This window comes from Oncorhynchus tshawytscha, linkage group LG05 (assembly GCF_018296145.1).
Source record: "Oncorhynchus tshawytscha isolate Ot180627B linkage group LG05, Otsh_v2.0, whole genome shotgun sequence".
Taxonomy (NCBI): Eukaryota; Metazoa; Chordata; class Actinopteri; order Salmoniformes; family Salmonidae; genus Oncorhynchus; species Oncorhynchus tshawytscha.
The window spans coordinates 50735565-50791358 of record NC_056433.1 but is presented as its reverse complement, the minus strand read 5'-3'; the positions used below and the strand labels follow the sequence as shown (position 1 = coordinate 50791358).

Below are 55794 nucleotides of genomic sequence, written 5' to 3'. Positions count from 1 at the left end.
CCTTTGCGAGTGTACCCATGAGTTTACCAGTAAAATTGCCAGGTTTGAAATCACTGCCACAACACTTTCAGAATGTTAAATAGTACTGAATGCAGGTAAAACTAAGTATATCTTGTTCTCTGGAGCGCATAAAAATAAATCTGATGATTTAAGCATATGTATTTTAGACGGTATCCATATTGATCATATCAGTGCTTACAAATATCTGGGCAGCTGTATAGATGAAAAGCTGTCTTTTAAAAAGCATATTGATGAATTCGTTATGAAGTTGAGAATAAAAAGTGGATTATTCTATAGAAATAGGTCTTGCCTCTCGCTAAATAGTAGAAAGCAGATTATTCACTCGATGTTCCTATTGGTCCTAGACTATGGCAACATCATCTATATGAACGCAGCTAACGCTTCATTAAAAACGTTAGCTGCAGTTTATCATAACGCACTGCGCTTTATTACGGCCGACAAGTTTAGTCAGTGATGCCAACTTAGCAATTTTGTTGACGAGCCAAACCCAATGAATACAGTTGGTCACGAATGTTTGATCTTGAACAGAACTTACAACATCAATCAACATGTCTCAATCAAAATTGTACAGCCAGAAGTACAGAAAAGAGTGGGAGTCTGTACCTGAACAAATGTCTAATCATATTTTTTGCCGAGATGGCCAGTCAATTTGACGTTATTGAGTGTTCTACGTAATGACGCAATGACATCACAATGTCACTTAGCAACTTTTAGCAACAAATCAACCTAGTAACTTACCCTGAAAATTAGTTGGCAACACTGAGTTTAGTACTCCTCACTGCATTCTCTACCAGAAAGTTGGTTGGCTGTATTTGATGTCACGTAGGTTGATACGCTGCTTTGTTTTCATTTATAAAACCCTTTTACAAAAAGTCCCACTTTACCTAACATCATTACTAAAGTTTAGATTTAGGAATTACCACACCTGGTCTCAGGGATGGCTAACTGGAAATTCCTTTGGTCTCTACTGAGTTAGGTAAATCCGCTTTTAGTTTTCTTGCACCCTATTTGTGGAACAATCTTCAAAATGTTCTTAAATGTGATGTTTTGGTGCCTCTGGGGCAATTCAGAAAGCTGATTGAGGACCTTATTACTGATGAATGTGTTTGTTTTATATGACCATGTTTTTCTTTTTGCTTGCATTTTGCATTTATATTTTGGTGTGTGAATCTTGCAGCCTGCCAACCAACATATACACAATACACACACATCTAAGTAAAGGAATGGAAGTAAGAATATATAAATATATGAACAAGCAATGTCAGAGCAGCATAGACTAAGATACAGTAGAATATTATAGAATACAGTATATAGATATGAGATGAGTAATGCAAGATATATAAACATTGTTAAAGTGATTAGTGTTCCATTTATTAAAGTGGCCAGTAATTTCAAGTCTATTTATATAGGCAGCAGCCTCTGTGTGCTAGTGATGGCTATTTAACAGTCTGATGGCTTTGAGATAGAAGCTGTTTTTCAGTCTCTCGGTCCCAGCATTGATGCACCTGTGCTGACCTCACCTTCTGGCTGATAGCGGGGTGAACGGGCAGTGGCTCAGGTGGTTGTTGTCCTGATCTTTCTGGCCTTCTTGTGACATCGGGTGATGTAGGTGTCCTGGAGGGCAGGTAGTTTACCCCTGGTGATGTGTTGGGCAGACCGCACCACCCTCTGGAGAGCCCTGCTGTTGCGGGTGGTGCAGTTGCTGTACCATGAGGTGATACAGCCCGACAGGATGCTCTCAATTGTGCATCTGTAAAAGTTTGTGAGGGTTTAGGTGCCAAGCCAAATTTCTTCAGCCTCCTGAGGTTGAAGAGACACTGTTGCGCCTTCTTCACCACACTGTCTGTGTGAGTGGACCATTTAAGTTTGTCTGTGATGTGTACGCTGAGGAACTTGAACCTTTCCACCTTCGCCACTGCGGTCCCGTCGATGTGGATAGGGGGGTGCACCCTCTGCTGTTTCCTGAAGTCCATGATCATCTCCTTTGTTTTATTGACGTTGAGTGAGAGGTTATTTTCTCGGCACTACTACTGTTGTGACGTCTGCAAACTTGATGATTGAGTTGGAGGCGTGCTTGCCCATGCAGTCATGGGTGAACAGGGATTACAGGAGGGGGCTGAGTACGCACCCTTGTGGGGCCCCAGTATTGAGGATCAGTGAAGTGGAGGTGTCTGGAAGTCTAGGACCCAGTTGCACAGGGTGGGGTTCAGACCCAGGGCCTCGAGCTTACTATGGTACTCTGTTGTTGAATGCTGAGCTATAGTCAATGAACAGCATTCTTACATAGGTATTCCTCTTGTCCAGATTAGATTGGGCAGTGTGATGGAGATTGCATCGTCTGTGGATCTATTGGAGCAGTAAGCAAATTGAAGTGGGTCTAGGGTGACATGTAAGGTAGGGGTGATATGATCCTTGATTAGTCTCAAGGCACTTCATATGATGACAGAAGTGAGTGTTACTGGGGCGATAGTCATTTAGTTAGTTCAGTTATCTTTGGTTTCTTGGGTACAGGAACAATGGTGGCCATCTTGAAGCATGTGGGGACAGCAGACTGGGATAGGGAGAGATTGAATATGTCCGTAAACACACCAGCCAGCTGGTCTGCGCATGCTCTGAGGACGCGGGTAGGGATGCCGACTGGGCCTGCAGCCTTGCGAGGGTTAACACGCTTAAATGTCTTACTTACTTCGCAGAGCCCACAATTCTTGGTAGCTGGCCGCGTTGGTGGACCTGTACATTCCTCAAAGCCGGTGAAGAATGTAGGTGAACCATATCATAACATTACACATCATTCACCATGTGTCCCCATGTATACAGAGACAGTATAATTCCACTGCAGTTACATGTGCTGGTGCCTCTCAGGCAGTATAAATGATTGACTGAGGACCTCTATGTAGTTGAATGTGATTGCTTTTTTAAAGTATGTTTATTTTGTCATTGTGTGCTGAATTATATTGTTTTATACACATATATGTGTATGTTACATTATTCCGTTTTTATTGTAATGTATACAGAGCTCTCTTGCAAAATAGATTCCTAATCTCAATGTGACTCCCTGTTTAGATAAAGGTTAAATAAAAATGAATATGCAAATCTTTGAGAAACCCCGAGGTTGATTGGTGTCGTTGGGTGTTCTGGGACAGTGATTGGTCACTGTAACAATGACACAAATCTGAGCTCACGTCTGCGTGACGCAAGTCACAGTTGTCTACAAATTGAGGGCTCGCGCCTCTTCATCAATGAAATAGTAAAGACAGCTGGGCTCTGCCACGACACTGGAGAAAAAACACCGAAACTTGAGCTACTACCTACCTCGTATTAGTTGGATTGTATTTGTTATTGATTGTGAGTGTCACTTCAGCTGGGACTAGGAGCAGAAGTTTCAAAAACCGACTCAAAATGAAATACGTTATAGGAATTGGCGGGTAAGTTCAGTTTTTATTTGTCGTTTGAAAATCGGTTGTATTATATAATGTATTTTTTGATTAGTAAAACATGTTTAATCAATTATTTGATAAACGTAACACCGGTATAAAAATCTAAACACATGCCATGTTATTTAGCTGGCTAACGCGTTACGTTGGTTGGCAAGGGGGTAAGCTACGTTAGTTACCTATCAACGTTGAATTTCTCGTCTAACATTTTAAGTTATTTATGCAAAATAAGAAACGGTAAGGATCCAGGGATAAATTTTTTTATAAATTACTAGGGCAATTTATTAACGCCATGTGCTGTAGGTAGTTAACTGGGGACTTGGTTTTAGCAAATCGCCTGCCAAGTTTGTATGTTGTCGTAGTCGGGCGGGAGATTTAAAATTCCAGCGCGGACTTTCACATAGAACACATTGGAGGGAGTCTCAATTTCTAAATTTGCAAACGTGAGCGCCATTCTCCTTACTGGGAACTTGTATTATACATGTTTATTAAGCATGAATATTGCTTTTTGCCAGCTATGTTTTACTATAATGTAAACATTTTACTTGGATGAATGTCAGGCTAGCTAACGCTAAATGTAGGACTGGCAACGTTCCGAGTTGTTTTCAAAGCTTCTGACTAAATTCAGAGATCCACTTAGCAAACTTACCTTGCTAACGTTAGTTATAAAACGTTTGATTGCAGACTTATTCAGAGTAGCTAACATTTGTTGACCTTGCTATTTTTAGGTAGCCAGCTATGTGCCCTGTCCCGCCACAATGGTTAGGTTGCTAGCTACTACTACAATGCATACAATGCTGACTGCTATTTGAGTAACTTACTGCAATAATGCCTGCAAGGTATGCGGATGAGTGGTGTATAGACCGCTTAAACTTTGAATACACGGACGCCTTGCTAAATCGCATGACATGTTTATCTATTTTCAGTGTGACTAATGGTGGGAAAACCACTTTGACGAATAGGCTGATCAAGTCACTACCTAACTGTTGTGTGGTGCATCAAGATGACTTTTTCAAGGTAAACTTGGTCTGCTAAAACGTCTCTATACAGTGTTGTATTTGCATGACCTTGTTAAGGGAAAATATCCCAAACACTCACACATTAACCAATAACCATGATGCATGCCCTCTACAGGCACCTGGCCTTCCCTTTTATGCTGTAAATTAACCTAGTTGTCTTTTCACACACGCCTTGCTTATTGCCACCTTTTTTAAAATTAAACTCCATTAACCTGTACAGGATCAGAACATGTGCTGAGTAGCTCACTGCTCTTGTGCTTTGTTTCCTGTTTTATTGATGTCTCTGGTTATATATGGATTCTCAATGCTCTTGTGCATGTTAAACCTGCATGCTTCAGCTAGGTGTGCACATCTTGCAGTGGGATCTGTCCTTATTCAGATCAGCCTGCGCTTGCAGCAATGTTTTATTGGTGTTATTTCAGAAACCTGACCACATAGAAGTCGGGGAGGACGGCTTTAGACAGTGGGATGGTAAGCCTGGACTTCACTGTAAGAGACTCATAACTGATCATTGTACTTACTGTAACAAAGCATCCCTAAAAATGTCATATTTGATAGTACATGGATAAATATTAATACTACCCTAGAGCACAATTCCCATTAAACCAGACTGAATACATTTCTTCATCCAGGTGTGTCCCTTTGCTAAACTTCTTCCCCTCTGCCTTTCTCTGTTCTATGCAGTGATCACAGCATTGGACATGGATGCCATGGTGAACACGATTCGAGGCTGGAGTGAGAACCCAGTGAAGTTTGCACACTCCCACGGTGTCAACGTGTCCCCTTCCACAGAGGTTGCTGACCCAGATCAGCAGATCCACATTCTGATTGTAGAGGGCTTCCTTCTGTACAACTACAAGTGAGTTTGTCTGCACCACTGCTAACTGGAAATGTACTAGTTAATGGGGGGGATGAGAGTAATCAGCTGGTTTGTGTGACATGTATTCAAATAGCTTGTCCCCTATTCCTATGACAACTAATGCTTGCATGCTCTCTCAGCTGGATTTGAAGAATTATGACAAATATTTGGGCGGGTGTCTGTTCAAGTGACGCGTCTGGGCAGTGTTGTCAGCTAGCTAGATTAAGTAAGAGGATGTTAACTGAATGGATGTGGTCTCCAGGGGTGTGCTATCTGTATTATGGTGCTCTGAGAACCTCAATTGTACATTGGTGGAGAGTTGAGGAGAACTAAAAGTTGTTCTGTCATGTTCCTCCTTCCCCAGACCCCTGATGGACGTGTATAACAAGTCCTACTACATCTCCATTCCATACGAAGAGTGCAAAAGGAGGAGAAGGTTGGAATGGGGGGGGGGGGCGGCATCAGATCACTAATATTCATATGTAGCTATAGTATGGTCATTGTTCTGGCCAGATAAATAAACCCATAATCTTTATTTTTAGTTGACAGTTGTGCTAAATTCATAATTCTGTTTCCCTTTTATTTTTTTAGTACAAGACAATACACCGTCCCTGATCCCCCAGGTCTGTTTGAAGGCCACGTGTGGCCCATGTACTTGAAGCACAGGAATGAGATGGTTGAGAGCGGTTTAGACATCGGTATATACACACTTTGCCTCTTTTCCATTTGTCAGTGAACGTTATTGGTTGTTGTAGGCATTTTGGTGCTAGTAGCTATGACTTCCCTTTGACAAATGTCCTGATCAAGGTTTACACTTTGCTATAGCATATCTGGATGGCTTGAAATCAGAAGAAGGGATCTACAGCCAGGTGTATGAGGACATCCAGAATACACTGTTGAATCGTTTATAGGTAAGAGGTGACACTGGTGTCTGACTTCTGTCTTGTGTTGCTGATAATGATAAATTGAGTGTGGTGAGAACTTTACCTTTCTGTTTATACAGCAGGAACTCCATCTCCAAACCTGTATAGACCTGTAAATAGCATCAAGACTGAAGATAATTTTTTTAAATTGAAGCATTTTTTCTTATTGTGTAAATTATATTGAAGGAATGTTAACTTATGTTTGACAGAATCATTTCTGTTTTGTTTTCTTATCTAATCTGTTAGTCCATTGCTTGTGTTAATCAAACCACTGCCTAGTATCCGAGGGAGAGGGACAAACTCTGACCGTCTGTCAATGAAAATATTTTTTGTATGGAGGTCAATGCGAATTGCCAAATTTCTACATGAGGCTTATTTGATCAAATAGATGTTTAATGTTTACGTTTGTTACAAAGGAACTGATATAAGTGGATTCACATGGCATTTTGATAACTGAAGTACAAATAATAATTCTTTATTGGAGTTGTGCCTCTGCCCTCATGGTCTAGAAGGGTCCCACCTGAACTGGCCGCTTGCCTTCCATATTTGAGGAAATGTATTTCCTTTGTTAGAATAGAGCGGTCACTTGACTACATTATGACTATATTACATCTTTGTTAGTATGTACTTGGCTTTGTTTTGGCAAGTAAATTGTTTAAAATGTGTTCAGATTTCTCAATGTTACTCCTGTGTCCTGTCTTTATTTACAGTGCTCAACTTAATTGTGGTACATGGGGTATGAGTAAATAAAGTTTACATACACCTTAGCCAAATACATTTAAACTCAGTTTTTCACAATTCCTGACATTTAATCGAAGTCGGAGTTCACTGTCTTATGTCAGTTAGGATCACCACTTTATTTTAAGAATGTGACATGTCAGAATAATAGTAGTGAATTATGTTTAAACTTATTTTCATCACATTCCCAGTGGGTCAGAAGTCTACATACACTTATTTGGTAGAATTGCTTTTAGATTGTTTTTGGTCCATTCCTCGTGATAAAGTTGGTGTCACTGAGTCGGGGTTGTAAGGCCTCCTTGATTGCACACTTTCCGTTCTGCCTACAAATTTTCTATAGGGATGAGGTCAGGGCTTTGGCCACTTCAATATCTTGACTGTGTTGTCCTTCAGCCATTTTGCCACAACTTTGGAAGTATGCGTGGGGTCATTGTCCATTAGGGAGACCCATTTGCGACCAAGCTTTAACTTCCTGATTGTCTTGCTGTTGCTTCGATATATCCACAATTGTCCATCCTTGCTATCTATTTTGTGAAGTGCACCAGTCCCTCCTGCAGCAAAGCACCCCCACAACATGATGTGGCCACCCCTGTGCTTCACGGTTGGGATGGTGTTCTTCAGCTTGCAAGCCTCCCCCTTTTTCCTCCAAACATAACGGTGGTCATTATGGCCAAACAGCTGAATTTTAGTTTCATCAGACCAGAGGACATTTCTCCAAGAAGTGTGATCTTTGTCCCCAGGTGCAAACTAGTCTGGCTTTTTTTTGTGGCAGTTATGGAGTATTGGCTTCTTGAGGAGTGGCCTTTCAGGTTGTGTCTCGGTTTACTGTGGCTATAGATACTTTTGTACCTGTTTCCTCCAGCATCTTCAGAAGGTCCTTTGCTGTTCTGGGATTGATTTGCACTTCTCGCACCAAAGTATGTTCATCTCTAGGAGACGCATCTCTTGCATACTATTGTTTGTACAGATGAACGTGGTACCTTCAGGCTTTTGGAAATTGCTCCCAAGGATGAACCGGACTCGTGGTCTACAATTTTTTTCTGAGGATTTGGCTGATTTTCTTTTGATTATCCCATTGCTTGTCAAGCAGAGGCACTGAGTTTGAAGGTAGGCCCTAATACATCCACAGGTACACCTCCAATTGACTCAAATTGTCAGGCTATCAGAAGCTTCTAAAGCCATGACATGTTCTGTAATTCCAAGCTGTTTAAAAGCACAGTCAATTTAGTGTAAACTTCTGACCCACTGGAATTGTGATACAGTGAAATTAATCTCAACAATTGTTGGGAAAATTACTTGTATCGTGCACAAAGTAGATGTCCTAACTGACTTGCCAAAACTATAGTTAACAAGAAGTTTGTGGAGTGGTTGAAAAACAAGTTTTAATAACTCCAACCGAAGTGTATGTAAACTTCTGACTAGATTCCTGGCAGTCTACACTCACAAGGATCCCCTCGCTGTCCTAGGGTTGAAACGTAAAGGAGTGTTGATCTGTTTTCTTTTGGTAATATACTAGTTGTGTAATGTTTGGCATGGTTAGGCTATTGAAGCAACATAACAGACATTGTTTGGTTTTAATAATTATGTCACTGCCTGACCGATGGTGCTCCTCTCTGTGAGTGTTGTGCCTTGTCTACAGTCTTTGTCTTATCTGTTAAGGCCCCTTTGGAACAAATAATTGTATTCATTTAAGGACTGATCTTAATTTATAGCTACTGAACTTGTCAACGATTATAACAGTCATTGCCATAACACAGTGAAGTACCAAAAATGTTTCTGAACAAAATGCTACAACTCCACCTTGTTTGAAATAAATTTACAAATCTGGTTTACAGATGACAAGGGGGATTGTTTACACAATATTAGCTGGTGCAATGAACATAAAACATGGAAATAATTAAACTGATCAAATGTGAAGAAATTATTTGAGATATACAATCATTTATGGTAGATTAGCACTTTACAACACAAAGTGGTAATAACACGGCAATAGTATGGTTTCTCAGCAACTACTGGCAGCTAACATAGTGACTTTCCAGAGTTCTACCTGCAATGCTATCTGTGACCTGTGCCCCATTGACCTTAAATAAATAAAACCTGTTGACAGGGGAAGGGCTGTGAGGAACCTGTAGGAGACTGATATAGTAACCAGCCGTTGACACACATCCAGTTAACGCAGCCAGCTAACCTTGTAATGGTTGCCCTCTGGAAGACAGGCCCTCAAACACACATTGCTAAAAGGCTCTGAGTGCTTGTGGACATAGACAGGCGGAGTGTTTATATTTAGCAGGGATTCCTGCATTGTCAGGGGAGGACATATTGTACTTGTATAAAGATGGACACCCCCACCTTCGAATCCACAGCATGACTGGCCTGTTGCCCATAGCTACCCTTCTGACTGACAGGCAGCTCCCTACCCTCAGCCTTGTCTCATAGATTAAACTTAACATAGTAAATGTAAATCCGGGAAACTCAAATTGGTATGATATGTTACGTTTGGTGTAGTTACATAAGACAAATGGTTACTTTAGGCAAAAATGAAATGGTCAGGGTGGGTAGGTGGGCGTGTAACACGAATGTCTAGCAACCCAAAGGTTGCGAGTCCAAATCTCATCACGGACAACTTCAGCATTTTAGCAACTTTTTAACTACTTACTACTTTATAGCTACTTTGCAACTACTGAGCATGTTAGCTAACCCTTCTCCTAGTCCTTTTAGCGAACATTAACCCTTTAAACTAACTCCTAAATTTAACCCTGAGCCTAGCTAACGTTAGCCACCAAGCCAGAATTCGTAACATATAATACAAATTGTAATTCTTAACATATACAAAAAGGGTATTGGACATCCACAAATTACTACAGTACATACCATGCCAAACGTGACATCATACTAAATGGAGTGTCCCAGATTTACATACAGAAATATATGAAATGCTCTGAGACCAGGTTGCACCCAACCTTGCTTCTCTTCCAGCAAAAGTACACAATGCATCAGAGGGGGACAAAGCAGGGGAACGGTGAGACCTGCTCTCTCAATCATGGGCTCTTATGAAGCCACTCTACACCCTCTCAATCACGCATATAATGAGTGGAAACAGAATGACGCACAATAAACCTCGTGCCTTCCCACAGAAACCTACTGTCCCTATCCTCTGTCACCTTGCAACATATAATGGCTGGACAACTGTTGCATCTAAGTTGCATTGGCACAGAACTCAGCTGTATATTTACTCTATTAAATCCAATGTATATGTTATAATGGTATACCACAAAAGTGGTTGTGGAGACATTTTATGCACAGTATATGCAATAGCTTACATAATCTTTTGATCATACTATTCATAACATACAGGCATTCGTACTCTACTGTATACTGCCATCGGACAGGGATAATTAGATCTCTTCAGTTGCAGACTATTCTAAGACTCCTGCACTGTAACAGATCTGACGTGAAGGCTTCATGTAACATATCTAACCAGGACGTAACAGATCTGACCTGTTAGGTATCACATCTCTGAGGAAGGAAAAGTTCACGCTGTTTGACAGCAGCCAACACTTCCATAATGATTATGTCCAATCATCATAAACCATTAAGTGAGATACAGATCAGTTTCACGGCCTTATGTAACTATATAATTAATGTCTGGGTAATACTGTCAAAACGTATTGCATGTTTGTTCTTCACTGCAGATGTTCTTGTTATAAAATCAACCCTCATTTAGATGTCAACCTTGTCATGTATCATGGTGCTCTTGAAGTAAATTAAGTGTATACAGATATCATATTTATGTGTCCCATTATGGCTCTGTGATCACATGGATGGCGCCATTGAGGCAATCTCCATTTTGAAGTAGTACATTTTTTACTACTTCATGTACGAGTTGGCAAACAAACTGAAAGGATGCATACTGCCACCTAGTGTTTGCTCATGAATACAATTAATTGGCAGATCCCTCCTGATGACCGGATGGAATCATGTGATTCTTCCTCAACCAATAGGAAGTCCCACCCAGTTGAAGCCTTCAGTGACAATCAAATCAAATCAAATTTTATTTGTCACATACACATGGTTAGCAGATGTTAATGCGAGTGTAGCGAAATGCTTGTGCTTCTAGTTCCGACAATGCAGTAATAACGAGCAAGTAATCTAACTAACAATTCCAAAAAAAACTACTGTCTTATACACAGTGTAAGGGGATAAAGAATATGTACATAAGGATATATGAATGAGTGATGGTACAGAGCAGCATAGGCAAGATACAGTAGATGATATCGAGTACAGTATATACATATGAGATAAGTATGTAAACCAAGTGGCATAGTTAAAGTGGCTAGTGATACATGTATTACATAAGGATGCAGTCGATGATATAGAGTACAGTATCAACGTATGCATATGAGATGAACAATGTAGGGTAAGTAACATTATATAAGGTAGCATTGTTTAAAGTGGCTAGTGATATATTTACATCATTTCCCATCAATTCCCATGATTAAAGTGGCTGGAGTAGAGTCAGTGTCATTGACAGTGTGTTGGCAGTAGCCACTCAATGTTAGTGGTGGCTGTTTAACAGTCTGATGGCCTTGAGATAGAAGCTGTTTTTCAGTCTCTCGGTCCCAGCTTTGATGCACCTGTACTGACCTCGCCTTCTGGATGACAGCGGGGTGAACAGGCAGTGGCTCGGGTGGTTGATGTCCTTGATGATCTTTATGGCCTTCCTGTAGCATCGGGTGGTGTAGGTGTCCTGGAGGGCAGGTAGTTTGCCCCCGGTGATGCGTTGTGCAGACCTCACTACCCTCTGGAGAGCCTTACGGTTGAGGGCGGTGCAGTTGCCATACCAGGCGGTGATACAGCCCGCCAGGATGCTCTCGATTGTGCATCTGTAGAAGTTTGTGAGTGCTTTTGGTGACAAGCCGAATTTCTTCAGCCTCCTGAGGTTGAAGAGGCGCTGCTGCGCCTTCCTCACGATGCTGTCTGTGTGAGTGGACCAATTCAGTTTGTCTGTGATGTGTATGCCGAGGAACTTAAAACTTGCTACCCTCTCCACTACTGTTCCATCGATGTGGATGGGGGGTGTTCCCTCTGCTGTTTCCTGAAGTCCACAATCATCTCCTTAGTTTTGTTGACGTTGAGTGTGAGGTTATTTTCCTGACACCACACTCCGAGGGCCCTCACCTCCTCCCTGTAGGCCGTCTCGTCGTTGTTGGTAATCAAGCCTACCACTGTTGTGTCGTCCGCAAACTTGATGATTGGGTTGGAGGCGTGCATGGCCACGCAGTCGTGGGTGAACAGGGAGTACAGGAGGGGGCTCAGAACGCACCCTTGTGGGGCCCCAGTGTTGAGGATCAGCGGGGAGGAGATGTTGTTGCCTACCCTCACCACCTGGGGGCGGCCCGTCAGGAAGTCCAGTACCCAGTTGCACAGGGCGGGGTCGAGACCCAGGGTCTCGAGCTTGATGACGAGCTTGGAGGGTACTATGGTGTTGAATGCCGAGCTGTAGTCGATGAACAGCATTCTCACATAGGTATTCCTCTTGTCCAGATGGGTTAGGGCAGTGTGCAGTGTGGTTGAGATTGCATCGTCTGCATCGACAATCAATGAATGTCCATGCCCAAACAAGTTTTATCCATCTAGAGTCCTCTGTCTAACTCTATGACTGCTACCTTGTACAGAACAGCACAGGGGTAAACTTGACGACAGGTCCTATGGCAGGCATTTTGTAGTCTTAACCGAGTCAAGTGCACTACGTTTTTTCCACTCAGTAAATTAACAGGCTACCTTCCCTAGAGTTCCACTGCCATCATGTGGCAAGGTTTTTGTGGTGGTAACTCAGAACTATGCACTACAGTATTTCAGAGAAGTAGTGTGAGTTAACAGAAAAAAAGCCCACTGTGTGATTTTACCGTGTGGAATTTACCGTTCAAATACACCGTGTGAATGGATCTCACAAGAGCCATGCGGCCGCAGCGCGCGCCACCTGCTTGTGTGCTTATTTTCATGATGCAAATAGCTCCTATTATGACACATTTTCTGCTCAAGTATTATGAATGTTTTTATATTTATTCCACGTATAAAACCTATTGCTTATGATGACGATTAGTCACTTGTGACAGAAGTTCCCAATTAATGCTGAAAGGTGTGTCATGATATTTGACTAAAAATTTATCAAATTTGGATGCCCAATCAGGGACATACGTTTTTAAAACTAAGATCACTTTATTTGCTTTTAGATATCTTACCTTTTCAGTACAAAATATCAACGTGCACTGAGAAATGGCTACCTACCAGCTATGCGCAAAGTGTAAATAGTTATATAGACTGAAGGTTAAGTTAAACATGGTATTTGTAAAAGAAGCCCTTGCTCCTGTCTGCGCATGCGTAGACAAACTAATTCTATGAAAGTGAGTGCCTACATTTCCACCTTCCAAGTAGTTATACCTGACATTCACTGTGAAGATGTGGTGCGCAACTGCATGACGGAATCAAGTGTGTGTACAAAACATCACCCGTATCCCAGTATCACTTAGATTACATTTTTACAGAAGTTAATGTCACAGAGTTTGGTATAGTTCAAATAAGTTTAACCATGTTATTTTCTACCGTTCTGCCTGCTTCGGCCCAGACGACTCTAGAACAGGGCTCTCCAACCCTGTTCCTGGAGAGCTACCTTCCTGTAGGTTTTCGCTCCAACACTAATCTAGCGCACTTGATTCTAATAATTAGCCGGTTGATAAACTGAATCAGGTTAGTTACAACTGGGGTTGAAAGGAAAACCTACGGGAGGGTATCTCTCCAGGTACAGGGTTGGATAACCCTGCTCTATATAACTAGAACATTGAGTCTGGAGGAGAGCATTCGATCGAAACCCAACATATGCTGAACAGTGAGTCAGACGTCTTGGTTCTGGGCTCAGATATTGGTCGATACATCTTCGCCATTGGCCGCCAATGCACGAGCTCAGCCAGAAACATCCAGGAGGGACACGGAGCCGGTGGCGGGATACCCAGGAGCGTGTCTGCCTCCCCAAGGAGGCACCGGCTCTACTTCCAACGGTACCGGTCTCGGGGCTCTCCAGGAGTTCTCAGGCAGTGGGATCCCGAGGGGAGGACGAAACCCTGCTCGGGATGATGATAGCCTACCGGTTCGACGATAAGTTTTTGCGTCGCCAGTTAAGAGCGAGGAGATTACGCATGTTCGCGGCACAAACCAGGCACGACACGAGAGACCAGAAGCAATAAGCATCAACCCAGGTACCCACATCTGGGTACATGATTGATGCCGATGATGCAAACACTAGACAACGCGCCCAGCGCACTGCCCAAGCCTCTGATTCCATTTTCTCATCCAGACGCATTTCAGCTCCAGAATCAAATGCATCTCCAACTGCGCTGAGTGCGCTTTCTGACAATGACGTTTTGGGTAGCCTTCTGCAAGCTTCCCACAATAAGCTGGGTGAATTTCAGCACATTCCTCCTGATAGAGCTGGTGTAACTGAGTCAGGTTTGTAGGCGTCCTTGCTCACGCATGCTTTTTCAGTGCTGCCCACAATTTTCTATAGGATTGAGGTCAAGGCGTTGTGATGGCCACTCCAATACCTTGACTTGGTTGTCCTTAAGCCATTTTGCCACAACTTGCTTGGGGGTCATTATCCATTTGGAAGACCCATTTGTGACCAAGCTTTAACTTCCTGACTGATTCAATATATCCACATAATTTTGTTCCCTCGTGATGCCATCTATTTTGTGAAGTGCACCAGTCCCTCCTGCAGCAAAGCACCCCCACAACATGATGCTGCCACCCTCGTGCTTCATAGTTAGAATGGTGTTCTTCAGCTTGCAAGCCTCCCCCTTTTCCTCCAAACATAACGATGGTCATTATGGCCAAACAGTTCTATTTTTGTTTCATCAGACCAGTGGACATTTCTCCAAGAAGTACGATCTGTGTCCCCATGTGCAGTTGCAAACCGTAGTCTGGTTTTTTTATGGTGGTTTTTGAGCAGTGGCTTCTTCCTTGCTGAGCGGCCTTTCAGGTTATGTCGATATAGCACTTGTTTTACTGTGGATATAGATACTTTTGTACCTGTTTCCTCCAGCATTATTTACAAGGTCCGTTGCTGTTGTTCTGGGATTGATTTGCACTTTTCGCACCAAAGTACGTTCATCTCTAGGAGACAAAACGCGTCTCCCTCCTGAGCGGTATGACGGCTGTATGGTCCCATGGTGTTTATACTTGCGTACTATTATTTGTACAGATGAACGTGGTACCTTCAGGCGTTTGGAAATAGTTCCCAAAGATGAACCAGACTTGGAGGTCTACAATTTTTTATCTGAGGGGGATGTAGGCAGGGGGATGGAGCATTGAAAGTTAAGACCAGGTTTAGCCGTTGTTCTCTCTCTTAAGTCTGGCCTTCACAAGAGAAGGTGACTCATTTATTTGGCTTGGGCTACGGCCAAACAGTAGCCTGTGTCAAGTAGAGGTTGACCGATTATGATTTTTAAAATGTGTGTGTGTATATATATATATATATATATATATATATATATATTTGAATAATGACAATTGCAACATTACTGAATGAACAATGAACACTTTTATTTTAACTTAATATAATACATATGGGCTTTTGGATGAGTGTTCTTAAGGTGATTCCACAGGTTGGTGCTATTTTTTGATTTAGCCGTTGCTGACCCCATGCTTACATCTTTATCACAAATAAGACACCTTGCTTTCCCTGGTGCCAATTCCATGTAATAGTCCCACACTGGTGCTCTGCTTTTCCCTGCCATCTGTAAAACACACACACAGCTCTGACATGACAATGACACTGAAGAGTCTGCTTAGGAGACAAATACTCTCAACTGTTTGAATAAAAATAAGTTACCTGTGATGAATGTTGAAAACAAAACTGTAATTTCTATACGAAACTGTATGTTTTTGAGGAAGTTGTAGAGCAATTTTTGTTTTGTATTTTTTTTTGCAATAAAGTTTGCCTGAACATTTTTGAAAAAATATCCAATTAGACTGCAGCCTTATTCCCTTTCTATTAATGTAAATCCCCTTTCACAAAAAAAAGATTTTGCACTAACTCTTTCAGTTCTACTTTACAGTCTGTCTGTTTAACTCATCGTTTCCCAAACTCGGTCCTCGGGACCCCAAGGGGTGCATGTTTTGTTTTTTTGCCCTAAGACATAGCTGATTCAAATGATCAAAGCTTGATGATTAGTTGATTATTTGAATCAGCATTGTAGTGCTAGGGCAAAAACCAAAACGTGCACCCTTTGGGGTCCCAAGGATCAAGTTTGGCAAACCCTGGTTACATTTTTTAAAATGTTTAAATATATTTTTGTTTATTTTTTAAATTTAAATTGAACCTTTATTTAAATAGGCAAATCAGTTAAGAACAAATTCTTATTTACAATGACGGCCTACCAGGGAACAGTGGGTTAACTGCCTTGTTCAGGGGCAGAACAACAGATTTTTACCTTGTCAGGCTTAACTCAAGCTAAGCCAAATCCATTTGGTTAATTTCTTAAATGATTTAAGAAAACAAGGCATGCCTCAGAGAAATGTATAAAATTATCTAACTTAGCACATTGTGTTTCTTTTGAAAGAGAAATTTAAGCATTGAGCATGGAAGTTGCTGTTTTTTGTGTTTTGCTAGTTTCTCTCCCAGTATGTCATTAAAACTGTCTCCCCTGGTGTCAACTCTATGTTGGATGTCTAGGAATTCTTGAACTGTGTTTACATTCAGCCAAAGTGTTAACCAGAGCCTCAGTGGTGGAAAGTACATAAGTAAAAATACAACTTAAGTAGTTTTTGGGGGTATCTGTACTTTACATTACTATTTATATTTTTGACTACTTTTACTTCACTACATTCCTAAAGAAAATAATGTGCTTTTTGCTCCATACATTTTCCCTAGCACCCACAAGTACTCGTTACATTTTCAATGCTTATCAGGACAGGAAAATGGTCATCCCTATCGCCTCTTATCTGGCAGACTCGCTAAACACAAATGTTTCATTTGTAAATGATGTCTGAGAGTTGGAGTGTGCCCCTAGCTATCCGTAAATAAATAAAACGAGAAAATTGCTTTGCTTAATATAAGGAATTCTAAATCATTTATACTTGTAGTTTTACTTTTGATTCTTAAGTATATTTTTGCAATTACACTTTTGATACATAAGTATATTTAAAACCATATACTTTTAGACTTTTATTCAAGTAGTATTTTATTGGGTGACTTTCACTTTTACTTGAGTAAGATTAAGGTATCTTCACTTTTACTCAAGTATGACAATTGGATACTTTTTCCACCATTGCAGAGCCTCTATCTCATGGTTCCCATTCCGAAATGGAAAACGTTAACTAGTCCAGAAAACCCTTGAAATATTACTGACGGAAATTTGGGTGAAGTACTGTAACATGGTGGTGCCTGTTCTTAATTTTATAACAGGGAAATGCTGATCACGAGTTAAGTTGAAATGACTCCAAATTAAGTACATTGCCTGATTCTCATGTAATCTTAAACATGCCATGGAAGTATAAGAGGCTCCTGTTTGATCAGCTGGATGGAGGTAATTCATTAAAGGCAAATGTAAAATTGGTCTATGGAATGACTCTGATGCTACTGCGTAAATTGCTCCATGAAAATACCTACTCCATGAAAAAAAACCAACACCTACCCTTGACAAGAGGAAATACCTCTGGAGTATTTATGATAACCTTCTGCCGACTGGTGAGGAGGTCATGGAGTACAACCATCTCCCCAAATCATCAGTCAAACATTGAAAAGCTTGTTATTTTCATCATTAACCTTATTTTGTTGCACACCATCTTTAGTTTGATGTAGCAGAATTACTGACACAAATAGGTAGAAGTGTGAAGAAGAACCATTCTGGATGGGAAAACAAGGAAAATAACTGTACACTGTTCTTGCCATAATATGGACTTGGTCTTTTATCAAATAGGGCTATGTTCTGTATACCACCCCTCCCTTGTCACAACACCACTGGTTGGCTCAAACACATTGAGAAGGAAATACATTTCACAAATGAACTTTCAACAGAGCACACCTGTTAATTGAAATGCATTCCAGGTGATTACCTCATGATGCTGGTCGAGAGAATGCCAAGAGTGTGCAAAGTTGTCATTAAGGCAAAGTGTGGCTATTTTGAAGAATCTCAATTATAAAATATATTATATATATATAAATACACTTTTTTGGTTACTACATGATCCCAAATCTGTTACTTCATAGTTTTGAAGTCTTCACTATTCTTCTACAATGTAGAAAATAGGGAAAAAAATAAAGAAAAACCCTGGAATGAGTAGATGTGTCCTACACATCGACTCGGTACTGATACTCCGTGTATATAGCCAGGTTTTCATCACTCATTGTGTATTTATTATTACATGTTATTACTTTTCTATTATTTCTCTATTTTCTCCCTCTCTGCATTGTTGGGAAGGGCCCGTAAGTAAGCATTTCACTGTTAATCGACACCTGTCGTTTACCAAGCATGTATCGAATAACATTTGATTTTATTTCCATGTGATGACACTCACACAAAAATTATTGGTGCTTTCAAGACAACTGGGAACTCGAGGTTCGACTTTCCAAATGGGAACTTGGAGAACTCTGACTTCAGTGCGTTAATGACATCTGGGAACTTATGGAAAAAACTAGCTCAGACTGGAAAATATCGTTTTGACCGGTCATCCAAATAGGAATTCGTTATTCTAGAGCTCACAGTTATTTGTGCGCAGTTTATCTGGCAACCATCAATTTATATTTACACTACACAACTAATAGGGGCGCTGTGTTGAAGCTACCATGCCTCCATTTTAGCACTCCCCACCGCTGTAATCTTTTTTTAGAAGCTATAGAAATACATTTATTAATGTATACATAATTTTTTTACCACATCTATTATATTAGACACCTTAATGCATACTTTTACATTATATTATATGAGCTAAACATAACATTTAAAAAATATATAAAAACATTTTCGTTAAAGTATCATTTTTAGAGATGACTAATGTTACTATCCCCAGTAAAAATTAAAAAAAAACTGAAATACTTGTAGTTGAAATTTAAATACTGTACAATTCCATTCATTCCTATGGAGGATCGCGTGATGCAGCGGTCTAAGGCACTGCATATCAGTGCGAGAAGCGTCACTACAGACCCTGGTTTGATTCCAGGCTGTATCACAACCGGCCATGATTGGCCCAGCGTCGTCATGGTTAGGTCGTCATTGTAAATATTAACTTGTTCTTAACTGACTTTCCTAGTTAAATAAAGGTTAAATAAAAAAATAAAATACCGGGGAGTGCCAATATGTCCGACCGGTGACTTCAAATCCTCTCAAAAGCCAATAGATAGCCTCTGTAATCCAGGGTTTATATACATCACTTCCTGCAAACCATTCAATATCAGTAGACCAAAATGGCCATCATCAATAACTTGCATTTTCTTGCTTTATTGTTTGTAACATTAACAGTTGCTTTGGCTAGTGCCGATGACCGAACGAAAACGGTGGAATTCAACGTAAAACCCGGCGGAGAGGTGCATACGTTCTCCGAGAAAATGGTAAACGATATTAGCTAGTTAACGTTAGTTATGCTATCTTGGAGAGCTGTGATGCATGAAAGCTCGCAACAACATTCAGCTAGGAAACAGTACAGCTAGTCAGCTAGTGAAGTCGTGTATGCTGCCTTGTGTGCTCAGCACAATTTTGTCCTCAATGGGCTGTTTATCTTACTGTTTATTAGATAATGTGTGTGGCACATATGAATACGAATTGACTGCTTCGCCAAATAGGGTTAGCCAGCATGCTCACTTGCTGGATAATTCCCTGCAAGCGATCTTGTTGAATATTCACATAGCTATGCTTGCTAATTAAAATAACAACCAGGCATATGATGGCACCACTCACAGTTGTCAATTAGAATTCATATCTAAAAACAACCAAGCTTTTGAAAAGACTTTGGTCGTCGCATGATAATGAGGAAACGACCTCTGATATGCTGACACGTCTCAACTAGAGTGCCACAAGGAGGCCATTCATTGGTCTAGAATTGAGCTATATTTCCTCCATGCTTATTTTCCAGAGTGAATAGCTGTGTTCGAATACTCCTACTAACCGTACTATTTGTGACGTAAATTGCTTATTGGTCATAGTATGGATTTATTTTTATTTACAACAAATTAGTACAAAAGATACGTTTTTTAAATAGATTTATTTCACCTTTATTGAACTAGGCAAGTCAGTTTATTTAATATCTCTCTCATATATATATATATATACACAGTTTATTTTGTAACTCAATCAGTTCCATCTTCTCCTCCCCAAGACACTGGCCAGGGACCTCTGAGATGGTCACCTTTTTCACCTCAGCTCTTCTGGTCTTAGCAAGATGACTACCAGATGTAACATTTTTATATATATTTTACCCCTTTTTCTCCCCAATTTCGTGGTATCCAATTGGTAGTTAGTCTTATCTCATTGCTGCAACTCCTGTACGGACTCGGGAGAGGCGAAAGTTTGTCCTGCGAAACACAACCAATCAAGCCGCATTGCTTCTTGACACAATGCCCACTTAACCCGGAAGCCAGCCACACCAATGTGTCGGAGGAAACGCCGTACACCTGGCGACCGTGTCAGTGTGCACTGAGCCAGGCCCGCCACAGAAGTCGCTTGTGCGTGATGGGACAAGGACATCTCTGCCGGCCAAACCCTCCCCTAACCTGGATGAAGCTGGGCCAATTGTGCGCCGCCCCATAGGTTTCCCGGTCGCGGCCGGCTGTGACAGAGCCTGGACTCAAACCCAGAATCTCTAGTGGCACTGCAATGCAGTGCACTGCATTGCAGTGCCTTAGACCACTGCCCCACTTGGGAGGCCGACTACCAGATTTTCTAAGGTCTTTGGCCACCTCAACTTGAAAGAGCTCCCAGTTCTAGCAATATTATTTTTCTCCACAAGCCGTTTCCCAAAAGTATGAGAACAGACCTTTAACCTCACTTAACTATATCATTATTTAATAAGGAGCTATTTAGCTTCCAGTAGGATGCTCTACCAAGGTTAGTGTCAGGGGTTTTGTCATCAATGTAAATGGCCCTATGGTCTGTGAGGGGACTAGTACAAGTTTTTTTAGTAACACACTGTCAATACATTTCAATAGAAGCCAAAATTCTATCCTGGACTGTCTGGAACCTGTTTTGTTACTCCAAGTCAATGATCTATCGGCCTGAAACCGCTCACCATATATCAGTAAGATCAAACCTTTCCATAAAAAGTATTAAACCAAATTCTGATAGATGGCCCCCAGGTAGGCCAACCAATCAGTTGAATTATCTATAGTATTGTTAAAGTCCCCTCCTATCAATAATAACGAATTGGGACATTTAGATAACCAATGAAGTATATGTTTCTCTACAGATTCAAGCAACTCATCATTCTCATGTTTGGCGTTGTACCCGTAGAAGTTTACAGTAATGAGCGTAATGTCATTGTAACTGATCACAAGACAAATAGTGATCAATGGGGTCACAGTCCGAGTGTAGAATATCACTACCACCAAAGGTATTTTTCATTGTAATGACTCCAGCAGAGTGTTCAGAGGCATGTGAAAGTCAAATACTGTTGCCCCACTGTGACTTCTAGAAGTTGGCATCAGCAGAAATTGAGTGTCTTTTTTTTATTTAAAAAAAAAGTAGTATGGATATAGTTAGTATGTCTGAAGTTCCCGTATGTCGTACTACATTTGGCAAAATCCGAAGTATACAAGCAGTGGACCCTTTCTATGCTTTTCTGAGCTTTTGGACACTTTCCGTGGCTTCACAATCTTTTCAGATTTGAAGAAAGTGGCAGAAAATATGCAGCCAAAGTCTGATGAAAGCGGATACAAATTAATTGCTTTAACTAATTATGATAAATGTCAAGGCAATGTAATAAAGTAATGCCTTTTCAAATAAGTTATGTTGCACGTTATGTTGTCTGACAATTTGTTAGCTTCGCTAGCCTTACGAACCTCATAGCATATCATTACAGCAATTGCTTGTATGTACCGGGCCGGTAGCTAGCTACCGTCCTAACACTAGTTGGCTACTAATACATTGGACTTGCCAGTATATTAACTATCTTGCTAACTAACTACCATAAGCTTATTGACTTGATTGTACACGTCATGCTTAGCTAAGTGGTCTAGTCGTTTTGCGTTCTCAATGGACATTGTTAATGAAGTAGTAAGATGTCTAACAAGCAAGCAAGTTGCATAGCAACAGCATCCACTCCCGGTAGACAGGTGAAGTGCTAGTACACTCAACTGAAAGGATACCGTTGGTTTACAAATGAAATAATAGCATGTAGTATATACTCATTAAGTATACACTATGTTAGTATGGGTATTCGAACACAGCTAATGTTTTATGTTCAATCACAATTATAAACTGGGTGGTTCGAGCCCTGAATGCTGATTGGCTGAAAGCCTTGGTAATGTATATACAAATCATTTGTACTGTTCTAATTACGTCGGTAACCTGTTTTTATAATAGCAATAAGGCACCTCAGAGGTTTGTGGTATATGGCCATATACCACACCTCCTCATGTCTTATTACTTCATTTTAACCTGGGTAGTTTGGCTCTTGGATGTTGATTGGTTGAAAGCCGTGGTAAATGATGCCAAGTTCAAAACAACTGGGAACTAGGAAATACTCGGGGGGGAAAAGAAGAAAAAACGAGGAAACTTCTGACTTCAGTGCGTTAGACAACTGGGAGCTTGGGAAAAAACGAGCTCCGACTGGGAAATAGTTTTGAACCGTCATCCAACTTGGAATTCCAAGTCGGAAACTGGCATCTTTCTAGAGCTCCGACTTTCTGACGACTGACATCATGATATGACCTAGTTTTTTTTTCTCATTTTCCCAGTTGTCTTAAAAGCACCATGAGACACTATACCAGGAGTATGCTGCAAAACAACTTGTTTATTCTAATTACGTTGGTAACCTCTTTATAATAGCGCTCCTCAGGGGTTTGTGGTATAAAGCCAATATATCACGGCTAAGGGCTGTATCCAGGCACTCCGTGTTGCGTTGTGCCCAAGAACAGCCCTTAGCCGAGTTGTATTGGCCATATACCACACCCACTCGGACCTTATTGCTTAAATATACAATGGTAGCCAATGCATTTGAAAATCAAGTGCCACTATTTTATTACAAATGGCAGATCTTTGAAATAATAATGAGCGAATCAGCTACAGTAGCTGTAATTTGACTCCCAAACACATTTGTCTTGTCTATTAATTATGTTCATTCCTGGCTCTGTTTTAATCACCAAGAAAATGTAATTAATTTCTACAATTCCTACTACTTTTACAGAGAGAATATGAATGTTCATTCACTTATGCATCACAAGGGGGAACCAATGAGGTAAGTTGTATCCTAATCAAAGTCGAGGTTATTTCAACCTAGTCTAGTGTTGAAACAGGCTACCTGCTGTAAACAGATTAATAGCTTTCTAGTGTGAAGTGTAAAACTCAATTCTAAAGTAGATCAACAGAAAGTACATTTCAACCTTTGTCATACTCCTCGCATATCTAAAGAATACGTTATCAAAATCTTGATATTCTAATAACATGTATTCATGTTGTTTTAACAGCAATGGCTGATGAGTGTGGGCCTAAGCGATGATGACGGCCTGTTCTCCTGCTCAGTGTGGAGGTAAGCTGTAAATCAGTCTGAGCTTACACTCTGAACAACGGACGTTAGGATGCAGAGATCCATGTACACTGAATGACTTACTCATTCAAGTGCCGCATGGTGGTTATTCACCCGAGATGTCCCAGATCAATCAGTTCCAGTTTGTCATCTTGGCTTTGCCTAATAAATAACTAATAGCAGAATCAGACTTCTGTAGTGATTTAATCAGTCTTCATTTTGATTTCTTCCTTTTTGTTGACAGACCCCAGGGGAAGTCCTACTTGTTTTTCACTCAGTTCAAGGCAGAGCTGAAAGGAGCCAAGATTGAATATGCCAGCGCATATGTAAGTATTCAACATACAGATGGGTAATCTAATTTGCTATCCTATCTGTATCTCTACATAATAATGCATTGGAGCAGAAACATTGCGAACATGTTTTGTTGTATAAAGAAGATAACATATGTCCAATATCAGCATATCTTTGCTGTGGCATTGACTTGTCTTCCCCCCCCTTCCCCTCTGGTCTCCTGGTTCAAGTGCACTATCTGTGATAAGAGGTAAAACTGCACATCCCCATGGAAACATTTCTTCTGAGTTTCCAGTGTGCACCAACACGTTGTCTGACTTCATCCTGATTTACTGGCAAAGCTAGTGTAGAGATTATCAGAAATTTATGGCAAGTCACATACTGTAGGTATGTGTTTATTTGGACAGTGAGGCTAAAACCTTTAATTTGGCTCTATACTCTAGCATTTTGGATTTGAGATCAAAGGTTTTATATGGGGTGACAGTACAGAATATCACCGTTTATTTGAGGGTATTTTCATACATATGTTTTACCGTTTAGAGATGAAAGCACTTTATGTATCTAGTCCCCCCGTTTTAAAAGGTGTCGTTAATTTAGAACTATTTTCGGCTGGCGTCAAGCAAGCCCAATTTTCAAACGCACTTGTTTGCAATTCCGACCTGTTGGCGCTCTTCTGTTTTTAAACCCTAGCGCCAGGATTGGTCATTTACCTGAGCTCGCTTGCACGGAGATGGGAGGGGTGTCCTTAACATGCCAATTTCAGGCAGTGCTGGTGGGGATATTTTAAGACCAACCCTAAGCTGGTAACACACATGGTTATGGCATGGATTCTGACAGTGGAAGCGCAGCCTATCCAGCTGTGACGCACATTCCCCACATGCACATCGAACACGATAGGTTTTAGTGCACATGAACCTCATGTTTTTTCCCCCATTTAATTTGATTAAAAAACATAGCCTCCTTTTTTTCGGGGGTGGGGTTGTGCCCAATGCGTACGCCAAGTAGCCAACACAAAGGGTTTGACTCATGAGACTGCTTTGAAATATATCTTAATCACCGAAGCTTAATTAAAATATCAAGTTTGGGAGTTTCCTTTTTACTGTATCTATGTATGTAATTGTACATTATTTTAGCCAGCTTATTATTATTATTTTGGATGTGCAAAAACACCTCCATGTAGGCTATATTCCCATAATGCAGTGGTGGAACAAGTACCCAATTGTCATACTTGACTGAAAGTAAGATTACCTTAATAAATAAAAAAAAGACTCAAGTGGAAGTCACCCAATAAAATACGAGAGTAAAAGTCTAGAAGTATTTCGGTTTTAAATACACTTAAGTATCAATTTGAAAGGATAAATATTTTAAATTCCTTTTATTAAGCAAAGCAGATGGCACCATGTTCTTGTTATTTTAATTTATGGATAGCCAGGGGCACACTCCAACACTCAGACATATTTAATTAAACGAAGCATGTTAGTTTAGGGATGACCAGTGTTTTGGACCATTTTCCAGCCCTGTTAAGCATAAAAAACAGTAACAAGTACTTTTGGGTGTAAGGGGAAATGTATGGAGGAAAACATACATCATTTTCTTTAGGAAGGTAGAAGTAAAAAATATAAATACCCAGAAAACTACTTAAGGAGTACTTTAATAAACTGTATCAATCCACAATGGACTAGAAAGATAATTTGCCGTGCCCCCAGCTGATTTGGAGTTGGTTGACAGCACGAAGACACCAATAACAGAATTTGTGACAACGGCAAGTTGCCCATAAATTTCCTTCATGTCATTGCGCTAACGCTATTTGGCATTGGCTCACAACACTAGTAACTTCCTTCATACTGTACACAGTGACATAAAGATGGTATCCACGACTTCATCTGACTGGGGAAATACTGTATTTACAGGGCCTCATTGTTTAAAGGGATACTTCGGGATTTTGGCAATCAAAACCCAGCCCTTTCATTGAACTCATAATTCCTCCAGGGAAAATAACTACATTTTATAGCCCTGTCGTTAAGGTTTACATTGCATTTGGTTTGTTAAAAAGGAGCCCTTAGTGTAGGCCTAGTAAATCAGTCATAGTTATCCGTAATCATGGTAGCATCCACATTAATGTAGAAGTGTTCAGAAACATATTCTATTCTTATTTACGATAAAAGTGATACATTATTTACCATTCATTTATATTGGGCACAAAAGTATCTGAAACGCAACCAAAACAAACTGCAAATGCATCCAAGTTTGTAGAGTCACAAGCCTGATGTAGTCATTGCGTGCTAGGAATATGGGACCAAGTATTACAATTGACTAAATGTAATACACTGTAAGTGAATTAGTCCAAATAATTGATACCTTCAAATAAGGGGGGAACTAGATTGCCTACAAAGTGCTTTCATTTCTAAATGGTAAAACATATGAAAATACCCTCAAATAAAAGGTGACGTTATGTACTGTCGCGTCAACTTTTTCTCAAATCTAAAATGCTGGAGTGTAGAGTCAAATTAAAAGATTGAAAGAAATGTCATATTCAGTATGTTTAGTAATTGCTTGCTTTTCTAAAGTCTACCAGTCTACCAATATTGCCAGCAGGCATCCCAGCTAAAATAGACAAGCTAGCTACTCTAACTTGATTGATTGCCTGAAATGGCTTCTTCGTAGCTAGTTACGAGGTTGGGAATATCTGGGCAAAGCCTACTTTATACAATTCATAGGTGGCTAGTAGTATTACAGAGAAACAACATGTAACAAAAGTTTATTTGATTTTATTTAAACAGAACAAATCTGAGGGGGAATGTGCCCCTGTCCCCCGTTAAGGGCTCTGTAGGGGGGTGAATGAGAGAACTATATATATATTGCAGTCAGAGAATACATTGTTTGCATGTAGCATTCAGATCTAACAATGTGTTCTGCTCCAAAGTGAATGCTGCAGAGTTCAGACAACGGTCTCAGATTAGTCGTATCACATGTATGTTGCACACAGAGTTCTAAGGCAGTGATTCCCAAACCCTGTTTGTGCTGCTGCGGCCCACCCACCGTCAACTTCTGATATCTCCCTCTGATTTACTAAGTAAACTAGACCAATGATTGTAGTCACGACCCAGTTTCTTGCCACAACTCCACACGAATCAATGGCAACCCACCAGTGGTTCCCAAAACACTGTTCTGCGGAATCTGACAGGGGGAGGAGGTTTTGTACATCGCAGCACACACACACCGCTCGACCACAGGGCTCTCGTTGAACAGCCTCCCTCGCAAGGACAAAGCCCCAGAAAGGCGCTGTCATCAGAACAGCACTGTTCATCCTCTCCTCCTGCCGTAACTGTCCCCTGGGAAAAGACAGAAAGAAAATGACTCACTAAACGTTGCGATGAAAATAACCAGCGCTCCTGAGAAGCAGATTAACTCCTCAACCACGTCTCTCCACTAACTCTCCTTGCCTCTGCCATGATGACTCTTTTTCCCCATTCACCCTCCCATTCCCTTTGTTATTTATTTTCTCGTCAATCCCCTGCTCTCTTCTCTCCCCGTCATCCTCTCCACAGTCCCAGACTGCAGCGGGAGGACAGAGGGATGTGACTTTGAGGGAAGATGAATTCACTGTGGGAGATTCTACAGGTGAGATGACTAGTCTGCTTACTGCTGATCTACTACACTCCATCTGTCTATCACAGCAGCTCAAAACTGCTACAAAAGTGGATGGAATTGATGATGGATCTAAAATTCTGCCATCATAGCTATGATTTTCCAAACTGAAGATTTCATCTACAATTTATTACAACAATCTACTGAATGTTTTTGATTGGACGTTGTACTTGTTTTGATGATGCGGTAACTCATTTCCTCTCCTGTCGCCCTTTCAGTGACCCACAAAGACGGGAAGTTCCGCGCTGAACTCTCCAAACTGACCATTATTGCCCGGACACGACACGATGAGCTCTAATTGGCTGGAAATCTGAATGACTATTGTCCAATCGTGAGATCCAGGCGAGCTCTCAAGGCAGGCAATGTGCTCTACTGTCCATGACAGTGGCAAATGGATGGCATTTAAACAACATCAGCTTGGTGGTCTACAACTTTACTGTTCAATAAATCTATATATATTTTTGGGGGAGTTTCTTTTAGGAATATGGCTTTACTGTTTGAGAATGTCTGATCTTGGCAGGTTTAGAAAGATGTAGTTTCAGCATCAGACTTAAATCCTCTAAGCCAGGGAAATGTGAGTAGTCTATGGTCTTCATCGTGCACACGTAAACACAATTATGGTTTTTCCAATCAGCTGCTTCTCTCTGGAAGTAAATGGTTAACCCAGACAGAGTAGAGCAGGGAACCCAGATTCTGTGTTTTTGATCTGCATGGAGCACCTGATTCAACCAACCAATCGTCATTCAATTCGGTTGATGACGTTTTACTCCTACCAACAGTCTTAATGAAGCTAGGTTGAGCTTTAGAACAGACACTAATTTGGCCCACCAGGATTAGAGATGTACTGTCTTGCCTTGATTTATGGGACAGTTAGCTAGCAGCACGTACCATCCAGGTTTATCCCTCTGTCCAGAGGAGGACCTTTGTGTTGATAGGAGTCCCCCCTCCTCGCCAGCGAGAGTCCCTGGGGTCCCAACAGGAAATGCCACAAGGCGCTGACAGGCATCGAGAGACAAACAGAAAGTTACATTTTTTTAATAGTCTTTTCTACTCTGTGTTCTGATTCACAATGTGCAACGTATGCTCCAATAAAAGTCATGTCTGGGAATGTGAAATGTTTGTTCTCCTGTTTTGTTTTGACAGAGCTGTGCTTGATCAGAAAGTCCCTGCTGTGTGACGGTTGTCAGCTTGGATTACTTTCAGAGAAGTTGAGTGCTGATCTCATGCTCTTGTTTTCCAGTTCAGCAGGCTCAATAGCATTATATCCAGTGTAACTAGAATGTTTCACATAAGAATGGAGCTATTACGTAAAGTAATTCAAAATGCTTAACGTTTTTGGACATTACAAATGTATGCGCGTGCACATCAGTCTTGGCAATACATGGTTTTCCCTCCACTACAATGGCTCCTTTATTTGCCAATGGTTCTGTTGGATTCCATCTCAAACCAAACTATAAACACGTCATTACTATTGTCCATCTGTTACGAATCAAACTGTTTACTTTCCCGTGTCTATTTAAGCATCAAAAAACATAGCCAGAGCCAACATTGTTTAAAATTGCATTGGCATGTATTCCTAAGATCCCTGATTAGAACGATGTTTCCAGTCCAAAAGCATCTGCGGAAGTACATGTCATGTCCACAAGAGGGCAACAAATGAAAACATTGATCTACAACATTCATTGACGTTACAACTGGGATACATTTAGATTGCTTCTGAACTACAGACACGATGATACGACCCAATGAGTGAGTCATGATGTCTCTCACGTAAATGATCTCAGACAGTTTGGCCTGCATTTCCTTGTATCTCCTGACTGACATTTACAGGGAACAGATGGTGCTTGTGGGGTGGGGGTGGTGGGGGGTCAGGGTCAGGCTAGAGGCAGTAGAAATTGCGTCACCACGGACCGTTTGAAGGGTAGGACTAATGATCAGCTGCCCCCCTGTCTCTGTCCCCGTCTCCCCCTGACACACATCCAAGCACAGGGTAACCAAGTCAGCCAAGAGACACATGACGCCAAAGAGACCTCACTTCCTATTTGGCCCTGTCAATATCCTGCAATGTGAGCATCTGTATCGGGCCCTAGTCGTTGCAAGTGCAGTGGAGCCAACTGTTTCCGTCTCTTACCCTCCTATTAAGATGAGATCCGAGCCAAGAAAGGGGGACACAGTGTCAGCACAAACGCAGCATGGCTTTGCTGACATACTCACCCCGAGATGCCTCCCGTCGCCTTGGGATTTTGGTCTCTGCTCAATATGGCGAGCCTTAAATCACCCTCTACTCCTGCAACTCTGGCTGTGGCTCCATCCATCTGACGGACTCCCTCACACCGTTGTCGAGAGCAGTCTTCTTTTCACAGTGTATGGGGGAGCCTTCCTGGGATCCTTTCCTTTACTCACCCGATCAAAGTGTCCATTGTGTGGGTAAGGAGGAGGCTTGCGGCCCCTGGTCCCTGGAACTCTCCCTGGGCCGTGAGGGGCCATCTGGCTCTGGGTCAGCCCCAGTGATTTAGCAGATGTTGGCCTCAGCCCCTCCACCCTTGTCTCAGGGTCTCTGGGTGGTCTGACAGGGAGAGGCTCCACAATGGGTGGCCCCGCTTGGTTCGCTATGGTGACAGAAAGACCAAGGGCAGATGGGTGAGGGGGACTACTTTTTTGGGGGGCAGGCCCAAGGTTGTGAAAGAGAGTAGGGTTGAGGGGGTAATGTAGACTGCTCTTTTGGGGGAAGAAGCAGGGTTGTGTGGGTAATGCTGACTCTTGACTGAGGGAGCAGTGGTGTTGGGGTGAGGTGGGTTGGTACTGAGGGGGGGAAGAGCAGGGGTGGGAGGGCGAACAGGGCTACTCCTATGAGGACTGGGAGCAGGTTGGTGGGGGAGGCAGACCAGGCTGGAGGCAGGGTTGTGAGGCTGGAGTGAGTTAGTCCTGATGGGGGAAGACAGAGCTGCCTCCCCCTGCCTGGCCTCCTCACCCCTGAGCCTCTGGTGGCTGCTGCTCTTCGCCACTCCACTGGAGCTGCTGTCGCCGGGCAGGCTGGGGCTGGCCTCTTCACTCAGGTCAATGGACGAGGTCAGCAGCTCAATCTGCTGCACCACCTGTGAGAGGGATTAGGCTACATGGTCAGAGATGAGGCTGGAGAGACGGGGAGAAAATGAGACTGGAGAAAACGTTTGATCTGTGTGCTCGTGTTGTTGCTAGACTAATTGTTTTTTTCTCACTTAACTATTCAAGTTCTCTGGCGTCTTCCAACAGGTCCCTGACCTGGTCTGAGAAGAGATTTTCCCTGGCCACATTGCAAGAGCGTCGCTGGATGTTTCTCTACACATTTATTCAACTTTCTAACGTTTGCAATACCCTCGCTCTCGGGCTGCGCTGATGCTGGGCTTTCAGATGCAGCCAGATACTGTGAGGGGACGATTTACGTGTCACTTTTACAGGATGAGGGTCAAGGTTCAGGCGTTTGAATAAATTGATTAAAAGCATGGTTCCAGCTGCTCCCCTGTCAACATCTGGCGGTGGAAGGACTGGAGAGGAGACAGTGCCGCTGCTGAGCATCACTTTCAACCATTGCATACATTAGGTAAATGGAGCATAGCGAACGCCACTTCCTACCTTTAAAAATTCAGTGAAATCTTCACTTCTGTGCTGTTTCATAGAAAGACTATCACACTGTGGTGGATAGACACTTTGCAAGCAGTGATTCTGAGTGCCAGTATTACAGTGCATATCAATGTAGGCGCCTCTTTTTAATGATTGTAAACGTAACAAAGTAGGGACTGGGATTATGCTCTTTCTGGGACGTGCAAAAATAGCCCACGGTACAACTGCTCTTCGCAGTCCCTTCAGGACCTGAAATAGCATGATAATCTGTTTATACGAATATCAAAGGAATATCAAAAGATCCTAGCTGTGATATTTGTAGGCTATACGACAATACCAGGATCTCGCTCTCCCTCAAACATTTTAAAATCCTTCTATCAAAGACAGACCATAGCTGTAACTTATAGGCAAACAGAAATGTCTTTACCTCCTTCATCTCCTGATGGATGTCCTTCAGGCCTCCTAGAACCTCCTCCAAGTTCTCCACCACTCTCCGGATCTGATCCCGGACAACCTTCTGGTGCTTCTTTGACCCAGTCAGGCCTGACCCACTCCTGGAGCCCTGGTCACCTCTGGGGGGCCTGGTTCGGATGTCTTCTAAGGCGGGACATGGCTTACTGAGACTCTGCTGGGGTCTGAGAGTGGGACCTCCCATATCTCTCTGAGGAACCTCTGTGGAGAAGATGACATGCAGAGAGCTGGGTCCATTGTAACCCTCCAAAGGTCTTGTCAAGTCTTGCTGGTGTAGTTTGGTCTCTGGTCCGCTTACTGGTCTAGTCAAGTCTCTCTGACTGTTTCGGACATTCTTTTTGTTGGATCTCAAGGTGGAACTGAAACTCTGGTGTCTTGGTAAGCCCTGTGTGGCTGTAGCTGAATCCACCCAGCTGGATGTATGAAGGTCTCTCTGACAAGTCTGTCTGGAATAGCCCCAAAGCTGGTCCTCCAAACAAACAGGCACTTTACAGCCGTCTTGACCTTTGAACTGTGTTGGCTGAGCGAGGGCGGGGGCCTTCACGTACTTCCTGACTGAAGGGTGTAGTAAAGACTGGCGGGCGTTCCCAACAAAGGAGCGTTCTGTGTAGTAGTCCCTGACAGACGCCCTGTGTCTCAGGCCTGGTGCTGGAGACTGGCCATGGCTCCACCTGGAAGGGCTGCCCTCTTGGCTTCTCAAATCTGGCTGCACACGATGCTCCCACAAGCCGAAGCACAGCCTCCTAGTCTCCAGGCACAGTTCATTCAAATGGGGACCTGTCCTTTCCTTCCCATGTCTGTTGTTCATCACCTCTTGTGATGTAAAGCCTACCTTCTTGACTCTGTTGGGATAGGTAAGGTTGGCGTCAGCCCGCCCGCACTGCCCATTGAGTCCCATTTCACTGTGGTGGGCCCTGAGTCCATTGTGAAGCCAGAGGTTGAGATGAGGGTTGCTGTGTTGAAAGCCTCTGTGCTCCCCAGGCACTCTGGTGTCTGAGAACATGATAGAAGCAGTCCAGCAAGCAGTCACAGAGGAAGACTCCTTAAAGAATGAGCTTTTCCTCCAGCTTCCCGCCCTTGCCATTCACATGGAATGTTTTTCTCATTGACTTCTCTCTCTCCCCCCCAAAAATGTATTCCGCTTATTTCTTCTTAGACCCCCACCTACTTGCTCTCTTTTCCTGTTCAAGCCTGTGTCTGCCTCTCACTCGCTTTCCCTCCCTGCATCTCTGGCTCAGTTGCTGTGGCACGCTTCCTGTCTCTCCCCCTCTCTCCCTCTCTCTCACTCATTCCCCCCTCCCTGCACTGCGCTGGCTCTCTTTCTTCCTCCCACTCTCTCTCACTGCTGTACCTCCCTCTCTACCTCTCTCTTTCTCCCTCTGTCACTCTCTCGGTCTCTCTCTCGCCCCTTTATATCCCGCTTGCGGAGGGAGACTAGTGGAACTTCAATCAAGATTCCTGTTTTTTAATCCCTGGTAGACGCTGTGTCTCCACGTGAGCCTCCTCACTCCAGCTCTCATCTGATTACTCCGGTTCTGGCTCAGCAGTCCATAGCAACACTGCACCCACAGCATACAGCAGTTAGTTACACAAGCATAAAAAACCCTGACCAGGTACATGCTGTAACACACCTCCCCCAGCCTGTCAGCTAAAGGACCGCCACCAATGGAGCCGAGGCACCTCTTGTTGTTTCATCCTATTTTCTGCTTCTCTGACTTCTATTTGTTCCAATTATGCAGTGGCAGCTGCTATTTGCAGCTCATCTTGGCTTGCCAACTGTCTGGTTTAGTTGGCATGTGTCTGACGAGCCCAGAGATGCCTCCCAGGTGTCTGTTTACTCACTGTGCAACTCCTTCCTTGGATGCACCCTAAATGAGACAATGACAGCCCCGGAGAACCCTGACAGTGGCTGTCCCTCGGTGGAGAACAGTTTCAGCATTTGCCACAACAAACTACTCGCATGGAATCCCCTTTAATGGCAATAGAAAAATGAATGGCGAAATACTGCAGAAAGACCATGACATAGTCTAATAAATGCATGTACTCAGTGATGGGGGTCATTCCAGGGTAAGAAGATTCCTTCTCAAAACATGAGCGCCTGTCCTTGTTGTTATCCACACAGCAGTGGTCCACTAACTCTGGAAGTAATAGAGGAGGCTGTATTAATCCCTCTAAAGTTCTGTTTGAACATAGCTCCCATTCCCAGCTGCTTCCAAATGACTGTTTCCTTTGTTTCAGTGAACACCTCTGGTGCACAATCACTCCATTCCCCATTGTTCACAAGGTCACTCATGTGAACGTAAACAGATACCAAAAAACACACACACCTGGATTGTAGTGCTCTCATGTGCTGGGCTTTAGTCATCGTGTAGCTACATCTGATTAAACCTCGGATTTCAACCAATCACCCTCCCACTGTGTGTGGACCATAAATAACATCCAGGCTGCTAAATGCACAATGGTAGCTCATTTTAAAGTCAATGTGGAATAATAAGTACGTGTCGCGGTTGCTCGTCTCACAGCAGTTGGCGTACAGTGGAGCCCAGTTAGAGACCTTCACTCCATCCACTGCATTATGGTAATGTGTGTTCTTATAGTGCCACCACAACTTTACAGGACTACACAGTAACAGAGCCACCACAACTTTACAGGACTACACAGTAACAGAGCCACAGTAACAGAGCCACCACAACTTTACAGGACTACACAGTAACAGAGCCACAGTAACAGAGCCACCACAACTTTACAGGACTACACAGTAACAGAGCCACCACAACTTTACAGGACTACACAGTAACAGAGCCACCACAACTTTACAGGACTACACAGTAACAGAGCCACAGTAGACGACCTACAGTACATTTGGAAAGTATTCAGAGCCCTTTTCTTTTTCCACATTTATTTGTTACAGCCTTATTCTAAAATATCTTAAATACAAATCCTCATCTACACACAATACCCCTTAATTAATGACAATGTGAAAACAGGTTTAGACATTTTTGCAAATGTATTAAAAAAAAAAAATTGATACCTTATTCAGACCGTTTGCTATGAGACTCAATTGAGCTCAGGTGCATCCCGTTTCCATTGATCATCCTTGTTTCTACAACTTGATTGGAGTCCACCTGTGGTAAATTCAATTGATTAGACTTGATTTGGAAAGATTGTCCATAGAGCTGTGAGACAGGATTGTGTCAAGGCACAGATCTGGGGAAGAGTACCAAAACATTTCTGCCTCAATGAAGTTCTCCAAGAACACAGTGGCCTCCATCATTCTTAAATGGAAGAAGTTTGGAACCACCAAGACTCTTCCTAGAGCTGGCCGCCCAGCCAAACTGAGCAATCAGGGAAGGGCCGAGGTCAGGGAGGTGACCAAGAACCTTATGATCACTCTGACAGAGCTCCAGAGTTCCTCTGTGTAGATGGGAGAACCTTCCAGAAGGACAACCATCTCTGCAGCAATCCACTAATCGGGCCTTTATGGTAGTGGCCAGACGGAAGCCACTCCTCAGTAAAAGGCACATGCCAACCTGCTTGGAGTTTGCCAAAAGGCTGCTAAAGGACTCTCAGACCATGAGAAACAAGATTATCTGGTTTGATGAAACCAAGATTGAACTCTTCGGCCTGAATGCCAAGCCTCACATCTGAAAGAAACCTGGCACCATGAAGCATGGTAGTGGCAGCATCATGCTGTGGGGATGTTTTTCAATGGCAGGCACTGGGAGACTAGTCCGGATTGAGGGAAAGATGAACGGTGCAGAGTACAGAAAGATCATTGATGAAAATGTCTCAATGTCATTGTGGCCCAGCCAGAGCCCTGTCTTGACCCCGATTGAACATCTTTGGAGAGACACGAACATTTCTGTGCAGCGATGCTCCCCATCCAACCTGACAGAGCTTGAGAGGATATGCAGGGAAGGGGAGAAACTCCCCAAATACAGTTGTGCCAAGCTTGTAGCGTGATATCCCAAAATAATCAAGGCTGTAATCACTGCCAAAAGTGCTTCAACAAAGTACAGAGTAAAGGGTCTGAATACTTATGTAAATGTGATATTTCAGGTTTATTTTTAATAAATGAGAAAAGAAAATGACCCGTTTTTGCTTTGTCATTATGGGGTATTGGGTGTAGATTGACAATTTAATACATTTTAGAATAAGGCTGTAACTTAACAAAAATGTGGAGAGGTCTGAATACTTTTCCGAAGGCACTGTATATCCTGGTGGAGCTTCTGTCTCTGTATACAAGGCAGGGTTATGTAAGAGTGTGGTTGAGATATTTCTCTAGACAGACCCCACATGTTTTGTCAAAGTGATGAAAAAAGGGTTCCAGTCCGTAACTTTATATAAGCACTTGGACAGCAGAAATGATTTAAGTGCAACACAGTATAGCAACTTTAGTTGTTGCTGTCTTAGAGAATGACTCATTACATTCAGAAAAAAATGCTGTATTTTTCTTAGTGACTGAATTCCCTCAGTTCTGTCATTCCGGAGTCCAGCAGGAGGTCTTACCACTGTGTAAAATAACATGTTTTGTCGGTTCCCGTTTATTTTTAACATTGTTTTTCTTTGGATATCTCCCGGCTTACATCTTTGAAACAACCCGCCAGTCAGGTGCTCTCAGAGGATGCACTAGAGCAGGTGAAAAAAAGAAGACGGAGGGTTTGAAAGACTGACTTCCAAGTCCCAAGTAACTGTCATAGCTCAACTTGTCAGAGGGGATAGCCTCTTTAAGCATAAAGGATGAGGCAAAGAGTTCACAAAATAAAAGCAAATATAGCCATTTTCTAACCCTGGATCTACAGTTGAAGTCGGAAGTTTACATAAACTTAGGTTGGAGTCACTAAAATTTGTTTTTCAACCACTCCACAAATTTCTTGTTTACAAACTATTGTTTTGGCAAGTCGGTTAGGACATCTACTTTGTGCATGACACAAGTAATGTTTCCAACAATTGTTTAGACAAATTATTTCACTGTATCACAATTCCAGTAGGTCAGAAATTTGACAGTGCCTTTAAACAGCTTGGAAAATTCCAGAAAATAATGTCATATCAGAAGCTTCTAAAGCTAGGGTAATTGACATAATTTGAGTCAATTGGAGGTGTACCTGTGGATGTATTTCAAGACCCATCTTCAACCTCAGTGTCTCTTTGCTTGACATCATGGGAAAATCAAAATAAATTATCCAAGTCCTCAGAAAAAAAATTGTAGACCTCCACAAGTCTGGTTCATCCTTGGGAGCAATTTCCAAACACATGAAGGTACCACGTTCATCTGTACAAACAATAGTACGCAAGTATAAACACCATGGGACACCAGCAGTCCTATCGCTCAGGAAGGAGAAGCGTTCCGTCTCCTAGAGATGAACGTACTTTGGTTCGAAAAGTGCAAATCAATCCCAGAACAACAGCAAAGGACCTTCTGAAGATGCTGGAGGAAACAGGTACAAAAGTATCTATATCCACAGTAAAACGAGTCCTATATCGACATAACCTGAAAGGCCGCACAGCAAGGAAGAAGCCACTGTTCCAAAACCGCCATAAAAAAGCCAGACTACGGTTTGCAACTGTACATGGGGACAAAGATCGGATTTTTTTGAGAAAAATGTCCACTGGGCTGATGAAACAAAAATAGAACTGTTTGGCCATAATGACCATCGTTGTGTTTGGAGGAAAAAGGGGAGGCTTGCAAGCCGAAGAACACCATCTCAACCTTGAAGCACGGGGGTGGCAGCATCATGTTGTGGGGGTGCTTCGCTGCAGGAGGGACAGGTGCACTTCACAAAATAGATGGCTCATGAGGGAGAAAAATTATGTGGATATATTGAAACAACATCTCAAAACATCAGTCAGGAAGTTAAAGCTTGGTCTCAAATGGGTCTTAGAAAATGGACAATGACCGCAAGCATACTTCCGAAGTTGTGGCAAAATGGCTTACAAACAACAAAGTCAAGGTATTGGAGTGGCCATCAAAGCCCTGACCTCAATCCTATAGAAAATTGTGGGCAGAACTGAAAAAGCGTGTGTGAGCAAAGAGGCCTACAAACCTAACACAGTTACACCAGCTCTGTCGAAATTCACTCAACTTATTGTGGGAAGCCTGTGGAAGGCTGAAACTTTTGACAGTTGACCCAAGTTAAACAATTTAAAGGCAATGCTACCAAATACTAATTGAGTGTATGTAAACTTCTTACCCACTGGGAATATGATGAAAGAAATAAAAGCTGAAATAAATCACTCTACTATTATTCTGAATTTTCTTAAAATAAAGTGGTGATCTAACTGACCTAAGACAGGGAATTTTTACTAGGATTAAATGTCAGGAATTGTGAAAAACTGAGTTTAAAAATATTTGGCTAAGGTGCATGTAAATTTCCAACTTCAACTGTACATAGAAAAGAAACTCAAGCATGTATGAAACTCAATAACAATTCAGCATATGAACTGGAATGTAGTGCCGTGTACCTCATACATCAAGTAAAAGCGCTCTGAGGATTTTCTGAGATTTGCTTGTATATAAAACAATACTGCAGGCGCATTACCCTTTCAGGACATTAAAATGATTGGAGCTACACAGTGGATGGCATGGGACTCATTCAACCATTTTAGAGGTCTGAAAATATCCCAAAAGTTATTTTGGAGTGACCTATCCCTTTAAAACTCATCTCTATGGATGCAGTTGATTAGGATGCCAAGCTGTGATGTGTCTGGTACAGGGTTGGGGTAGATACTCATTCCATACAGTATAGTTAACACATGGCCTAAGTGAATGTGAGTGGACTGACTAATGAGGTCTTCACAGGCCTGCACGGTTCAGCTGCCTCCCTTCTTAAGATGACTTCTCCTTTGTAGTTGGTTCATTGTGTACAAATTATAATCATGCCTTAATGGAAGGAAGCTTCATACCAAAATGTATTGAAGTTCACATTAATATCCACTTTGATAATCAAGTCAAGGACTGGCAGGTCCAAAGTTCAAAGCAAGTCACACTGGGGAGAAAAACAAAATAAATGATTGGACAATTACCAGTACCATTTCAAGTCTTTACAATAATTCCTTTCCAAGTAGGAACCAAATACATGTCAAAAATCCCTTGAGTGGCTAATCTAGCCTGACACAGTCTTTCGTAAATGATCAAAACCAATAGCTACGAATTACTTCACACAGCTGGCATTGGAGCTAGATGATAGAAGCTCTTCCCATTCACAAGCTGATAGAAAATATATTTCCTGAATCCTGACCAAGGTAGAATTACTGTAGCCATATCACTGCTAAGGGGAAAGCTTCATTTCCGCTCCATTGGCCTCCAGCTTTACCTTTGACCTGGGTACGTCCGTTAGGAAACTAATTTAGAGGGGAAAAAGGACCCAAAACAAAAATTGTTTGTCAGATAGGAAGGCCTGTGTTTAATTTGGGAACATGGCTAACAATGTCCTGACCGGGCCAGACGCACACAGATTAGGTTCTGATCTAGCTTCTGAAACAGCATTACAATGGAAAATGAGTGGTGCTTTATCAAGAAAAGACAAACAATTTATTTAAAAATAGGAGTAATCATGTATATTCGTCATGTCTAGTATCGAGAAGGCACACTAAAACAAACACATGTACAACAACATAACAAATAATACAGAAAATATTTCACTTTCCATTGGTAGAAATACAACATTACTTCAAATAATGTATCTTTTGTGAGCTAATGTAAAATGTATGAAGCAGATATTGGTCCGTATTTAAATCCTCCAACATTGGGTCCAACGCTAGTAAGGTGTGTCATGAGCACAAGCTCTGAGACTTAAACCTGAGAACTGTTGTGATTGGAAAGAACGGCATCGTTGACATTTAAGAACTAAGCCATCTCAACTATTCTGGGACTTCAATTTTCTAGTCCTGCGAGCGTTCACTTAATACAACTCCCCAGATGTAGGAGGATGAAGTCAAATGGGGACCACATCTTCAAATAAAATGGGAGGGAATAACAAAACAAACACATTTTTTGAAAACTATCTTCATCAAGTGCATACCGATTACCCTAATGTTCCTTTGGAAAGGTCCTTATCGCGATTGCCGAGATTGCTTATCTCTCCCTTTCCTCTCTTTGGCAGAATTGCTACAGTACAGACCAGAGAGGTTTCTGTGACAGAGAAGAGAGCGAGAGAGACAGCAGATCCTGGAGAACACAGCGCTCATTACAACTCTCTGCTGCAGCTCCTCACAGGTATACGCTGTCACTGAGAATACTAAATGAGGCCACAGCGCAGTCTCCTAGACAGGCTCAGCCATACAAAAAAAACACATAGATTGGCCTAGAAAAGAAAATAACATCCATTATGTGCAGGGTAGTAATATATAACAAACTAAACAACAATCTAAATGGTTCATTAAAAAACAACTTCACTCCCAAATAGGACGTGCACCAAGCAAAGATGTGATCTCAATCCCATTAAATGGAGGCTGGGGTGTTGGAATGGATTAGCTGTAGGTAGGCTATTATTGGCCTGGAGTGGGGGAATAATTAATAGAATAATGGAAGGTACAATCCGGTATTGTTTTAGTCTCTGCTCTAATCCATAATACTATGTTACGTGACGAAACAGCCTGGGCCTCACCAACAAAGGCAACCTACTTCCCTTTCCCATATCCTCCAGTCATTAACATGACTGTATATGGAGTCGGTCTCGGCTGCGCAGAAATCAAAGTGTTTGCTGGGTAGGGGTTTCGGTTCAGCTCAGATGAAGTTAAAGAGCTGACGAGTCAGCAGCTCGTGACAATTAGGTTGCACAGCACAATCAACTTCCTCCATGTTTATAGCCCCCATGACCCAAATTATACGCTCTTTGGTGTGATTGTAATAAAAACAGGTAATTAGGGCCAAAGCAGGCAAAAGGTATTTTGATCCAAAAAAAGTGTAGACTTACTTAGGATATGGAGTGTAAATGTGATGCTGAAACTGGATTATTGGTCTGTTACGTGAATTATTGCAAAACAATTAGTGCCGTTTTAACCTCAAGTGGCACTCCTGTCTAACAACAGAGTCCCTTATGGTTGTCCTGAAGTAGGTTAACATCTACCATTGTCCTCTTCACTTTAAAAGCATTTCAGCCCATTCAATTGACTACTCGTACATATGATCTTCAGGCTGTGGTCGGGAGACCTTCCAGGGGACAGACAGACATTGGAGAAAAAAGACAGTTCCAAGGTATTGGTGAAGTCCTATGACTGGAAATGATTGACAAAAGCTTGTTATATACATTCACTGAAGAGGTCCATGTTGTTCCTTTAAATAAAGAGGCGTAGAAGAAACTTTGGACTAACAAGCCTGGAACATCCTTCAGTGTTGTACAGTAATGTCAGAGGGGCAAAATGTCAAATGTCCACTATGCATAATGTTGGTCTATAAAATAAAATACAAAAGCCAAGGTGGCAACCATGTGGTGAATGTCACACACCACCAGGTAAGGCCTCAAAGGTCAAAGGGAAGGGGTCAAAAGGTCCTGTGGGGGGGGGGGTTAAAGGTTGCCCTCGTCCAGCATCTTATTGACACCATCGCAAATCCTCTGCAGGTGGTTGCGGTACACCTCAGAGGGGCCGTAGAGAGCTGCCAGGAAGTCACAGTCTGCGAATTGGTTGAACACGTGGTTGACCCGCGAGTGGCTCTTGGCTGTTAGGTGGCGGTTGATGGCCTGGTGCAGCAGCTCACGGCACTCATTCAGGATGGCGCTCATCACACGCCGGTCGAATGTGAACTCGATCTGGTGGAAGCTGACGGCTGTCATGGCCAGTGTGTGGACCTTCTTCCTGGAAAGGAGACGGTGGCCATTGTTGTTATGCATGATGGCTTAGGTACAGTAGATGGCAAAGGACATCCCATTTCTCAGAGGGCCACAGTTTTCTTTCTCTCAGCCCAACACAATTGTTTTCATTAGGGCTGGAATAAAAACCTGTGCAAATTACAGCCCTCAACAACCAGGGTTGGCAACCCTAATCAAAGACTATTATACTTCTATTAAAAGATGCACTCCAGGATCTTTAGCATAACAAATGTGTAACAGTACACAACTGGATGACAGTACACAATTTGATGACGTAGTACACAAAACAACAGGGACCCCTTTCGCCTCATGAGCACCACTTTCAAAATCACTGTCTGAAATTATGCAACAGTTTGAGAGTTTATCTACAGCCATAATTACTAAATACATCAATCATAAAATCAACCTGAAGCCCTCGACCAGCACCAGTTCCTCCCCGCTGAATTGGTTGTTGCGGTAGAGGACACCCAGCTTCACCACCATCTTGATGAGGTTCTTGATGATCTTCTGGGCCTCCTTGCGGTTGCGTGTGTACTCCTTGGTGACTCGGTAGAGCTCATCCAGCACCTCGCTGCTGGTGTCATCAATGAACAGGTTGGCCACGCTCTTGGTTGCCATCTTGCTCATCAGCTTCTTCTGGGCCTGAAGGGCCAGGCTCTTAGTACTGAAGGAGTCCATGATGACGTCTGGAGAGAGAGTGAGAGAGAGGAGGTCATACAGATGGACACTCACTAGGTTACCCAGGTTTATTCGGCCAAAGCAATGTCGCAAAAAAAAGTCTTTGCGACATGTGTAATGGAGAAATTTTCCAAAGATCGACATTTTTATCTGTTCGACTGTGGTGGATTTTTCTTGTCAAACATTCTTTATTGCGAAAATAATGATGGAAACTGTCATATATAATAATTGGCGAATAATTTTGAAGGTATGCGGGGGCACATGGTGTCATCACATAACTAGAAAAGCTCCACTCCCACATTTCATTCTAAATGCCTAAATCTGTTTTTTCCACTATAACATTTATGTTCTTTTGCAGGACAAGGATGGTCCCAACTTTCAAGAATGCCTGAATTGATTCGCCTTACTTTTATGGTTGGCTGGCAAGCTTCACCATCCAATTATTTCAGCTCTACAGGAGTGCAAGTATGACCATGTCACGGACCGCGGCGATTCGTTGGCACATGATAATTATTCAAATATGGCAAATATTATTCCATTATTGCATTCTATCCATGCTGGCTTTCGCGGGTTACCTGAGACATGAAACAGATAGGTGGGATGGCATACACACTGTCGACAATTTATTATTGCGCAATTTGCCTAAATTGGTAATGAAACACTTCAACCACTTACATTTTTATTCTACACTGTAGATTTTTAGAGAAAAGGTGTATTTTTTCTCTTTCGGTGTGACATCATGTCCAGCTGTTTTTTAATCGACACAAGATAGTTAAAAGGAAACGTACCGTAGCAGGCAATTGTCACATCTATTTTCAATGCCAACTATTTAAATGTCTACAAAAAACTAAAATCACTGGGCAAGTTAATGGAGACATACTGAAACCTGAGGGTGGATTTTCTTCACTTTGAATTACATACTTAGAGGAAATAACAGATGTTTATCTGGGATGCATTCATGACAAGATATGGGAAACATCTTTGCCTTTTGCATTTTTGGCGCCAGCAGATGATCCAAAATAAAAAAATTAAAGATGAGGAAACAAAGGAAACAGACAGACAATGAACAACTGTTTTATGCAAATGTTCACATCTGATTATTTCCTTTTCTCATCTGGATGAATTGGCATTGAAGAGTCTTGCTATGGGTGTGCACTTACTAGCATCCATTCCGATAACTATGATGTCATGGGACATGAACAACCAGTCCCTACAAAAGCTAGGCTAATCACAGAGATACCAGTGACATGATACAATAATGACATAATCAGATAAATTATTTGACCGTATTAGTGATTTAAATACTTGGATGGCTCACTACTTCCTCCAGCTAACTCAAGACACGACAGTGGTACTTATTGTTGGAGCCAAAGCACAGAGAGAATCTGGCCGCACATTTTAATTCTTTGGCAATAAAGATAAAACACAGGTTTAAAAAAACCTAGGTGTAATTTTAGATTCTGAACTCAATTTCGATTCACACATTAGGAATGTGACCAAAATAGCTTTTACCACCTGAGGAACTCTCAGGCTGGTACACAGAGGAACACATATCCATGCTTTTAATACAAGCAGGCTTGACTACTGTAATGCTCAACTGTCTGATCTACCCAAGAAAGCTATTGGTCAACTGAAAAACATACAGAATGCTGCAGCGCAGGCACTGACCAAGACCTGATGGAGAGCACACATTACACCGGTTTTAAAAGCTCTGCACTGGCTGAATTTTAAGATTCTTCGATTAGTTTTTAAATCAATCCACGATTGTGCACCCCAATACATGTCAGACATGCTTTTAAGTTATGTACCCAGTAGGACCCTCAGGTCCTCTGGCACTGGCCTTTTAACTATCCCAAAGCCTAGGACCAAGAGGCATGGAGAGGCAGCCTTTATTTATTATGCCCTCAGCCTCTGGAATAGCCTGCCAGAGAATCTGAGGGGGGCCGAAACTTTGGACATATTTAAAAGAGATGCTATAACAACGTTTTACCTTTGCTTTTCCTCAGGGTGCTTTTTTATTCTCAGTTTTTATTGTTATTCTTTTGTTTTTTATCCTTGTATGTTTGTTGTGTAGTAAAACATTTATTATAAAAAAATGTATATATTCTGTGAAGTGCATTGTGTTGCATCCATGTCTGAAATGTGCACAGCTTGATTTGAAGTTCTGCAAAGCAGCCAATGATAGGGCTGTCTCTAACTACTGGCTGAATACACATTTAGAGCACAAAATAGTTTTGTGTGTGAGGATTGCAAAGGAAACAACTGAATGCATTCAACCGAAATGTATCTTCTGCATTTAACCAAACCCCTCTGAATCAGAGAGGTGCAGTGGGCTGCCTTAATCTACGTCATCGGCACCCGGGGAGTAGTTGCTGTTGTGGGAAGAACAGCATGTTTTTTTTTTACCTTGCCACCTCAGGGATTCGAACAAGCAACCTTTCAGTTACCGGCCCAACGCTCTTAACCGCTAGGCTACCTGCTGCTACCGGCTAGACTACCTGCTATAATGTATGCGTATTTGTGAAGAGACTAGCTCCGAGCTCTGTGTGTGTGTGTGTGTGTGTGTGTGTGTGTGTGTGCGTGCGTTACCTGCCAAATGACAATGACTCAGAGGAACATTGTGGCAGCTCATAAACAATGGGTCAGGAGGCCACAGGCTATCAAATCTTCTGCATTTCCTCGGCCAGATGAGCCCGGGCCCCAGACATTACAGCAGCAGCGCCGCAACAACAGGAACAACGGGTTCAGGTTCAGCCTGCCTCAGCCCCTAATGAAGTAGGATGAGGTTAACCCTGGGTTGGCGCCCCCGCTTGGGTTGTGCCGTGGTGGAGATCTTTGTGGGCTATACTCGGCCTTGTCTCAGGATGGTAAGTTCGTGGTTGAAGATATCCCTCTAGTGGTGTGGGGGCCGTGCTTTGGCAAAGTGGGTGGGGTTATATCCTGCCTGTTTGGCCCTGTCCGGGGGTATCATCGGATGGGGCCACAGTGGCTCCTGACCCCTCCCGTCTCAGCCTCCAGTATTTATGCTGCAGTAGTTTGTGTGTCAGGGGGCTAGGGTCAGTCAGTTATATCTGGAGTATTTCTCCTGTCTTATCTGGTGTCCTGTGTGAATTTAAGTATGCTCTCTCTAATTCTCTCTTTCTTTCTCTCTCTCAGAGGACATGAGCCCTAGGACCATGCCACAGGACTACCTAGCATGATGACTCCTGGCCGTGCTGCTTCTCAAGTTTCAAACTGCTCTGCCTGCGGCTATGGAACCCTGACCTGTTCACTGGACGTGTGACCTGTCCCAGACCTGCTGTTTTCAACTCTCTAGAGACAGCAGGAGCGGTAGAGATACTCTTAATGATTAGCTATGAAAAGCCAACTGACATTTACTCCTGAGGTGCTGACTTGTTGCACCCTAGACAACTACTGTGATTATTATTTGACTATGCTGCTCATTTATGAACTTTTGAACATCTTGGCCATGTTCTGTTATAATCTCCACCCGGCACAGCCAGAAGAGGACTGGCCACCCCTCATAGCCTGGTTCCTCTCTAGGTTTCTTCCTAGGTTTAGGCCTTTCTAGGGAGTTTTTCCTAGCCACCGTGCTTCTACACCTGTATTGCTTGCTGTTTGGGGTTTTAGGCTAAGTTTCTGTACAGCACTTTGTGACATCAGCTGGTGTAAGAAGGGCTATATAAATATTTGATTTGAGATACAGCTCTAAAGTCAGGGTCTCATTTTATGGTTAAAAGTTATGGAAGGTAAGCGGAGCCTAGATCTGTGCCTCTCTCTAGCATGCCACACGTCAGTGTTTATGCCCGTTAAAGAGAAACATTACATGCTACATTAGTATCACCTCTAATATAGGTCAGTATCCTAGCAATCTTTCCTCCCTCCAAGAGGAAAACATCGAACATGTATTAAAATCCTAAAATGTGATCGGATACTAATCCGAGTGCTCATATTCATGAACAGCAATATTTGCAATGTGTTATTTAAGCAATAAGGCCTGAGGGGGTGTGGTATTTGGCCAATATAGCACGGCTAAGGGCTGTTATTATGCACGACGCAACGCAGAGTGCCTGGACACAACCCTTAGCCGTAGTATATTGGCCAGATACCACAAACCCTGAGGTACCTTATTGCTACTATAAACTGGTTACCAATGTAATTAGAGCAGTAAAAATAAATGTTTTGGCATACCCCTGGTATACGGTCTGATATACCACGGCTGTCAGCGAATCAGCATTCAGGGCTCAAACCACCCAGTTTATAATACTGTATTGCAGCTGACTGACTGCAGAATGAAATGTGCCTGCTATGTGACTTCTCCATCTTTTCAAGAATAACATTCGGTCTCCTTTGAGAGTGTCAGCGGGAGGCTTTTTCTTCCAAGGAAGTACCCATGTTACAAAACCGACAAGCTCTCCCTGCAACACTTGTCAGAGAGAGGGACACTCTGCCCCACTATCAGTGGATGTAAAAACCGCCACTTTGCCTACCACATTCAATCACAATGTGTCAATGAGAATCTGAACAGGGATGCTTTGAGGTTAGTGACTGTACATCTCAAGACACACAAAGAAAATCTAGAAGTTCATGTCTCTCTGCTGGAATGATGAAAAAACATTCAGTTTTATAAAAAAAGACACATTTCAGAGCCTGGAGAGTGATTTTCAGGTGGCTCATTAAATGTCTCTCCCATCAGAGAGAGAAGAACGGTCATGTAGTCAGTGGCTGATGACTAATACCTTAATGAAGTAGGTATAAAAAAAAATCTATAAAAAAAATACATAATTAAAAGCCTGTATTTGTCTTCCACCGCAGTCATTCCAAACACTTAACTTCAGATGTGATGGATACTCAGGAGCATCTGAAGTTTTACTCAAAGCAAAAAGAATGACCACAAATTCTTCCCAGAGCTGGCGATCAGAAATGCAGGGAGATCCTCTCTCTCTCTTGATGTCTCGCTTTTTCATGAGATGGAAGGCTTCATGAAAGGATCCTCTTGGGACAAGTGTTTAGAATGATGAAACGATTTTCTATCAAGTATTCCTGTCTTGGAACTGTGCCGTGTGAGTTATGGCCAAATATAAGCTGTTGTGTGAACCGGGCCCAGACAGAGAAAGCTTTGCCAAGCTTGACTCCCATCTCAGCACTATTTATACAGGCAATGCTTTAATGGATTCAAAACAGAACAAGATATGACAGCGACAACATTACTGTGTGTTCAGGCAAAATATACACCACCAACAACAGCGCAATTAATACTGTTTTGTGGGAGCTGGGTAGGCACTCTGGAATGAGACACCAAATGATGCTGACTAATCAATTGGATTTACAGTTTATCCAGAGAGCGCTTAAACCAGTTTAAAAAACAACAACCAAGACCTTAGTCAAAGCAGAACAGGCAGGCAAACATGTAGGCTAAAAAGGCACACATAACTCATAGAAATGAAACACTACCCCGGGCCTCTTTGGCAGCCAGGGATCCCGGCCAGGCAGCGTGCCCAGAAACACTCACCCTTCTGCAGGTGAAAAGTGTTCTCCACAGGCTCCATGCTGAGTGTGGTGAGAGGCTCAGAGGGTCTGTGGCGATTGGAGGGCCAAGCATGTGGCCCAAGCTCTGAACGTCTGTCTACTTACTGGTCAACCAGTTTAAAGTAGCGGTGCGTGGGGGGGAAAAAAGAAATCACCGGGGAAGACATATTACAACCTGTGTGATAATTGTGTCGTTTGCTCTATAACCTGTTAATTCATATTCCTTGCCACTGTGATATATAGGCCTAAAGCAGAGACAATAAGACACAGTGGCAGAATAAATTCAACCACACCTTTGTTTTTAATCACAAAACGAGATATCAACCCCTGTCCAGTGAAGTCCACAAAGCATATTGCATGTACAGTAACAGACAGTTACATGACCCACAGCAAGGTCAAGCAAGATAATGTTTCCGAACACTAAACAACTATTGATTTAGAACCACAGTTACCGCAAGTCGCAAAGAAAACAGTACCTGCCTCCACTATTCCAGCACCATTTCAACATAGTCTACTACAGTGACAACTAAAGGATACCGAAAACGATTTAGTCCAATCAACGTAAGCTAAATATGTGGCTGTCCATGGTTCTGATTTCTGTGTGTGTGTGTGTGTGTACGTTCATGCAAGAAGAAAAACATGTTTACTCACCCTACTTGTAGAGAAACACCAATGTCATCCTCTCTTTCATGTTGAGGAAACAGTCTATCACTGTCATACAGTACACACTTTTATATATTGTTATTCTAGGCTACCAGGCTAAGATGCCTGCTCGCTAGACTAACTTCCATTCATAGGCAACATTAACTAGTTAACATTAGCCTTCTACATCTAGCTACTATACATATTGAACTTCCCTCCTTTCAGGCTAGGAGCACAACAATGTATGAATTAATAGTTGGATCAGAATATCCATTATAGTCATTGGCCAGCACAGAGAATTAAGTAAAACCACAAGTCCAAATCACTATCTCCATCCATGCTTATTGAGGAAAAGGTCAATTTTAGCTGGCTTCCCTTGACACTTTTTTTGGGTGCACCAAGACCACTCACAGTTGAGCTTGTGCAGTTTAGCTCAACGCTGCTTGGCTCATTTCTATGCTCGCTGGCTTCCTTTGCCTTCAATGGTACGGGCGGCAACAAAGTCATACTCATTTGGATCAGACAGCATCAGATATATGGCCTACACGGAGACAGAGGGGGCGCTATTTCGCTCGCTCGGATGCTTTCTCCTGTGATATACATTCAGCCTCTTGCGAATTGAAAGAAAATAATAAAACACAATGACAAAAAATAAATAATAATAATAATAATAATTTCTACTTCTTGGGGGGAAGCCTGGCATCCATGAATACACCTCACTGCCTGTCAGTCAGGCTAGTATGATTGTCAGATGAGAGAGTCCCAGTGATTGGATACACCCCGAGCTCCCTGTCCTGCCCACTCAGCCTCAGGCTCCACCCCCCTCCTAAACCCCAGGACAAATTATACTAATCCCCACCCATTCTCAAGGCTGCTACCCCCAACTCAAAACTAGATTGGCTGGCAGAAAACCTGTGTAGAAGTTTCCATGAAACTACTTTAAAAAAAATCCAGGTGGAATAACTCAGCAGGTCTGGAAATATTGTATCTACATTACTTCAAACAAGGGTTTATATTATTCTGGAGTGAATAATATGTTTTAGCCTACATACATAACATGAATTCAAAATAAGGGAAATGGGGGAGGGGGAAATCCCCATAGTCTTTTTCAGTACTGTAACGTGTCTCAGGAACTTAGATTTACAGAAATGTATGATATTCCCCTTATCTACAATAAGAGACAATGCACAATGGCGATTCCACGCCGGCATGGCCCAAATTGGGTTGGGTTGGGCTCTCTCTGATTGAATTTATGTGAGAATTGCCAGAACAGTGGGAGGAAGGATGCTTAACATTTGTATTACAAAATCATGGAAGTGGCCATTTTAGACCTTTTTTTAGACCTACAGTGAGTGGGGTCTAAAAAGTGGAGGAAAAATTAATATATTAAATCATTAAAATACTAAGCCATATTCTATGCTCAAAAAATTGGGGAATTGTATTATTTTAAACTAATACAATTGCTCAGAGAAAACAATGTTTAACAAGTAAGATGTTTTTCTTCCTCAAAAAGATACACCCTTGCTTTCAATACCTCACCATGCGAGGATAGTGGCACTGAGCCTTTTTCAAAAAAAAAAAAAAAAAAAAATGTATAAGATTGGCAAACCATAATTTTCGGACACAAATGTCTACATGTAAGAACCTACGATCTGTGAATCGTACAGATAACATCTTGGTGTCTTTATAGTGTGCTCTAAAATATAGAGTATGGCTATATTCTGAAAAAAAACAAATTTGCATTAATTTATTCAACAAATATTATAAATATTTAAAAAGTACCCTTTGTGATTGAGCTTATTTTTAGACATTTTATGGACAATGTACTCTTCAAACACATCAAATTTCCAGGTTTGGCTCTGTTACTTTTGATGAAATTATCTATTTTTGTACATACAAATTGACATTATTGGTGATTACACAAATCAAAGCCCTCCAAATAACCAGCCCTCCAAAGCCCTCCAAATAACCTTCACTTTGAAGCCATTTTCCCCATTTACTGTGTTGGTGGTGCTCATAAAATGTATCAAAAATCGTAAAAGTAGCAGAGAGCACTCACTGGAAATTGTATATATGGTGCGTTCGGAAAGTATTCAGACCCCTTCACCTTTCGTTACAGCCTTATTCTAAAATGTATTAAATTATATTTTTTTCCCCTCATCAATCTACACACAATACCCCATAATGACAAAGAAAAAACAGGTTTAGAATTTTTTGCAAATGTATTCTAAATAAAGAACTGAAATATCACATTTACATAAGTATTCAGACCCTCAGTACTTTGTTGAAGCACCTTTGGCAGCGATTGCAGTCTCAAGTTTTCTTGGGTATGACGCTACAAGCTTGGCACACCTATATATGGGGAGTTTCTCCCATTCTTCTCTGCAGATCCTCTTAAGCTCTGTCAGGTTAGATAGGGAGCGTCGCTGCGCAGTTATTTCCAGGTCTCTCCAGAGATGTTCGATCTGGTTCAAGTCCGGGCTCTGGCTGGGCCACTCTGGCTGGGACATTCACAGACTTCCCCCGAAGCCACTCCTGCATTGTCTTGGCTGTGTGCTTAGGGTCGTTGTCCTGTTGGAAGGTGAACCTTCGCCCCAGTCTGAGCGCTCTGGAGCAGGTTTTCATCAAGGATCTCTCTGTATTTTGCTCCGTTCATATTTCCCTCAATCCTGACTAGTCTCCCAGTCCCTGCCACTGAAGAACATCCCCACAGTAGGATGCTGACACCACCATGCTTCAATGTAGGGATGGTATTGGCCAGAACATAAGCGGTGCCTAGTTTCCTCCAGACGTGACGCTTGGCATTCAGGCCAAAGAGTTCAATCTTGCTTTCATCACACCAGAGAATCTTGTTTCTCATGGTCTGTGAATCTTTAGGTGCCTTTTGGCAAACTCCAAGGGGGCTGTCATGTGCCTTTTACTGAGGAGTGACTTCCATTTAGCCACTCTACCGAAGGCCTGATTGGTGGAGTGCTGCAGAGATGGGAGAACTTTCCAGAAGGACAACCATCTCCACAGAGGAACTCTGGAGCTCTGTCAGAGTGACCATCGGGTTCTTGGTCACCTCCCTGACCAAGGCCCTTCTCCCCCAATTGCTCAGTTTGGCCGGGCGGCCAGCTCTAGGCAGAGTCTTGTTGGTTCCAAACTGCTTCCAATTAAGATTGATCGAGGCCACTGTGTTCTTGGGGACCTTCAATGCTGCAGACATTTTTTGGTACCCTTCCCCAGATCTGTGCCTCGACACAATCCTGTCTCAGAGCTATGGACAAATCCTTTAACTTCATGGCTTGGTTTTTGCTCTGACATACACAGCCTTTCCAAATTGTGTCCAATCAATTTAATTAATTTACCACAGGCAGACTCCAATCAAGTTTTAGAAACATCTCAAGGATGATCAATGGAAACAGGATGCAACTGAGCTCAATTTCGAGTCTCACAGCAAAGGGTCTTAATACTTATGTAAATAAGGTATATGTTTAAAAAAAAAAAAAAAACTTAACACATTTGCAAAAATGCCAAAAAAACGGTTTTCGCATTGTCATTATGGGTATTGTGTGTAGATTGATGAGGGGCAAAAATGATTGAATCCACTTTAAAATGAGGCTGCAACTTAACAAAATGTGGAAAAAGTGAAGGTCTCTGAATACTTTGAATGCACTGTATTTATAGAGTATATTGTTTTAAAAAAGTTTTTAAATGAACTAAATCAAAAGGGGTACTTTTGACATATTAACAAATGAATCTACTAAATTGTATTTCAGAATTTAGCGACACTAAGGGGGTTTTCACATATGAAATTCAGTACCCTGGTGGGGTTTCCTGGAGCATTATTAGCAAAACACACATTATACATGACGTTAGCTAGCTAGCTTGTTTACAACGGAGAAAAATGTTCCACGCGATTAGGGCTGCTGCATCACAATACCTGGTATTTTGGTCCTGGATCTTGGACCCACTACTCATGCAGGTCCAGGATTCATTTCAGCCAGAGTTCACATGCTTTATAGCTCTCTCAGGGTACCAAACACTACAGGATCCAGATCATAAGGGGATATGTGAAAGCACCCTTGGTGTTTTCTGTATCATATACGGTTAATGGGTCATTGGGTCTAACAGGGGGCATGTACAGGTCTAAAAAGTTCCTAAAATTGCAATGTCATGGTTCTCAAAAATGGTTTGTGTTACAAATTTAAAAAGCATATCAAACATCTTTCCTCCCAATGAAGTTTCTATGTGAGAATTGCTAGAACAATCTGAGATAGCCTGAAAATATTTTGGGTATGCTGGCATGGAATCGCCCAAAATGGTCTTGTAAGATGTAGTTGTGCTTTGTGTAGAGTCTGAACTGATCACCTCACAATCAGCTATTCACATGAAACATTTCCACTGTCTGGTAATGAATTAGGATTACTGGCTGCTGCATATGTATCTTTCGTCAAGGTTTTCTCTGTCTGCTCTTGAGGTGTTGCATAAAAGTGGAGGTGCAGTTTTGTATGGCTGTATGTGTGCATGCGTACATGGTTGTGCAGGTATATATAGTGTTTGAGTGGGTCTATTTGGTGTGTGTGTGTGTGTGTGTGTGCAGTATGTACCTCGGTGTGTTTCAAATTTTAATGCCACATGCACAAGTACAGTGAAATAGCTTTGCGAGTGTGCGCGTGTGCCGTCGCTCTCTCATCCTCCCACACTGTGTCAGGGGTTGTGCACGGTGCCTAATAGGGAGACGGTGCCTTCACTCACAAACCATCCTTTTTTTATTGTCTTCTCAGATCTAAAAGAGCCTGCTGCTGTTTAATAATGAATGTGGCTTCATAAAATGTATCACAGATTAATAATTGATACATCCAATTTAAAAAATAGACCAGGGTAAGAAGTTTGCCGTGATGCCACAGGTGAATCAGGAACAGGGCTGAGGGGCCAAACTCAAACAACATCAGGGACAAATGGTGGACAATAATATATGAAGAATGTGAATGAATAAGGTAGGCAACCAGGAAATGAAATGTGCAGGTGTGATGCAGCAGTGATATTCATGTCATTGACAAATCCATAAAGGTTGAAAGTAAATACAAGCAAAAACCTGGGTAAGACAATAGCCTCATAGATAAAGGTAGATGACTTATAGACGAACAACTCGCCTGTCGCGCTCACACACCCACAAAGTCATGTGAACATTAAGACATTCCCACTCTTAATATGTTAGAATCTGTAGGACCAAGGGACATTATTGTATATTCAGATTTTTTTAAAATATATATATATTTTAATAGTGTGTTCTATTGTAACATTGTAATGATGTTGATTGTTTTTTGCTCAGGGACTACAGATGAAAATTAGCTCTCTAGCTAAATCTGGTGCAATGGCATGTTTTAATTACATTTTTATATAACAGGCAAGTCAGTTAAGAACAAATTCTCATTTACAATGACGGCCTACCACGGCCAAACCCGGACGACGCTGGGAACAATTGTGCGCAGCTCTTTGCACCCTGACAAATCAACATAAATAAAAAATAAAAAGAGAAACAATGTCCCAAATCTATGTAATTTGTCTCTAGTATGTCATATATGGTCTACTTTCTAGGTAGGATAAGGGAGGATTCACTGCCCTTCCAAGGGGATGTGGACCTATTGTTTTAAGTTTCCTAGGTAACAGCTGAAGCTGCCTGGCCAACTGAACTTTGCAGTCTTGTAATCAGGTGAAACATCTCTGTGCTGCTCTTGTCAATGAGTTCCATCGCCACAGGAATAATCATACATTTCCAGCAGCGCTTGAGTGGCAGAAATCATGACAAACAGGTTCAACATCAATTCATGTTAAGGAAATTAAGCTGAGGACATGACCAAAGTAGACCTCTGTTCTCAGTTAGCTGAGCAACCAAACTTTAGCAGTAACTGACCTACTTGGTTGTCAGCCATAGCCAGCAAGGGTAGCAACGTACATACAGTACATTCACAGTGGGGTAGCAACAATAAATCATTTCTGGTTAAAGCTGCAAAAGACAACTCATTCCAGGCCGCAATTCATGCAAACGTTCATATTCTCCTTTTACTAGTGAGATGAACATAGTTAGTGCTGTATGATAAATTGTACTACCTGCCAGAAGATACACAGAGAGGGCATTCATACACATACTTCAAAGAGAATGAATGGTTTGCGCAGGAAATAATATTTGGAGCATGTTTACCTCAAAACTATGGGAGTTGAATTATGTTTATATAGGCTTACTATGTGATAGGGGAGTTTGAAAATTCAATAAAGAAATATGACAAACACTAAGCTACACCATTCATCACGACTGTTAAAATATATATATTTTTAAAGTTAATTTCATATTGTAAAGCTGTCTTTCAAAACTCATACTGTATATTAATATTAATCAAACAAAGGAAATAAAAATCGAATTCTAAATCTATATATTCTACAATATCGGAAATAAAAATCATTCTAAATCTATATATTCTACAATATCGTATATTAATGATTGAAAATCTAATGATATTACACCCCTATTCAGGTTGTGGGCTAGCTGGGCACCCCTTCCTTGACCCAATTCTTCCACCTCCCCCACCCCTCCATTGTATAGTTTCAAAGGACTAGATAGCAAACAATACTGCGTGTTTCTCAAAGACTTAAATCTTTATCATTCAGTAAAATACCATTAATTTACCTTTCCTTCAAATCAAACCGGATGCGGGGCGTGAGTCAAAACACCGCGGAGCACACTGCTACAATTTGACAATTTAATCTAGGATTAATCTCGAGTCTTCATCATGGCAATCCATAGCAAATCCATGTACAGCTCCATGAATCGGACCTTCGTCTTTCCTCGAGAAAAAGGCTCTTCTCAGTCGATTTAATGTAAATGTATGTTGTATTAGGTGCTATTGTGTAAATAATTGAGTGTTTTCTTCTCTCCCTGTTGTAACCCGACTCCTACTCACAAAAAGTTTCAAACTTGAAGGACTTCGAAAGTTCAAGATTGATGGTATTATGGACCAATGGAAGAGCCTAGTAAGATTGACCAAACCAGTCATACTGTGGGAAAAGCCATTTATAGAGTCAACATTCCGTATCCCCCTCCCCATTCGGTTTCCAGTAATTATCCTCATCTTTCTCCGAAATCCAAGGTTGAGAATTTCCCAAATAAAATGGCATTAAGGGAAAAATGAGCAGGAACTATGGGGCGTTGGTTAATGTTATAAACAAAATGTTCAGTGGACTACACAATTATTTAATCATAACTCATGAAGATGAATATTTGACCTCATTAAAGGAAAATATTGCCTCAGTAGCTGAGTTGGGTAACTTTATTAATCACAAACGGATTTATGTAGAACACACACACAGAGAGAGAGAGAGAGAGAGAGAGAGAGAGAGAGATTGTTAAACCAGACATTAGGT

General features: G+C 41.9%; 4 protein-coding genes across 6 annotated transcripts; 2 read left to right on the top strand and 2 right to left on the bottom strand.

The window, feature by feature from the left end:
* Positions 1-3228: 3228 nt before the first annotated feature.
* On the top strand, positions 3229-6940 carry LOC112250779 (nicotinamide riboside kinase 2). 3 transcript variants are annotated; one of them, XM_024421198.2, is made up of 8 exons: positions 3229-3446; positions 4382-4472; positions 4897-4963; positions 5159-5333; positions 5698-5769; positions 5925-6031; positions 6159-6244; positions 6337-6940. In XM_024421198.2, exons 1-7 carry the CDS (start codon positions 3421-3423, stop codon positions 6242-6244), a joined length of 624 nt encoding a protein of 207 aa, XP_024276966.1. In that variant the 5' UTR covers positions 3229-3420; the 3' UTR covers positions 6337-6940. The 3 variants fall into 3 exon arrangements, with proteins under 3 accessions (XP_024276966.1, XP_024276967.1, XP_042177987.1); XM_024421199.2 differs by having other exon boundaries at positions 3234-3446; positions 4897-4945; XM_042322053.1 differs by lacking the exons at positions 3229-3446; positions 4897-4963.
* Positions 6941-19407: 12467 nt separating this feature from the next.
* LOC112250778 (myeloid-derived growth factor) lies at positions 19408-28776 on the top strand. Its single transcript, XM_024421197.2, has 6 exons — positions 19408-19595; positions 23384-23434; positions 23664-23725; positions 23967-24048; positions 27562-27634; positions 27880-28776. The coding sequence occupies exons 1-6, from the start codon at positions 19452-19454 to the stop codon at positions 27957-27959; spliced, it is 492 nt and encodes a 163-aa protein (XP_024276965.1). The 5' UTR covers positions 19408-19451; the 3' UTR covers positions 27960-28776.
* A 114-nt stretch (positions 28777-28890) lies between these two features.
* Positions 28891-34654, bottom strand: LOC112250777. The gene is made up of 2 exons (XM_024421196.2): positions 31689-34654; positions 28891-30756 (listed from the first exon to the last, which is right to left on the bottom strand). Exons 1-2 carry the CDS (start codon positions 32814-32816, stop codon positions 30271-30273), a joined length of 1614 nt encoding a protein of 537 aa, XP_024276964.2. The 5' UTR covers positions 32817-34654; the 3' UTR covers positions 28891-30270.
* A 4454-nt stretch (positions 34655-39108) lies between these two features.
* Positions 39109-55412, bottom strand: LOC112250776 (tumor necrosis factor alpha-induced protein 8-like protein 1). Its single transcript, XM_024421194.2, has 3 exons — positions 55061-55412; positions 41948-42227; positions 39109-41527 (listed from the first exon to the last, which is right to left on the bottom strand). The coding sequence occupies exons 2-3, from the start codon at positions 42217-42219 to the stop codon at positions 41239-41241; spliced, it is 561 nt and encodes a 186-aa protein (XP_024276962.1). The 5' UTR covers positions 42220-42227; positions 55061-55412; the 3' UTR covers positions 39109-41238.
* Between the last annotated feature and the right edge of the window lie 382 nt (positions 55413-55794).

Bases quoted from the DNA above. Each gene is read 5' to 3' on its own strand.
- LOC112250779 (XM_024421198.2), top strand. From the start codon at position 3,421: ATGAAATACGTTATAGGAATTGGCGG. The intron at 3,447-4,381 runs GTAAGTTCAGTT...ATCTATTTTCAG, and splicing joins TACGTTATAGGAATTGGCGG to TGTGACTAATGGTGGGAAAA. The intron at 5,334-5,697 runs GTGAGTTTGTCT...CTCCTTCCCCAG, and splicing joins TTCCTTCTGTACAACTACAA to ACCCCTGATGGACGTGTATA.
- LOC112250778 (XM_024421197.2), top strand. From the start codon at position 19,452: ATGGCCATCATCAATAACTTGCATTTTCTTGCTTTATTGTTTGTAACA. The intron at 23,435-23,663 runs GTAAGTTGTATC...TTGTTTTAACAG, and splicing joins CACAAGGGGGAACCAATGAG to CAATGGCTGATGAGTGTGGG. The intron at 24,049-27,561 runs GTAAGTATTCAA...TCCTCTCCACAG, and splicing joins TTGAATATGCCAGCGCATAT to TCCCAGACTGCAGCGGGAGG.
- LOC112250777 (XM_024421196.2), bottom strand. From the start codon at position 32,816: ATGGCAAGGGCGGGAAGCTGGAGGAAAAGCTCATTCTTTAAGGAGTCT. The intron at 30,757-31,688 runs GTAAAGACATTT...TCCCTCTCACAG, and splicing joins TCCATCAGGAGATGAAGGAG to GTGGTGCAGCAGATTGAGCT.
- LOC112250776 (XM_024421194.2), bottom strand. From the start codon at position 42,219: ATGGACTCCTTCAGTACTAAGAGCCTGGCCCTTCAGGCCCAGAAGAAG. The intron at 41,528-41,947 runs GTTGATTTTATG...TCTCCTTTCCAG, and splicing joins GTGCTGGTCGAGGGCTTCAG to GAAGAAGGTCCACACACTGG.